We start from the raw sequence: 72,089 nt of genomic DNA, 5'->3' as shown, positions 1-72,089 counted from the left end.
GTCTATAACCTATGGTTTTTTCAGTGAATTTCAATGGTTTTTTAATAGCAAATATCAAAAGCTTTATAATGTATTCTTCTGTTAAAGGAAAAATATATTTTATATGTATTTAATATTTATTTTTATATATATAAATTTTTTGAGGGAACAAATTTATCAACTATCATGCTGAAGAAGAGTGTGGGGAAAAAAACAAAGAGGAGGACTAAGAGGAAAGAACAATCAGTTCAAAAATACAATTGCTTTAAAGCATGAAGTGCTTTTCCACACATTTACATTTAAATAACCCATATTAGAACATACAAAATATCTACAGAGGAGACGGTGTACATTGAATTTGAGACTCTTCATTGGTACCTACATGTTGGTACTTACATCACCCACACAACACAACAGCTCTATTCAGAGCTACCCTACCTCAAAGCACTCTAAAATATAATTTTACTATTTCCCTTGGCTTTCCCCTTGTTACGCTTTCCGGAACGCTACTCGGTGCGCGGACCGGGCGCTAACGGTGCGAATTTTTTTTTTTACATATATGGGCCTCCTCAGCCACCCTCAGAAAACCTAGGGGGTCAGGATATGTCTCCCGTGCCCCCTTATACCCATTGCCAACATTGTTTATCCTCCATCTTGTGACTAAATTTGTCCGAAACACAAGATGGCGGACTCCCGTTACCGGTGAGCTACCCGGTTCGCGAAAAATCGAGAAATTTTTTTTTCTTTTTTTGCCCCGCGGGCCCTTTAATAGCCCCCACATCAATCCTAGGGGGTCAGGAGGGGTCTACCTTGCCCCCTTTCATTCATTTCCCCCTTCGTTTATTTCCACCTCTTGTCTCTCGATCCTACCGAGAGATAAGATGGCGGCGCTCCGGACTGTTTAGAATGTTGACAGTCACCAGAGAGCCAATCCGCTTCTCCTCGCGAAGTTCCGTTACGCGTCTGGTACGCGAACCGGGGCGCTAACCGGGACGCTGTCACAGATATATATATTTTTTGAACGTTCATTTCTCAAAATCCACTGGAGTGCATATCTTGAGACCTAGCAAAGGCACATCGGGCAAACAGTCTCTACAATTTTGCCAAGTTTCATAGAAATCCATTCAGCCATTCGAGCTAAAAGTGAGTCCAACCGCCCTATGGAAAACTCAATGTTAAAAACACGTTTTGGGACCCCCCTTTTTTCTCGGCCTCTGCTTGACGAAACCCCCCCAAACTTTTCAGGGGACGCTCAGAAACAAAATGTGCCATTTTCCTGAAAATTTCAGCCAATTCCGTCCATCAACGCCAAAGTTATTCAACATATATATATATATATATGTATATATATATTCACTGAAAAAACCATAGGTTTCACACCAGTTATAGTTAGCTGGAAATTTTACTGATATAAAACCATTGAAATTCCCACGTTATAGTTAGATGGACTCACTATAACTTGCGCGTGCAATGCACTGCTGATGACATCACATATTACATCACTCATGACATGGTCAGTGACATCACTCATGACATCACTGATGACACCATCCAGTGAATGTGTGTCTTTCTGAAAAATAAATATATTTTATATATGTATATGTAAAAGTTGATGGAAGAATAAATGTTTAAATAAGTGTCTAAATGGATGGTTTTTAAAAATTGATTGGTTAACTGGCTTAATAAGACATCATCAGCAGTGCATTGCACGCGCAAGTTATAGTGAGTCCATCTAACTATAACGTGGGAATTTCAATGGTTTTATATCAGTAAAATTTCCAGCTAACTATAACTGGTGTGAAACCTATGGTTTTTTCAGTGAATTTAATAGGTTTTTTAAATGCTAATTCCTAACTATAACTGGTGTGAAACCTATGGTTTTTTCAGTGAATTTCATAAGTTTTTTAAATGCTAATTCCTTTGTATATCGAGTTTCTAACCTTTTTTTTTTTTTACAATTTGCTGTTTTTTTTAAGTATTCATTTTTTTTATATAATTTTTTTCTTTTGCGCTCTGGGTGCGCGCTCCGGGAAGCTTTCAGCTAAGCTCTCCGGTAAGCTTTTCCGAGAGCTCATCTGAAAGCGCACCCAGAGCGCAACTGTCGTTCGTGAAAAAAAATATGAATGAAAAGTTAATAATAATGCAAAACATTTCGTACCATACAAATAAAATTAGTTTTTTTTAATAAGGAAAATGATTATGCATTTCTATAAAAGATTGATGACGTCACTTCGGCGCGCAACGTAAGTGCCCTCGGAAGCGCCTACGTTCGCGGCGCATAAACGCACGCAAAAGCGCCTACGATCGCGCCACGTTTGCGCCCCGGAAGCGCCTACGATCGCGATGCGTAAACGCACCGGAAGTGCTCCGGAGCGCGCAGCGTAAACGCGTCGGGTCATGTGACCCTAAAATAACACTTTTCATTGGTTGCTAACAGTTTTTTTTTACAATGAATGAAATCCCCACCCATTTCCTTCACTTCTTCTTTCACTTTTGTGACTGAAAGACCTGCCTTTTTTGCTGTTCCACATTCCTTGATTAATCATGGCTGCCAGACCATCCAGCAGTGAAGATGACTCCAATGATTTCATTGATGAAGAGCCTCCTCAGCCGAAGGTCAAAGAACATTTCATCTGGAAATTTTTTAAGTTTCCAGCAGACCAGAAGAAGGTGAATGCACCAAAAGTAGAGTGCAGGATCTGCAAACAGGTCCTGTCACGGGGTAACCCCCCAAAAAAATACTCTTTTGGCAACTTCACCATGATTCGCCATGTGGAGAGGAGGCACCCCCAGAATTTTGCCCGGGAAAGTGTCAGGGCTCTGGCACAAGAGGTTCCCAGAGATGGGGCCTCTACATCAACAGGAGGAGCAACTTCTTCTGGGAGAGAACAATCACAGGAGCAGGTAGCAAACATACAACCTGCATTTAACCATGGGGTCGTCAAATGCAGATACTGCAATCAACTCCTCACCTATGGGGAGCAAAGTGTCCTGCTCATGGTTCGAGCATTGGAGAACCATCGCTGCCCTTCCCACCCCTAATTTTTTTCTTTTCTTTTTGCTCCTGTTGAGCAGTTTCCATTCCCTGTTTTTGTTCCTGTTCAGTTAAAAGAAGAAAACCAAAAGTTCTTTTCAGAACTACCTCCAATTCTCATCAAAGAGCTATATTCTTAAAAAATGAAGAGTAAGTGAAATATAGTGCATTGATAATTGAAAGGAGAATGAGTAAGAAAGAACAGAAAGGTATGAGAGGTGAAAGGAAGTGAAGTAGGAGGAATGAAAGAAGGTGAGTGTTAGAAAAGAAAGTTATGACACAGTGAATAAACTGGAGGCCTCATTTCTGAAAAGTGACGCATCGCTACGTGAAAACAGCGATGCGTCACTTTTCTTGACGCACTCCTTATGACATTCCAGATATGTCATATTTAATATATGACTAATCAATTCGCAAGGAGTTACAGATATGTCAGTATTTCTGACGTATCTGTAAACACAAAAGTAACGCATTGCAGGAGTGCGTCACAAAAGTGACGCAACTCCAGTAATGTGTCCTTTCACATGGAAAAAGCACCATGTGAAAGGTTTGCTGTGAAGCAGGCGCAAGATTTTGGCGCAACAGCATCCTAAAAGTGACGCACTGCGTCATTATTACCAAGCTTTTTGCAAGGAACACCCCCTCTGCATGCATTATACCTGACACTATTTTTTAAAAAGTGACGCATCTAGGTACATGGGTCACTTTTTAAAACTCTGCGCCACATTGTATCTGCATCAGGTATAATGTATGCAGAGGGGGCAATCCCTCGCAAAAAGCTTGGTAATAACGACGTACTGAAATCTATGAGATTTCTCTGCGTCACTTTTCGGATGCTGTTGCGTCAAAATCTTGCGCCTGCCTCGCGTCACTTTCATGTTTACAGATATGTGAGAAATACTGACGTATCTGTAACTCCTTGCAACATGATTCATCATACATTAAATATGACACATCTGGAATGTCATAAGGACTGTGGACAGAAAAGTGACGCATCACACCAGCAGTGTAATAAAATGTGCCTCGTTGCACTATATTTAAAGGTGCAACAGCATCCTAAAAGTGACGCAGTGAAATCTCAAACATTTCACTGCGTCGCTATTACAAAGCTTTTTGTGGGGGAACACCCCCTCTGCATGCATTATACCTCACGCAGATATAATGTGGCGCTTGATTTTAAAAAGTGACCCATCTACCTAGATACGTCACTTTTTAAATATAACGCAACGAGGCACATTTTTTTACACCACTGGTGCGATGCGTCACTTTTCTGTGCGCACTCCTTATGACATTCCAAGTAACGCATTGCTGGAGTGCGTCACAAAAGTGACGCAACTCCAGTAATGCGTCCTTTCAAATGGGGAAAGCAGCATGTGAAAGGTCTTGCCTCAGTCTAACACCTGCTGTAAAGCAGGCACAAGATTTTGACGCAACAGCATCCTAAAACTGACACAGTGAAATCTCAAAGATTTCACTGCGTCGCTATTACAAAGCTTTTTGCGGGAGAACACCCCCTCTGCATGCATTATACCTGACGCTATTTTTAAAAAGTGACGCATCTAGGTACATGGGTCACTTTTTAAAACTCTGCGCCACATTATATCTGCGTCAGGTATAATGTATGCAAAGGGGGCATTCCCCCGCAAAAAGCTTGGTAATAACGACGTACTGAAATCTATAAGATTTCTCTGCGTCACTTTTAGGATGCTGTTGCGTCAAAATCTTGCACCTGCCTCGCATCACTTTTATGTTTACAGATATGTCAGAAATACTGACGTATCTGTAACTCCTTGCAACATGATTCGTCATACATTAAATATGACACATCTGGAATGTCATAAGGAGTGCGCACAGAAAAGTGACGCATAACACCAGCAGTGTAATAAAATGTGCCTCGTTGCACTATATTTAAAAAGTGACGCATCTAGATAGATGCGTCACTTTTTAAATATTGCATAACAATGCGCATTTTTTTACACCGCTGGTGCGTCACAAAAATTGACGCACAGGAGGCGCAAAACTAACAGCGCAAGGCCTTCATAAATATGGTCCTGGATTTTCCCCGTGCTTCGCCGGTGCGCGTACCATGCGCTTCCCCCGCGCAAAACGAAAAAAAAAATTTAATGCCCTGCAGGACCCTATTTTAGTCCCTACATCAAACCTAGGGGGTCAGAGGGGGTCTACTCTTCCCCCTTATGGTCATTTGCCCCTTTTTTTTTCAAACCCCTTGTGTCTCGATTTTACCGAGACACAAGATGGCGGCCGCTCCAGACTGTTTAGAATGTTTACAGACACCCAAGAGCCAATCAGCTTTCTGCGCGCAAGTCGCGTGTCGCGCCAGGAGCGCACTCAAGTGCGCGCACCCGAGAGCGCCTATAGATATATATATTTTTTTGAACCTAAATTACTCAAAATCCACTGGAGCACATATCTTGAGACATAGCAAAGGCACATCGGGCTACCAGTCCCTACAATTTTGCCAAGTTTGGTGTAAATCCATTCAGCCGTTCGGGCTAAAAGTGAAATTGACCGCCCTATGGAAATTAACATGGGGAAAATGCGTTTTGGGACCCCCCTTTTATCTCGGCTCCCGCTTGACGTATCCCCCCCCAACTTTCAGGGAAGGACCGGAGCTCGACGAGGCCATTTTCAGGAAATTTTCAGGCAGATTCGTCAACCGGTACCAAAGTTATTCCAAATAGAATTTTGAGATTTAACATTGAAAAAAATCCTAACTATAACTACCTACTGGCGACCGCCAGTAGGTAATACATATATATAATATATATATATATATATGTATATATATATATATATATATATATATATATATATATATATATATATATATATATATAACATTTCTATGGCAAAATGAAACCCCTCATTTTGTTCCTTTTCAAATTAAATGTATTAAGTGTTACCACTTTATTCCAATCAAGATGACTTCAGGTGTGCCATACTTTTGTCATAAGTAAGACTGTTAGCGTTCTAGTTGTTCTTTAGAACACTCTGGGACATTCTGTCACTGGGCTATAGTTGGGCTACATCTGGCTGATATTTGGGCTACATTTGGGCTCTTTTGTCTCTGGTGGCCATCTTGGGAGACTGCATATCAGAATTTTTTTAATGAAATATAAGAGGATTTGAGAAGTCACTCGAAATGTGCCCTAATTTTTCTTTCTTCAGCACTAATCATAATTTCTATGGCAAAATGAACCCCCTCATTTTGTTCCTTTGCAAATTAAATGGTTTAAGTGTTAACACTTTATTCCAATCAAGATGACTTCAGGTGTGCCATACTTTTGTCATAAGTAAGACTGTTAGCGCTCTAGTTGTTCTTTAGAACACTCTGGGACATTCTGTCACTGGGCTATAGTTGGGCTACATCTGGCTGATATTTGGGCTACATTTGTTTTTTTTGTCTCTGGTGGCCATCTTTGGGCTACATTGGGCTACATTGGGCTACATTTGGGCTCTAACATATATATAGCCCAATGTAGCCCAATATATATTTTTCAAAGTTAATCTTCGTAAAAACCACTGGAGCATATATCTTGAGACATAGCAAAGGCACATCGGGCTACCAGTCCCTACAATTTTGCCAAGTTTTGTGGAAATCCATTCAGCCGTTCGAGCTAAAAGTGAGTCCAACCGCCCTATGGAAAACTCAATGTTAAAAACACGTTTTGGGACCCCCCTTTTTTCTCGACCCCCACTTGACGAAACCCCCCACACTTTCAGGGGACGCTCAGAAACAAAATGTGCCATTTTCCTGAAAATGTCAGCCAATTCCGTCCATCAACGGCAAAGTCATTCAACATAGAATTTTCAGAAATCCCTATTGAAAAAAATCCTAACTATATATACCTACTGGCGACCGCCAGTAGGTAATATATATGTATATATATATATATATATATATATATATATATATATATGTATGGCTGAGTGAACTGCAAGAAAATAAAATACTATTTGCCTGCCAATTTGGTGGTTCGTCTCTTCCTTCCTGTGGTTGGCGTGGAGGCTGTGTCCGCATACGCAGAGCTAGAGTGAAGAGATCCAGTGTTCTCATATATATATATATATATATATATATATATATATATATATATATATATATATATATATATATATATATAGTAAATACATCCTGTCCGCCCCAATCCTTGGAGCGGCACCACACAGGCACGGACCTCACAGTCTCTCCCAAGCGAAATCAACGACCTCCACACCAATAGTCGTGGAAATGCAGTGCAAATTTTATTCTGGCAAATAGTAGCAAGGACTAGTGCCCTCCATGACGCATTTCACTCCTCATGGGAGCTTGGTCACAGGATGCGTCTCTTTCACTATGACGTTTTTAAAGTGAATGAAGTGCAGTATTAGCCATAGAAAATAGGCTAAATGAGTGCTATGCAATAGAACTCAACAACAGACTTTGGCACCATAAAATACATCGAAAAATGTAAATCAAAATTACTGTTCAAAATACATATAGCAGCTCTGGAAATTGGTACATAGTCTAATAAAATTGATACATAGTATATGGAATTCAATGCTTTATAGCAAACATGCTAAATCTCCTAAAATTGGGTCAGATATTTTCTACAGTGCAAGGTAATATATATATATATATGTGTGTGTGTGTCCATGATGGAAGAGTTTGTGTGTGTGAGGTGTGTGAAAGAGAGGTGAGATAAATTATATCTGTGTGTCAGAGAAGAAAAGAGAGACTCTATATGCGAACGATTGTGGTTTGAAAGATGGATTGAGGAGGGCATGGAGAAAACGTTTGACAGTACAGTGACCATGCATACATTTTAAGCTGAATGAGTGTATGCCATACATGTATACAGTATAGTGTGCAGATAATGTATGTAGCAGAATCAACAAAACACCTGTGTACATTGATTTTAGCACTGAAAAAGGCAATGAGGTACAACAGTTGCCCCTTTTTCTGGTGCAATGATGTTCTACCATGATGTTTAATGATAGAAGTAGAAATGCAGAACCACCTCTTAAGATCCTAAATGTGAATTGCAACTGAAAAGAAAAAAAGTTGTTGGACATTCTAATCCACAATATTGTACACCATATCATGGCACGCACATCTTCCAGCAGCATAATCTTAAAGTTGTTTTGTGGCAAGAGGTGCAGACAGGTAAATGCCCTAGGTAATGATTTATGCACCTCTCTAAATATTAAAAATGGTGGCAAGATAAGAAGCAACGAATCAAAGGATAGCAACTAAAAACGCACCTGACAGCTGAATTGCCTGGAATGGTTGAACTATAATATATAGACAACAAAAATGCTGAGTTTCAAAAAATATAATTTCTAACATATTGATATATTGACAAACTAAAAAATATAGATAAATGGCATCGACCACCAATCTACATTATGGAAACACACCACATTGAAATTTAAAATATTAAGCACTTGAATGTCAAGTTAGACATGTATGTGTTTTTTTCAACAACTCCATACAAAACAACTGTTATTTAATTAAGGCACACTACCAATTACTAAAGCACTATGCCAGACATATCACGCCTTTTTGAGTTTGCAAAAGGGCAGATTAGTATAATCTGTCCATTTGCGTATGCAAAGATTGCTTTTCTGATGGAGGAAACCTAATTTTGCGATTCAGTAACCTGTTACCGAATCGCAAAATGGGTTTGCGATTCGGTACTAGGATGGGGTGTGTTTAGGGCATCCCTTCCTAATTCCGAATCGCATCGGTATGTATGAATGTTTTTTGACCGCAATTGCAGTTGCAAAACATTTGCATTTTAACACCTACTTGAAGTAGGTGGTAACCCATTTGCAAATATGAAGGCATCCCTAACCCCTTCCCCTTTGTGAATATTTGTAAAACCATTTTTAAGAGCAGACAGTGGTCCCACGGACCACTGCCTGCTCAAAAAAATGTAAAAGAAAACTTTTCATTTTTCTATTTGTAAAGCATCTTGTTTTCTTTTAAGTAAACGGGCTGCTTTACAAACAAAAGAGATTGCTTTATTTAAAAGAAATCACAGACATGGTGGTCTGCTGATTTCAGCAGGGCACCATCCTTGTGATTTTTGTGATTCCAAAGGGGTCGCAAATAGCTCACCGGCCTCATTAATATTCATGAGGTAGGTAATTTGCGACCCCTTAAGAATTGCAAAAGGTGTACTATATACTTTCATACATTCCATTTTGCGATTTCCTAATTGGGAATCCTTATGATTCACAATTAGGTAATCGCAAAATGCTAGCTTCATACATCTGACCATATAAATATATGAAACAGCAAACTATTATGATGTGGCCACACCCTATGAAAGGTCATACTACCTAACAATAAAAGCACACTAACCCTGACAAAAGTAGAGCTATTATAAAAAAAAATATATTAAACTAAAGAAACTCTACTTTTACAAACATTAAACAAATGCACTACAAAACAAGTTAATCTTTTCAAAAGAAATAAAAAAAGAAAAATATGGCCCTGTTGTCCAAAACTCTGTGTAAATAAGAAATGAACTGGGAAATGTCAGTATAAAATAGGAAATTAGATCAATGTAACAATAATTACATTAAGTAACATATACAACATCATGCGAAAATAATTATGATATTTTTTTATCAAATACAGATACCAATTTATCTACTGAAGCCACTTCCTATGCCTAACAAGTAGGCAAATTTCTGCTGACATATTAAGGCTGTACCTAGAGTAGAGTAACAAACAGAGCACCAACAAACGTAGCATCTGGAAGTGTAACAAATACAACTCGAATGGTTGCTACATATGGGCCACCACACTAAAGAATGAATGAATGAATGTAATGAATGTAATGAATGTAATTAAGTGCAATCACCTGCCAAAGATGGCAGAGATTGAGGTCTGCAGAATTATATCTTAGACGCGAAAGATGCACCTGTAAGCTCCACCGATAGAAGTGGAACCATTTTGAAATACCATGCATGCAGAATTCAAACTCTCTTTATAGCCTAAATACCCTCTGTGCCCAAACTAAAAAGAACAATTTCTAGAAAAAGAACAAAAGTAATTTCTAACACAGCTCCAAATACATTTGCTGAAATTGACATCCCTCGCAAACTAACGCACACAAAAGAATATTTCATTTTACATAATTACTTAAATAATGAAAAACATTATTTTTGCAACTTTGCAAAGCCTACTTACTCCAACTCAATGCCACATCCGGTTCATTGGTGGCACCTATACAAACTTCTCATCACTCTTTAGCCACATATATACCATTCATGGCAAATACTAAGATAACAACATACCCTTTATTGTTGAACTACTGCCAAAGAAGCAAAGTATCACTTGCAATTCACTCTAAAGGACAATAAAAGAGAACACAATATCCACTCAAAGGGTGATAGAGTTTGAATTCAGAACAATACACACAAAAGCAAAAGAGTATCCAAATACCCAAGAATGTTACTTTCACTGTAATAGAGCCATCTGGCACCTACTAAAAAATTTCTAAGGCCCCTTGCACCACTTGAACATCGCTTTTTGTGATGTTCCGCGGTGCAGGAGCCTGCTCTATATTTACGAGGCAGCACAGTTTTCTGCGTTAAAGGGGCATGCAATGGAAGTTGCTGGGGGCGTTCCCAGCAACACTCATGACTTTTTCACACTGCCCGAGATTCACGAGAAACCGTATATCTGAGGCAGTGCCAAAAACCTACTCCTCCCCAGGGGAGGCATAAGAGAGGCACAACAAGAAGAAATTGCTTCATTTCTCCTTGTTTATCATTTTTCTTTGTGTGGTGCAGAAAGAGGAAAGCGCCTCTTGTGATTGTTTGTGTGCAGGAATATTTTGCTTCCTGCACAAAAATAATCATCCCGCAACACAGGCACCCTTGCACCATGCTACAAAGGTGCCTCCGTTGTCTCCGGGCAGCTTATTGAATGCTGGCACAGGGGAAAAGGACAGGAATGCGTAGAATCTGATAGATATGGTGCATTCCTGCCATTTTCTTTTGCCATAGGGCTGTACAGCAGGAAGGTCTGCAGCTCTGCCTTACGGCAAAACCTCATAAATGAGACCCTCAATATATAATGTCCAATCAAGAGCAAACTTCAATTTCAAATTGGAAACCTCATTACCTTCGAACCCCCAACCTGATGTAACTCGGTAATATGATTAAGTAAAACACTCTACCTTTTAGAAAGACAATGAAGAGAGACTAACCCCACTCCTCAACTATTCTGAATACACTTGAGTTGGCTGTCTTAACCGCTCACAACACAGTTTCCATATAAACTTCATATAAAGTGGTGGAATGTTTATAACAGTTCTCTCAACAAAGAGGCAAAAACTAGTTATGCCACAGAAGGATGGCATAACTCCATCCAAGTTAGCACAGATAGACACCACCTTATAATCTATCCGTTTATTGACATTCTACAAAAGATACATAACCAATAAGATTTGAGGAAAATGCAATACCTAGCCCAAACCTTGAAATCTAACAAATACAAAATATTCCCAACATACTAAGGGCCCGATTATGATGTTGGTTGGAAAGCCGCAGATCGGAGGCTTTCCAACCGACATCTTGGGTTTAAATTCCGACTGCCTAATAACAATGCATGTGGTTGAGATTGAAACGTGCCAGTCATTCCAACTGATTCCGGTCGGAGGCTCCAGCGTTATCCCCCAGTCGGAGGCCCCAGCGTTTTCCCTGAGGACGTCGTTTCCGCCGTCGGGATCACAATGTCATTTTCTGACAGGCTTTCCATGTAGGGCTTCCCGACATGGAAAGCCTGTCAGAAAGCGACTTAGCAGGGCCCCCATTCCTTCATGGCCTCTGGGTAGGGTCGAGGGTGCACCTATGGTGCCCCCCTGTTAATCCCTGCACTGTGTGGCAGGCAACTTGAGGTTGCCTGCCACATGAGCATCTCCCACTTCTCCATGGGAGCTTGTGCTTCAGCTGTTTTACAGCCTCAACACAAACTCCCATAGAGAAATGGGAGTATGCAACCACACCATGTGAGGTTGCACTGTAATGGCGGTGTCAGGACCGCCAACTAGAGGACGATTGGTCCCGAGACTGTGGCGATGTCAGACTCACGTAATCAGGTCCTAAGCAGTAAAGTACACCTCCACCTTGAACTCTGAGACCTAGACTATCTCAACTTAATAGCATGCATCCTACTCTGAAACTAGAGTATACAAAAGGCTTTGCAAAATTAACAACCTGCGTAGTACCTTGCCCACCAAAATGATGGTCTGCATGGTTTATCGAGAGTCAGGAGGACTGCCAGGTTTCTGCCAGCTGTGCCCCTGCTGGTTTTACGTGCAGAAAACACACCAACGGCCCAACAAACCTGGGGCTGTTGGTGTAAGTACATCAGACCATCTACCCTTCTTACAGTGGATGTTCTGATGTACTTTATTTCTGATCGGGCCCACCAGGGAAACAGTATAAAAGAAAAATGACCCTACACATGGGAGAAAACTCATAGGATGTCAAGGTCAGTAAAGGGTCATTTCACAAAAACAAATTCACACTTCTGGAGTTTGTTTTTGTAAAACAAAAATGCTTGCTGTACAGCTGCTTGAAGCAAGGTAGCTGCCCAGCAAACTTTCAGTGCCTTCAAAGGATCCACCATCGCAGCGCTTCTTTGAAGGCACAGAGATCTCCACCAGGTCAGCGGGGCTCTCTATGGCAGATGGCTGGCAGCCCGCCATTATCTGAATGAGGTCCAGAGTGTTTAAACATATATTTTCAACTATTCAAAGCACAAATCAGGTTTTTTTTATTTACTGAATATTTGTTCATCTGCTCACCTTACGGAGTATTAAAAAAGTAACCCCAAAAAACAATCCGTCTGCATTAAGTGAATGAAAAAAAAAATATTTTTTTAATTAAAAAAAAGAGCACAGCCCAAATCGAAAAAGAAAAGTAATTATGTCCAAATGGTAAATGTAAAAATATCTAACACAATTCTCCAACAAAATCCCAAAAACAAAAATGATGATGCAAGAACAACTTTGATTAAATTCTTCATGTTTCTTAACATGAAAGCAACAAAGGTATTCCCATTCCCCACCAAACATATACATTAACAAAACGATTAGACATACATTAAGCAACTACATTCATTAACTATCGCCCCAGAAAACACTATTGAAAATAACAAATAAACAAAAGTACATTCAGCTTAACTAACTATTTATGGTTCAATTATTTTTATTAGGCTTTTAAATTGTTCAATGCAGTACTAGAGCTATATTTTTTGCACTACATACATTACAAGAGATACATTCAGCATATTTAAAAAAACATTTGGTATGAAGTAGTTGGGTTCATCTTGGGGAAGTCCAACTTGGAAAGGGTAGAAAAAAGAGGAACATATAGGAGTGAAAAGCATTAGGCAAATGAGGGATTAGAGGGGATGTTAGTAAGGGGGTTGTGATTACGGATTGTGAGGTCAGATCCTACTTTTGGGCCAGATCCACTGTACGTCTTGTTATTCCCTATCAGGAGATGACACAGGAAGAGTAGACTGATGTGAGATGGTAGAGGGGGTACTTTGCTATATGCTCTTTGAATTCTATTAGCATGGTGTCTCAGGCTGCTGCTATAAGACGTTTTCTTATTCTTCTGACTTCCTCCCAATGCAGCGCAGTACTTTTTGATTCACCCCAACGGAGCAAAGCTCAACACCACTGACTAACTACTTCTAACTAAACCAATTCAACACCTTAACAGACATTAAAAGCCCACCCCCAAAACTTAACTCATTAGTTATTTATAAGTTAAAATCAATCTTACCTGTTTCCGGGGAGCCCTGATCCACCTCAGTGCAGCCCTTCAACCCCTGCAGAATGAAAAAATAAAGGGATTTATCACGAGTCTAGTGGTCCAAGGACCACCAGACTAACAGGGTGCAGTGGTGGCGGTCTTCCAACCACCCAATCACAACCAGGGCAATAGGGTCGCCCTGGGACCAACGCAACCGCCAGGGATCAGAGATTCCGGGAGGTGGCTTGGAGGGAATGAGGCCCCACCAAGCATATTGCGGGTTTCCTTCATGAAAAGTGTGGTGGTGAGAAAACAAAGGGGGGCCTCCAGGGCACCCTTGTGTCTCATGCCATGTTAATGCACACAGAGGGAAACAGCATGTGCCCCCTTATGTGCATGCACACCAGTACCTGCACTGCATGGAATTCAGCAGTCCATGCTGTGCAGGTACTGCCTTTAGTCTTCCCATTGCAGTGCCTATAAAACTCTTGATCTGAAGGGCGGTTTGTATATGGGTTTGGCTCTTAATATGGCCCAAAATGAATGAGAGATTAATTGAAATAAACAATACTTTTCTCATTATGATCACATGAAAACAAGTTAGTATCATTTTTATTAAGTTACAAATATTGTAAGAAAATATTAAATATATCGAGCATTTGATTTTTCAAATTATTTTATCTTTAAAAAATGTATCCAGCCTTCTTAAGCATTATTATTGAAGTTAAAAAAAGTTAACCAAATGTACATTTGGAACCCGTTATCTGCATTTACATTGTTTATTATGAAAAATATACGTATATTATTTTGCTTTAAATGTAAACAATGTTTTAAAATTTTGAGGAGATTCGATTTACTGACCTAACTCCCAAGTGTACAACAATTGGAGTAAAATACATAATTTAGGAAAAGCAGATTTGCTATTTTAACTCCAAAGCATACAAATATTACATTAACCTAATTAATTAGGGGGTGTGGATGCAGAAGTACCTTTCAAATTCCACGGCCTTGAACTAGTGTGTTAGCACTGCATAATTAAAGGAGAGCACATTTTATTTTTTAATTCCTACATGTAAAAACATTGGGATAAAATGATAAATTATGGAGAGTGCAAATGTACTATTGTAACTGCAAAGCGTGCAAGCACTTGTGCATCAAAGTATAATTGGAGGAGATCAGATGTTCTCTTACTCCAAACATTAGGATAAAACAATAAATTGAGGTGTAGGGGTGTGCAAATTTACTATTCTAACTCCAAGCCATAGAAATATTGGGGTAGCACAATAAATTAGAGGGAGTGCGTATTAAGTATCCTAACATCAAAACCTTCAAACATTGAGGAAAACATTACATTTGGAGGCGATCATATTTACTATTCGAATTCTAGAATCTATTAACACATAATTGAGGTAGAACTGATTTACCAGTCTGACTCTGAGAAGTAGAAACGCTGGAGTAACATAATAAACTTGGGAGATTGCAAATTAACTATTTTAACTCCAAGGCCTACAAACAATGAGGTAACACAAATATAACTGGAGAAGAGCAGATTTACTATTATACCTCCAAGGCACACTAACATTGCAATACCATAATGAGTTAGAGGGAGTGCAAATTGACTATTCTAACTTCTCACATTAAATATTGATTAAACAAGGAAAGAATGAAATAAATGTCTAATCTCTATATATTTATTTCTAAAAATATAAATATGGCTTTGATTTTTAATGTGGTTTAATGTAATGTATTCACACTTTTTTTTACTTCATTTTTTAAAAATGAAATATGAAACTAATTTATAGAATTATTATTAAACTTGTATTCTATAATAAATTGATTATTGTTCAGTTTTTATTCCGAAATAAGTACTTTCTATTTTTTGCTGGGAAAAATAAACTTTAGTTTTTTTAATTGTAAATATGTTTTACATTTTTGTTTAAAAGAATCATCAAAAATGAGTGATCCGGGGGAGGAGCCAAGATGGCGGCCGGGACGGACGTTTGAGCTCCCGGCTCCGTGGACCGTCCGGCTTTCTCGACAATCCTGTCCGATTCTCCTGTCCCGCGCCGCACTGCTGCCGTGGATTTCCGGCACTGAAGCGACCGGCGTCCTCTGGACACCTTTGTCGGCTGTTTTGGTGGAAGACTCGGTGATCTACTCGACCTTTGACGCTTCCCCTGGTCCCCGCGTACATGGTCGCCGCCGGACGCCGGGGGATGTGGACGGCGAGACGGGCTGCAACACAGTGGGTGATCGCGGGGGTGTGAACACTGCCAGCACGACTGATATCGGACCCTACCACCCGGGTCGGACTCCCCCTTGCGCTGACGGTGGCATGGACGACTCTGGAGCCCTCCATCAATAGCTCTCCTCCGCCACCCCGGCAAGAAGCGAACGGACTCCATTTTGAGGAGACTCCCCGAGGTGACCTGCTGGCATTCAAGTGATCGTAGGGCGCTCTCGCCCTGGGCAGCTTCCGAGTGGCGCACGGTGCTATTACGGGGACTGTACTTTACTGTCTCCAAACGGCACGGCTTACTGACTTGCCGTTCATTGCCCGCATCGGAGGTGACTATGGCGCCTGCTCATCCTGCTGGGACGCGGTCCGTCCCTAATTTTACTGTGCCTGCGCGCTCTCCTGCCCCGGAGCTGATTGTCACGTCGAGGGAGCAGTGGGAACGTGCGGATCGTTGCCTGGAACTGCGAGACCCGACCTGTGGGGATGTATTGGCCGCCCTCGTGGAGCTGAAGAAGGAGATGCAGAGCACTGGCCGGGCGCTGACCCGGAGACTCGAGGGGGCACTGATGGCACCGGGACGTTCCCGGCTGGAAGATCCCCCGCCGCCCACGTATTCTCCTGGAGGCGCAACACTGTGGCAGAGCGGAGGGACGGCGGTGCGGAGTCCCCCTGGCTACATTGTATCGCGTCAACCTGCCGGCACGGATACAGTTGTGGAGGCACCCGTCGGTTTGAATGCTTTGACTCGGTCTCTGCGCTACCTGTTGGGACCTGTCTTTCCACGTTACCCGCATGATGCTGCCCTGGCTACACTACTTGATGGACCTTTTGTGGCATGTTACGGCTGTGTTTGGGACCGATACGCTTTTCTTGTCCCCTTTCCTTATGAGCGGCCATCTTGCCCCTTTGTCCTGGCTGAAGGTGACTCGCAGCAATGGACGGGCCTAAACCGCATTTGCCGGTCCGGACAGGGGTGAAGACGTGCCTGGTGGCGCTTCGATTGGACTGGCTGGCAGGGACTTGGACTGTCGCACGTTTTGCAGTATAGACTGAGTAGTTTTTTGGTATCCTGTGCATTGCTACAAGTTGCTGTGATTTTGCCTATTGTTTCCCTTTACTGCTGGGTCGAGGACTTGTGAAGTTTTGAGGTGCTGGGTGGTACTGAATCGGGATCACCGGGTTAATGGGGGTCCACTGAAACTGTATTGTACTTGGCGCAGGTGATAAGGGCGGTATGGGAGTCCGGGTGTTCGATTGTTGGGTGGGCTCCTCCCCACTTTTCCTTTTCCTGGGAGTAATAGGGTACTGCACTCTTCCTTTCTCCCTGGGTTCAATCGTGATTTTCTGGACCTTTTTCTCTTCTCTTCTCTTATTTCTATATTTCGGGTTCTTCTGGGGCGACAGACACGTAGCTAGGGGGGGGGGGGGGGTAGGCCATAGCCTCGGCATGCGTGTAGGGTGGGGGGTCCTCTTTGGTACGTTTTTATTTCTATGGGCCTTCTTTTTCTTTCTCCGTTCTTTTCTTATGTCTTTTAGGATCAGTGGTGGGGGCTGGTGTTAGATGGGTAGTGGTTGGGTGGCACGTCTCGCGGCGTATCTCTATCTTGATGTTACAGTATCGTGCCGCCATTTTAGATGTGTTTACTGCTCATAGTCTCTCCTGCTAGCCGTTACCCATTCATCATACGATTGTCTGTACTGTGCACTGATCCGTACTAGCTTCTGTATCTCCTTATATAAAAAATTTTTTAAATTAACCTCACTGTCTCCTGCCACTCGGAGCACGTAGATTTATTGTAACATGGGTCGTATGCTTTTCTGTGCTGCCGTGCTACCGAGTGGACGTATCCTTTGCTAACAAGCTTCAGAAGTGTTGTGGCCGGCCGGATGGTTGTGGGCCCGTATTTGTACTGTGCAAAGAGCTTAATAAAGGTTTTCAAAAATAAAAAAAATAAAAAATAAAAAATGAGTGATCCCCAACCCTAGATACTTGTTTGAACTGTGATTGAAAATATGAGTATATGATAATTATCAAATTCTTGTACAGGGGTGTAGCTGTTAAAAGTCCAGCAGATGCAGTGACAGTTGGGCCCAGCGGTGTCAGAGGCCTACTGCAACCCAATGAAAGCTACTTTTACTACTGATAGTGGCATAAAAGAGTCACATTTACCTTTTTTTGCTTAATAGCCGGCAAAATCCTGCCTTCACCGTTTTCCCCTTGATAGATTCAGGTAGGTCAAACCTGCTTACATGTATTGGGAGAAAAGGCCTGATTCTGCTTGCTATGCCTCAAACTCAGATAGGAGCTATTTACCATATATGATTATTACTACCACCTCAGGGTAATGGTATTTACCAGGTGTGGTAAATATTCAACCATTTTTAGTCTAACTTGCAAAGAGGGCCATTGGCTTAATATTTATTTAAAAAAAATATCAACAACCTTTACTAAAATAACCTTATAAATTATATCAAAATATATCAATGAAAATAAAACAATAAGAAATACTTTTATTTGAAAAAACTACCCACGTAAGACTCAAATATTATTCTACAAATAAAAACGATTCCTTAGAATGAAATTACATTTAAATTCAAAAACAAAATTTCAAAAAATTATTTTATATTCAACAATATTCAAGTTAACAATTCTTTAAACTTTGATATTATTGCACACACAAAAATGGCATACTGCCATCGATAGACTCATCTTTAAGATTTTGGTAATTATGACATTTCTAATTGGATATCGGAAATTATCGATATTTTGTGCCAATATTCAAGATCCGCACTCTGTAAGGGACCATGACAGTCAACAGTGACTTAAATTTGGGGAATGAGCATGTGTACCCTTGAGTACAGTTGGAGTGGTTGTCATGTAATTCCTTTAAACCTATATAGGATCTATGGATTTAGACAACATACACTAAAGGATTGGTGTCAGACTGACTGACTCTAGACACCCCTACCGGGTATGTTAGCCTGTATACCAGCTAGCTCACAGTGCCACTAGAAACCCTTTTTACCAAGGAGAGAATAGTTCTTGGCAACTATCGAACATGACAACCCTGTCCCATCAAGGATAGTGGAAACAGTGTACTACTTTTTGCCCAGTCACTCGTCCCGGAGAGATACACAGAATAAATGGTGGGGAGGTTTTTCAATAAGCATTTATTGAACCAGTGTAATTCTAGTGTAAAATAGATTTTCTGTAACAACCACTAGACAGTAACAGATATAAATGATTATAAGCAGAGTAAAAGGACGGTAGATTTCTACCAGTGTGCTAAAACAATGAATACATGCAAGTATATAAAAACATTACTGTAGTAAAAGCGCACTCCTATGATGCAACTAGATGTTCCTAAATGTATCTAGCATGTATGTGGGTGTAAAGCCAAGAATTCCTCTAGGATTAAGTCAACCCCATTACCTGAAGTGAGAGATGGTGGGACCCCGTCTTGGTTTCAAGATGGACTCCCCACAAGGGATGTCAGACCACTGGGATCTAGAGTGTCTGCGTGCAGGAGCCTCAGCATCTTGCGGCAGTGTGTCGGCATGGAAATCATTTTCTACTCTGACTTCCTCAACAAGATATGGTGTATATATACCCGAAGTGGTAAACCCCAGGGATATACCTTGCTGAGTCATGTTGGACTAGGATGACGGAAAGAATGACCCTCATACATAGTTAATATGCAGGAGATGTTAGGCCTGCTGTCCTGCTGTGATTCCAAGAATCCTCATGCATAATGAATGAGATTTAAGCTTTTCGGAGAAAATTCCATGTCATCCTTAGGCATTACCATAACTAGGTAAAAGGCCAGTACTAAGAATCATTATGCAGTGTATTATCAGGGGAATGTACTTGGAAGGTGCATTCATTACCTGAGCGGACATTGAGGTACCGATTTGTAACATAATACCCACTCCTCGTCTGACTGGAAAACATACTAAAAATTCTAATGTACTGCTAAATGTTGGACGCAAACTATTAATAAGTCCATTTAAAAATAGTACTTAAAAAACTTAAAATTTCAAAAAAATGCAAACAAATTAAAAATGTTGCGTGTGGTAGAAGTCGGTCCTAAATATTTTTGTATATATAGTTCGAACAATGAGTGACTGAAAGCATAGAGTTTTTTAGAAAAAGTGTCTTTGTTTACAAAGGCAAAATTTGGTTGTTTTTGAAAAAGCCAAATTTTTTCAGCACACGATGAGACAAATATTTATGTGTCCTGGCTGGGAGTCGCAACATCACTGTTGCCTGCAATCGCAGACAACGGTCCCTGCAATACCTCGCAGATCAGGTCGATCGAGCACATATGTAGTTCCGCATTCTACACAGCCGCTGCAGGGGATGTATGAGTGTCATCCGATGTGTATTTGTTGAGGAGCCGGTATCCTTTCCGACAGGACCTGAAGCATCCTGTGGTGGCTCTAAGAATGCAGACATCAACATTGGAATACGCTGAGGGCACTGGAGAACATGGGCCATTATTTATTATTATTTATTTATTTTGGAGTTTGTAGAGCGCACAGCTACCTCCGACGGAGGTGTCCCGGCGCTAAAGACAGTATCACGTGAGGTTCAGAAGTGTTCAGAAGGGATAGGTAGGATTAGATCAGGGAGAAGAGCCAGGTCTTTAGTTTCTTTCGAAACAGGGGTTCGGAAGTTAGGAATCTTAGTTCTGTTGAGAGGTGATTCCAGAGTCTGGAGATGGCTACTGCAAAGGCCCTTCCTCCTGTTCGTGCAAGGCGAAAGCGGGGACAAATCATAAGGCGGAGATGATTTGATCTGAGGTTGTGGGTTGCTTGTGAGATCTTTAGTCTGTGTCTCAGGTAAGCAGGGCCTCGACCATTAAGAGCTCTAAAGGCAAGGGTTAGGGCCTTAAACTGGATCCGTAGTCTCCCAGGGAGCCAGTGGAGTTTGATCAGATGGGGTGAGATGGAGTGATGGAGTTATTGGGTCCAGTAAAGCATCAATGTCCGATGGCGCAATTGTTGGAAGTGTTAGACAGAGATCCAACACACATTCTTGTCTGCAGAACAGGAATCGGAGGACAGGCAGAATACAGTCAATCCAGACTGGTCTTAATTACAAGAACCACGACTCGCTCAGTTCTCGAAGACGTGGTGTGCCCAGATGGTTTACCATGCAATCACGTAAACAGCACTCCAAGAGCGCTCTTTCCATCTCCTTGGTGACTGTGACATCCATTGTGAAGCAGAAAAATGACCTACTATTAGAAACAGGATCAGTGGAAACCCTCAAAAAATGCTTCGGAATACAGAGTGTATGAAGTTGGGAATGACTCTGAGGATTGTCTGAAAGGTGCTTAACAGTCCAGAACCTAAGGCCTTAAATAGGTGGACAGTACCCGTTGTATCAGACATTCTAAAGATATGCTGTACCATTTCTGTGAAATGGAAAGGGCTGTTCGTTCGTACTAGTTCCTGATTCTCAGCCGAGGACTTGCAACCTGGCGATCATAAGTTTCTCTGGCAGAGGTTAAGGACAAGGTTTGCTGTAGAAGCATGGCTTCCATTTAGCTCAGAGTTTCAAACCGTATAAAGGAAGCATTCAACGAAGGACATAACAGCGCTTCCTGACTGTATGGGTCAGTGGAAACAATACTTGCATACAGCAAGTATATCTGGAGCTCACAGTGACAAGCTATGCAATGCCCGGGAGCATCCCACAACATCCTTGATCATTCAGCATCAAGTAACTTCCATTTGAAAGCAACTTGAACAGCGGATTAATTACGGCAGCTCGGGACCCTTTCAAGTGACAGGATAAGTTAGCAACTGAACCATTACAGGCACTGTGAAGCATGATATCCTGGCATATGAGACATTCACTTAAGGAATTCACGAGGTTGGTACCGCTAAGGAACACTTCCATGTCCCCCTTCCTACATTGAAATCTGTATGGTAGTTCCCAAGATTCCTTGATGAATTCCCTACCCATCACTTAATATCTTCCTGCCTGTTGATGTTCTAGGCATTATTGAACCTGGAAAGTTAGTTGTGACCGTTAGTGTTATATGGGAAGGATTAACCGTTTTGTGGATGTTTACTCTGCCACAGTAAAATGTAACTAGTCCAGTTTTTCAATGTTATGGATTGTATATTTTGCTCCCCTTTGTGCCATTGTTATCTGTTTCAGTTAGATTGTATGCAGAAAATAGGGACGTGCTGTTGATAAATCGCCAAGGCACATAACCAGCACGCAATGATTGCAGCCTCCAGTTTAATAATATAATAGAACGTAGTTGAGATTGTCCATGTTGTAGTATGGACAAGTCTTGTTCTAGTATATCAATAGCAGAAGATACAATGTTGCTCAGTGAGGGTAATTCTATCTATTTCACAAAGTCTCTCCGCAGCTTCTTGTTGAGAGATTGTCTAGATTTCATTATAGACAGCATAATAGGAACGTTTTTGACGTGGCTTTCGGGGACCTAGTGAAAAATCCCTTAGATCCACCTCATCTGAGAGTAAGGATAAGTGCTGTTTCAACTGGGACAGTGTTGAGGTTATTAGCCAATCGAGGCACAACTTCCCAACACTGTATGATGTCACTACCCCAGATGTTCTCTTTGTATATCGCAAGGGTCTAGCCTATTGCTAATAAACCCTTCAGTTTTACCCTGAATCTTGATTGACATCTGGGCCAAACTAACCATCTCTTCCAATTGGGATCTGATCTATTGTACTGCATGATGTCATCTATTGTATCCCCGCCACATGATGTAAAATTGATGTGTGAAGGTGTCAGAAACCAAGGTGTGTTCAAATTCTTGTTCTTGGCTAGTCCAAGACAGAAAGTCTGTTTCACAGTTTCATTCAGAAGTATTTTCTGCTGTGGAATGAGGCATGCTCTAAAAAGTGCTTCTGTTCCCTGAACCTGCCATTCCTTAGAACCCCAGACTGCTTTTGTGTCTATTGTGTCCTTCCATAAGTCAGACCCCTGTTGGGAAAGTTGGGAAATAAAAATGCAGAATAAATCTGTTTGGTGTTAGTTAGCATATTTTTCTGTGCGGGTGTACCTGCAACCTTATAGTAAAATGAGGTCGGGTCAGAATTGTTAAACCCTGCAAAATACAAAGAATTCTGTGCAACCGTTTTTGAACTACCTTTTGGTGGTGTCGGACAATGTTCCCATTGATGGTATGTGAAAACAGTACGTAGGATACTGGATTTGTGTGAAAAGTGATGACCATAATGAGGGTAACAGTACGTGCTATCAAAGTCCGATGTGTCCTCTAACATTTCATTGTTCAAAAATGCAGCAGATTTTTTCAAATCAGACAACATATTATTTACAGTTTAAAAATCCCAATCATCAGAAAATGTACTGGAGGTACTGATTAAGCATGGGCGGAAAATCCGTTACGCTTGCGGATTTTGCGGATTTTCGGTAAATTCGCAATCAGCGAACGCTCGCGAATTTACCGAAAATCCGCAAATTCGCACGCAGCGGATTTTTTTTTCTTGGTGATACAATTTTGCGGCGTGCGGTGTAAGTTCGCAATTGCGAACATGTAGGTGCGGCGGGCAGCAACAATCTCGCACTCGCGAAATTACAAAAATTGCAATTCTGCACAAGAAATCTACTAGCAAGCAGCATAGACCTTCTGAAAATGATGATTTTTATCAGAATAACTCCTTAGGTTGACATTTGCCTGCACTTTTTTGGATTTGAGGCCTTTTGATTTTCTTTGGATAACTTTTGGATTAGAAATCAACTTTCTCATATAAGCTTGGTGGGGCATTAAAGTTGCTGTAATGCTGTTCTGCAGAAAAACGAGTTTTGCAAAAGTGAAAGCAGGTTCAAAAGTTCAAACTCATCATTAGTAACCGTTCCCTGTAGTGCTTCCTGACAAGGGCCCCTCCAGAGTTCAGTTGCTAGTTGCAACAATTGTATGACCCTGCTCTGACCCTCACAGCAGGCTCATAGAATAGCTACAAGTAGGCCACAAAGGTCCTGGAAAAAAAAATTGCACTGCAACAGAAAGCAAATTACAGATAAGGAAGCAGGTGCCAGACTGGAATTTTAAAACAGTGACACATTAATAAATCAACCCCAAATTAATTCATGTCAGTTGAAGCAGGCAGGTGTGCTTGCTTTTCCCCCCCCTTAATCTACAGTGATGATGAACCAGAGGGTGGCATTGATGTACCAGAGGGTGGCATGGGTGAAACAGAGGATGGCAGGGGTGAAACAGAGGGTGCTGGGAACCTGTGATGATGAACCAGACGTAGAAACAACATAATCGTGACCGTTAAGAGCCGACATGTAAGTTCGCAATTGCGAACTGGTACAAAACCCTCGCAAACTGTCAGAAATCCTTGCGAACTGGCAGAAATCCTTGCGAACACAAAAAAAAAATTCGCGAGAATTCGCGGATTGCGAGTTCGCAAATTCGCAAAATTCGCGAACGCCAGATTCGCAAAATTCGCCCATGCTTAGTACTGATATCATTTAGAGAAATTTTAAAGAAATTTGATATTTTCAGTTCAGTGGGGCCAAATACATCATAAGCAACTTTGTCCCAAACTGTACCATCAGGAATTGGAACAGCTGTAATGTTCATGAAAAACAAGTCTCTATGTTCACGATGAGATGATGTATGAGGTTTCAAGACCAAGTTCACATTCAATACTGCAGAGCGACTGGGAGATATTTTCCATTTATGAGTAAGCAAAGAACAGTCACTAGGCTAATCCAGAAAAGAAAAAACAATATTCCAGTTATGATCCATGGCTGGAGACAAGGTGATACTAAATAAGTCTTTTTCAGAAAATTAATGAATTTGTTGCTTATGGGAACCTGGAGCTGTTGTTGTCTCAGGTTCACTGGGATCAAGAGAGAAGGTATCAAAATCAATGAAGTAGCCAGATGCAGTTCAATCAATCTTTGGTAGCTCAGCAGGTTGTGTAGAACCGGTTAGTATCTCTTGTCAAGCCATATTGATGTAAACATCGGTGGTAGGCAAAATTGATATTTGTATTTCATTTGTAGTTTGAAGTTCTGTTTCCAGAGGAAAGAGTTCCATTTCATTGTTGGAAATTCCATCATTTTGTATTAGTGACTCTTCAAATGCTATGAGTCTCTCTATCTGAACTTCTTGTATGGTAGCGAGAGGAGAGCGTCAGCTACTCAAGAGCCCACGAGGCCTACTATTCAGTATCGGCCACATAATGTGTTTTGATCAGATCATTGTAGATGAATCTCTTTTCTTTTTTTCCAGCAAGAGGCGGAAAAAGAACTGTTCTTGTTCCTTCGACAGTCAGGACAGGTACAGGCTTTCTGTATGAAGGCCGAACTTCTGTCTTGTCCTTGATCTTTATTCTGACCAGATCCCCGATTTTTGGGATCCAGACAGGTCTTGCTGTGGCTGAATTGACTTCCCCAGTGGTGGTGCCTTTTACTTGCACGTTGCTTAGTAGTGCCCGGGATTCATTTAGATCCTGTAAAACAGCCAAACTTTTAGTGACATCAAATGGTTTTTCATCGGCCACTGTGCTTTCATAATTGAGATCAGGTACCCACATTCTTGTCCCAAATAGGACCTTGTAAGGAGTGACAACCCCTAGAGAACTTCTTGGCATGTTATTAAGGGCTCGCAGTACCCCATTGTGGCGTTTCAGAAGGAGGGACACTGAGACTGGAGCGTGGTAGTGAAGGTTTTATTCTAATAAAAGTCTTTTTTCTCCTCTGAGTGAGTCGTTCCCTGGCTAAGGCTTCGGGATCCAAGGTGTCAGCTAGGTTGGTAGACCTCCCGGGACTTGCATGTCTTCGCTCCCTTTCACTGGTGACCCGGTCGTCGTCCCTCGCGATGTTCCAGCGCCACATGCGGGGAGAAAGAGCACTCTTAGTATGGCTTTCGGGTCTTAGCTTTCCCAGGGGTAACCATGGTAGTGAGGACACCGGTGACTCTATATACAAGTGAGCTGACTATGTACAATGCAGTTGGACGGTGTATGTGAGGGAGCACGGTGAGGAGAGGTCGGGGAGGTAAGCGGTAGGGTTCAGGGAGGTAGGAGGGGAAAGGAAGCATGGGGAAACAAAAAGGAATGGAAAGGCCAGGAAATTATGTACAAATTTACAAGGAAGCGCCCCGCCTCCCCAGCCACCCTGCCACACGGTGACGCACCTGGGAGAGCCACACTCCTCCACGAACGTGGCTGGGCGCTGCGTAGTATCGTTGGCCTCCAGGCTCTGCTACTCACTCCTCTGCAATTCCTTTGGTCTTCTTCACGTCGTCTCGCTCTCTGCTCTTCTCCTCCTCAGTGCCAGGACACACCGCTCTTCCATCTTCCTGTCCTTTTAGCGAAGCCATTGGTTGCACGTCATCCGGGGGCTTGTCTGTGACTCCGAAGCTGATTGGCTGACACAGTAGTGACTCGACTGGTGGGCGGTCCTCTTCTCCCTCAAAGCCGGCCCCGTAAAAGGAATAAGTCTCTCCTTTTGACTCAGGTTGATTCCACCAGCTGTTGGATTCCGTCTCCCATTGATCCTGAGACGGCGAAAGAGAGGTAGGGCGTGAGACAGTGTTCCACCATTCTTGCACCGGGGAAGGGTTCGATTCCCGGCCCGCCTCCCAGCTACACCCATATAAGTGATTGACCCTACTACCACTTGAACCTAATACTCTTGCTGTTAAAGATTGCTGTAAGTCTCTGTTTTTCCTCTACACGATCTAATTTCCCTCAGAATGGTACAGAGAGGAGTAGTGCAATGCTACACCAAAACCTTCCATGACTTCCTTGTAAGCCCTAGAGCTAAATGCGGGGCCAGATCCGAGTGTAATGTGCCAACTGCGTATGTCCCTATGAAGACTCGCAAATCTTTTATAACAGTTCGAGCGTCTGCTGAGCGCTGAGGCAATACCCATAGGAATCTTGGAGCATGAATCCACTGCTACCAAGATATACTAGTAAGCCCCATCTGATTGTAGCGGGCCGCAGTGGTCCAAATGGGGAACAGCCATGACAACGCGGGGATTACCCCGCACTACCATTACAACACGGGGATTACAACGAAAGTCGTTACAATTACTTTCGCTGGAGGGCGCTGTTGGATAGGGAATAGTTTAATTTTCTATCCAACACCTTCCCTACTGTCAACGTGGGCTGGAGTTGGAATAGAAAATTAAACTATTCCACTATCCAGCGCCCTCCACCGAAAGTTGTTGTAACGATTTTTGTTGTAATCCCTGCGTTGTAATGGCACGCGTGGTAATACCAAGCGTTGTCATGACATACAACCGGTCCAAATAGACACACGTGAGTGGTCTATCTGATATAGGTAGTGGTGTCTGCGCAGGACGTGCTACAGTGGAACCCTTCATCTGCTGACAGATGTTGTATTTTAAGACAACATTTTTCATCTGTTTTGTTAAACCAGGCCACCAATAGCGTTGTTTTAGTAAAGAAACTGTCACGGTAATACCTGCATGTGCAGAACCTAGACCCTCATGTGCAGCTAGGAGTAAGCCAAATATGCGATCCATGTTTGGTATTACTTTATCCCCCACTGCTGGAATCCGAGCATACGGAATGTTGTTTGTATCTAATTTAGAGGAGTACTTGAGTGGAAAACCTTTTGGTAAGGCTGTGCTACTTTTGTGTGAAGCAATGACAGCTACCATTATCTGTCCGTCTAGTCTAGTTTTTGAATGAGTGATTGCAGATACGGCAGCATTACATACTGCCTCCTTTGTGCTTCATCAGCCAACTAATTCCCTTCAACGTGAATGCCATCACATTGGTGACTCAGCGTGTGTATCACGTGAGCTCTTGGTAGTTCGTTTTTCAACTCAGCTACCTGTTCCCATAGCATTTTATGCTTAATTGTGCCACTTTTTGAGTCTTTAAACCCATTTTGACCCCAGTAGTGAATATATTCATTACATGAAAAGAATCGCACACTATATGTGTGGGGAATTCTCGATCCGTATTTATTACTGCCAGTAATAGGGCTTTTAGTTCTGCCAGCTGAGCCGTGCAGTCTCCTAGAGACTGTGTCTTTGTATCACTGGGATGAAACTTGCTATCCCGCATATGACCCTTAACAATTGCACATGCGGAGCTGTATTGCTGTTTACTTTATGCGGCCGGCTGAGCATATCCGTCTGTGTAACTAATGTATTCATAATGATCTAGAGGCATTATTTCATTTGGTAGAGGATAATCTTGTTCATATTGCAGGAATGCTTGTGTTTTTAACCTTGGGTCATATCTGTATCCGTTGCAGTGAGAGAATTGGCCCATTGTATCCATCTTGGATGTAGGCCTTAAGCATTAGGAACCTTGCCTTTGTAGCAGCCTCTAAGGCTATTATTGGAGTTACAACAATTATTCATTTCTCCTGATCCAGTGCTCTTTCTCTTGCTACAGCAGTCTGTACTGCTGTAATTATTTGTTCTGTAGAAGCAAAGCGGATTTCAGCGTTTGTGTACTAGTGTGACTTGTATGCGATGGGTACTGTTTTGCCTTCTTTGAAGGTTAGGTAAGTGTACCCAGATCACAAGATTACATACGTTTATGGGTGTCTGCAAGTGTTTTGAAGCTATCATGTCAGCTTGTAGGGTACTAAGGATATCTGTGTGTTCCTATGTGCAATGCCTAACTGAAAAATCAGGTCGTATTAAGTGGTAGAAAGGTTTTACTTTTTCTGTGTAATCTAAAATGCATCTTCTGTGAAAATGTAAAAATCCCAATATGGATTGTAGGTTTTTCAGCGATTTTGGAGGTCGAAGCAGCGCACACTTTTCTAAAAAATTAACTGCCAGGCTTTTTCATTCACTTGATATCTTGTATCCCAAAAATAGGACATTTAGATGTGCTTTTTGATTTTTTAAAGGTAAATTTGTAGCCCTCAGAGGCAAACCGCAACATTATGGTGCTCTCCCTGGTCAAGTGATCCTGTAAATCGTGGGGCGTGGCCACGGAGGCAACCAAGATGGCTGCCTCTGCTTGAAGCTCCGCTGGTCGGGCTTCCAACTATCCATTTTTCAATGTTTTAACTCACTCCTGAGCCCAGCAAAATTACTCCATTCGTCTGCAGCCCTCATTAGCAGCCTTCCGGTGCCCAATTGGTGTTTTGCGAGGGTGTGAGGCACTAGAACGGCAGAGGGGATTGGGGGGCCAATGCCCTCTCCCTTGAAGACCCTATCTGAGGCCGGCCTGGTGGTGGGTGTCGCGCCTGTGGGGTCCGTGCTGCCTACTGCGCTCCCTCGCATTGGTCTGTGCGCCCCCTCCCTCCCCCATCTTTTTCGGAGCTGGGCCGGCCTGGATCCCGGTCTCCGGGACGCGCTTTCGGCTCTCGGGCCTTCTGCGTGGTCCCGGGCCTAGAGTTGCGGTCATCTCCGGTATGCGGGGGGTCTGGGACGGGCGCCCCGTGTGCCGCGGTGGAGTGTGGTGGTGGGTCCTGTGGGGGTGAGTGCCCTCCCTTGCCCTGTGGCGGCCCCGCCTGTTCCACATTGCCTCCACCCCGGCCGCAACGCTACCTTTCCCTTCTGCCCTGCTGCACGCGATCCGGCTTCCAGCGCATGGCCATCCTGCGGCCCTTATTGAACAGCACTGCTTCCCGGTCTCCCTGGGCCCCCCTCCTCAGTCATTTGGTGATTGGTACTGACGACTGCCACACGTGTGGGGAGGCTTCAGTGATTGCCTGATAGCTGTTCTTTCGTGAACTTACTGCCCTCCACCGTAGCGCCATTTTGGGACATGAAGCTTTCGCCCTGTAGGAGGACGAGCCATCTAATTTCGCTCCTTGGCCCTAGGCGCTGCAGCTCTACGCCCCGGCCATCGCTTGGCCGGACTGTGGATTCTTCACGGGCCTTGGTATTGGCCCTACCTGCTTCGTCACGAGTGCTCCTATTGCGCCAATTTGGCTACCTGCGCTTCTCTCATTAACTTTTCCTGTTCTTTGATTGTGGCTTTTAGTGCTCCTTCTCTGGGCCTAGATTCCTACCTTGTGAGTAGAGACGCCTATCCCTGCTGTTTTACCACTCCGCCACCGCCTGTCACCTTCCGCTTCGCACTATGGGGAAGAGAAATCCGAACCAACGTAAGCTCAGTTTCGACAAAGCTTCCCTCGTCACCTCTGATGCCCCCCTCCCCCCCGGCTCCTCCATCGGCGTTGTGGATTCACGGGACGACGCAACTTCTTTGGTCACTGCCATGATGAGTGAGATGAGAGCTGGTTTCAAGTCGCTTGACAGCCGCTTTGACAGCCTCAAGCAAAAGCTGGCTGACATGGGGTCTAAGGTGCAGGCTCACGACCGGCGTTTGGATGTGGTGGAGTCCAGAGTATTGGATATAGAGGACGGCACCTCCAAATTGTTGAAATGTCTGGAGCAAGTGGAGAAGATCCTCAAAGATGTGGCCATCAAGAACGAGGACCTTGAAGCGCGTAGCCGACGCAATAACCTCTGCATCCTTGGCGTGGCAGAGACGACCTCAACTGGATGCATGGATATCTTCGTGGAAAAGTTACTCATTGATCTGTTTGGCAGAGAAGTGTTCACACAGGGGTTTGTGGTGGAGTGGGCCCACAGATCTCTGGGGCCCCGTCCTCGCCCCGGCCTACCTCCACACCCCATCATTGCAAGACTCATGAATTTCCGTGATTGAGATGCTGCTCTGCTTGCAACGCGCGAGAAGGGTGAGGTCCAGTGGCAGGGCAGTACTTTGTCTTTTTTTGCGGATTTCACCTTCATGGTCCAGGAGGCACGACTTAAGTACAATGGCGTCAAGGCTACCCTGAGGAACCTGGGCCTTAAGTATGGAATGCTCTATCCAGCGCGACTAAAGGTGGATGTTGCTGGCAAGTTTTGCATTTTCGACACCCCCACGAAGCGCAGGAGTTCTGCCAGGCCTATAAGAAAAACGGGTCGGGCGCTGCAATCGCTCCTGGTTCGCTCTCTCCTGTGCATGGCGACTCCCAAAACAGAGTAGAACTCTTCACGGATCCAGGGTCTGGCTGATGATTCACTACTTCATATCCTTTTAATTTTGCTGTGTTACCTGATCTCGTACATTTCTACTGCTCATTCGTGACTTGTCATATGGGTCTGCCTGACCGTCGTGGCGTTGCTGCCCCCCATGGCGGATGCCTTTGATTTCTTGATTTTTGTGTTTTTTTTTTAATTGCTTATTGTTTTCCTATTTGGTCAGTGTCATGCACATTACGATGTTGCGCTAAATTGGTTCAGTGGGTTCGCCTCTTGGGGGTCGACAAGAGGCTGGGTGGCGGGTGGGGGGCGGGATTTTGTTTTGTTTTTTTCATTTATGATTGTTGCATTGTTTATTATGCTCTCAGGTTGAGATTGAATAGCGCGCACTTCAGATTATCTTTGATATTGATTCTCGCATGGCCAAGTTAGGCCTTCAGCCCGGGTCTTCCGGGATTTCACTGATGTCCTGGAACGTTCGGGGCTGAATAATACTAAAAAATGTAAACAGGTTTTCAACTACATCCTTAGACACAATGTTGATATCGCCTTCCTACAGGAGACACACTTGTACTCTTCTGACTCCTCTCAGGTTGCCAGAAACTGGGGCTCACATCGTTTTTTTCCTAACTATAGTAGATACTCCAGAGGAGTAGCCATATTTATACACAAGCGAGTACCGTTTGCTCTTTCCAACACCACGACTGACGAAGAGGGCCATTATTTGATAGTCACCGGGACTCACACTGGTCGGGATCTATGGCCCCAACGTCGACTACCCTTCCGTTTAATAAAATCTGCAGGTGCACCTTCTCACTCTCGAGCCTGGACTGTTGGTTGTAGGGGGTGACTTTAATCTATTGATGATTCCCACTTGAGACAGCACGTCCACCTCCCCCGATACTAAAACTAGATCACACCTGGTTCTGCTTGACATGTGCGCACACTTCTCCTTAATTGACATCGAGGAGAGGCTACACCCACATCTCCCTGACTTTACACATCATTCAGGGTTCCACAATACCTGGACTAGGATAGACTACTGGCTCCTCTCTCCTGGGGTACCCAGTTGGGTGGAAAACCTCCTCACACTCCCTCGCACACTATCAGACCACTCTCCAATAGTTCTTAAATTAATGGTCCCGAGACTGGGTGGATTTGAGAGACAGTGGCGATTTCCCGGGAGGGCACTATCTGACCCCGTCTTTACCGAGGAAGTCCGGCAGGCAATCGAGGAATATTTCGACCTCAACACTGGGTCGATGGCTTCCTGGGCGGTTCTTTGGGAGGGGTTCAAGGCATACATTTGTGGAGTTTGCATTGCTAAACATGTAGGTGTGTTGAGGGACATTCGCTCCACACTGTCCCGTATTGAAAAAGACATTGCTGCGTTAGACAGGGAACTATTACTGATCCCCTCCAGTGAGCAGGAGACCAGATGTTTGTCATTAATGATGGGCTTTAGAGATGAAGCAGACAGGGAACTGAAGTTTCTTACCAAATAATTCGTAGCGCGTTAATATGGTGAGGGCGACAGGCCCGGCAGGTTACTTGCTCATCTACTTCGCCCCCCTTATAACTCGTCTTACGTCACAGAAATTGTGGGTCTACAGGGTGATTTACTGGATTCCACGCCCGAAATTTGCAACACCTTCCTTTCCTATTACAAAACTTTATATACGTCCACACTGACGGGCGACTTGAGGGATCAGGGTGACTACCTCAACGAGATCGCCATGGTCTATCTGGAAAAACATATGCAAGAATTTCTGGCTGCGCCCATCACTCAAAATAGCATAGTCGAAGCTATTGATGCGTTGAGGGGTTTTACGGCGCCTGGACTAGACAGCTTTTCCGCCGAGTTTTACAAGGCCTTCAAAAAAACCTTAGTCCCGCGATTAGTGGAAGTATATGCCGAGGCACTTGAGACGAGCTGTCTACCCCCCAGGTTCAGAGAGGCGGTCATTATTTTTCTCCCCAAGCCGGGCGGAGACTCCAAATTATGCAGCTTGTACAGGCCTCTCTCTTTCTTAAACCTCGACTATAAGATTCTGGCTAAAGTTGTCGCCATCCGGCTTTGCTATCATATCCTCAGCACAGTCTGGTTTTGTGCCACATCTCTCCACTTCTTTGAACTTGAGGACCCTGTTTGCTGTCTTACATCAAATAGACCCCTCCACTCCGGCTGCGGCGATCCTTCTTGATGCTGAGAAAGCGTTTGACTCTTTGGAGTGGCCCTTCTTCCTGTCCATCATGGGACACATGGGCATGCCAGAATGCTTTGTCTTCACTGTGGCGCTATTATATACTGCTCCTACGGCTAGACTACACCTTAATGGCACTATTACAGAGCCATTTTCCTTGTCCCGCGGCACACGTCAGGGGTGCCCCTTATCCCCACTACTTTTCATTCTAGCGATGGATCCTCTGGTCCGTCATTTTCAGGAAAAGCATGTGCACCGGGGGCTCCAGTTCCGTACTGGCCCTCTCCTGATCTCACTGTATGCGGACAATACGATTTTGTATGTCAGGATGCCTCATATAAATCTAGACCCCTTATCTTGGAAATAACCCGCTTTGGCAAATTCTCTTGCCACCGCATCAATTGGCACAAATCAGTTATTTTTCCGCTTACCCCTAGCACTTCAGTTTGGAATTGCCCCTTCTCCCTTGAGTGGAGTCACGATTCAGTCAAATATTTAGGTGGTCATGTTCATTTGGATACCGCCGCCATAATTAGATTAAATTATGGTGGTGCAGGTAGTTTATTGGAGAGCCAGGTTGAGAGGTGGATTCGCCTCTCTTTGTTTATGGCAGGGCGTATTGCCATAATTAAAATGGTTGTCCTCCCTTGATTTTTATATCTTTTTAATAATATCCAGATACCTCTTACCAAAGTTTTTTTTTCCCAACTGCGCTCTTTGTTTTGCGCTTAGTTTGGGGAGACAAAAGTCCACGTGTCGCCTGGCGTGTAATGACTTTTCCATATGAAAGAGGCGGATTCGGCGTTCCGATTTTTATCTCTATTTTTTAATCGCACAATGTTCCTACGCGTACCCTTGATTCCACCCAGATGCTCGCATTTTGTATTTAAAACCTGAAGCTGATTTGGTCCTTGCTGGACTCCTCTCTACTGTACTTCCTAAGGGCTTCCCACGTGACCCGCGGGACATACAGACTGTCTTGTCCACTTGCTGGGCCTGGGACAGATTGCGTAGGCTTCTTGGCCTGGACCAGTTGTATTCCCCCGCCCTTCCTTTGCCCAATGCTTCTTGGTTCCCGATCACCGGGGAATTAGTTGTCAAAAACACATTGGCTAAATTCCACATTCATACCATTGGTGACATCTTTCCTGAGGGCCACGCTTTTTCCACATCTGAGGACCCTCGTTTCACTGAACGCTCATTCATGGACTCCTTTGTTTTGACTAGATTACGCTCCATGTTGCGAACTTCGTTTCCTTCATTTCCATTGGCTCCTGATACTGCTCTCCCGCTTACGCTTCTCATCCAACCCCCATCGGGGGCACACATGCTTTCTAAATTATAAATATTGTGCAGTGCCTCAATCCCCGCTTTGGACGCTAAAGTTCGCGTCGCTTGGGAGGAGGATCTGGGGAAACCCATCTCAGACATTCAATGGGAACAGTGCTGTAAGGCTACGATGGAAATTTCCCTGAACAGTAGACACAAACTCATCCCTTTTAAATTTCTCCGTAGGCTGTATCACACCCTAACACGCTCACATAGAATAGACCCTAGTCATCCCCACCACTGCCCAAAGTGCAAGGCCCCCTTTGCCGAATTTGCCCAACTCTCTTGGACCTGTCCCCTTCTCCATGATTACTGGTCCCAGGTACATCGTATTTTCAGTGACATTTTAGGCATTAACCTGGTCCCCACTCCAGAAATTGCATTGCTGGGCTATGTTTCCATTTCCCACGCGCTGTTCGAAAGCTTGCTGCACTGGGATTCTTGCTGGCGAAGAGGGAAATTGCATAACTATGGTGTGATAGACGACCTCCGAGATTGAAGTCATGGCTTGGGAGTATGGCCTTTTGTAATACTAATTGTGTGGAGTACTCTACACAGGTCCCTAGTGTGTCCAGACCTGTTGATATTTGGGGGCTATATCGCTCCTACATTACCAAGATTGCTGCTGACCGACAGTCTCAGACAGAAAATCACATAGTTCCTGAGGGGATTGGCTGATGTACCCTGCAATTGTTAACAATATACATCTGTTTTATATTCGCTTGTTTTTTTGCCCCTTGATGTAATTTTTGTGGGACTGAGTATCATGCTATTACATATATGATGTAATGTTAGTGTGGTTGTATATGCCTTTATTTTCTCCTTCTTCATTTCCTGTTTCTGTGCCTTCTATTTCACATAGCCCTCCATTTATACAGTTCATGATTTTTTTTAGTAGCCCGAACGATGTACCATGTATTAATGTATGTTTTGTATGTGCGCTTTCCATTTTTGAAACCATTCCCCCGCTATGATATGTAACGTGAAATGCATCATTATCTTATTATTTGAAAATGATAAATGAAGTTTAAAAAAAAAAGTGATCCTGTAAATCAACATCCGTCAGATAAATATCATCAACATAGGACAATGCTTCTTCATCCAAGTACCCTGTTACCCTTGCATAAAACAACCTGGGGATATTCTTATACCCTTGAGTGAGTTGACAAAATTGACTCTGAGAGCCTAGCGTGGTAAATGCTGTTAGATACCTGCATTTACATGCTATATTTTGTCAGAAGAATCCATTTGAGACATCTAGTGTTGTTTTGTATTTTGTTTCGCACGATGTGATTCATTATTACGGCGTTGTGTGCATTCTGTGCTGCAAATGTTTTAGCGCATGTGTTCAGATGTCTGGAGTCTAAAACTAGGCGATATGAATTATTGTGTTTCATTATGGGAAACAAAGGATTATTCATTGAGGATAGTTTCAATTACACGTTGGTATTCAAGTTGATCTCTTCTTGTTTTCATTTCTTGTTTTATTTGGTATTGTCACATTGGAGTTGGGTAGTTTTTACGCGGATTTTAGGTATATTGGAACGTGGTCGGAAAAAGCTGGTAAAGTGACTGTTTCTTGCTTTGGGCAATCCATAACAATTTTAGGTGGCCAAACTTTTACAGCTAAAAGGATGTCATAGCCATAAGTCAGGTTCTCCCAAAAGAAACCGTTAAATATTCTGGGTTTGGTCCCCTCCATTTGGAGTGTTATTTCATGTAAGCTCTGTGGGACTCTTACCCTTATTTCAGATGTTTTCACTGTGATGTACTCATTCAACTCCACTGTCACCAGAAATTCAAGTTCTGGCGAGCTTTTGTTACTTCTGCTGCGCTGTCTAGCATCGTCAGAGCCCATTCCCCGTTCAGAATTCTCGGCATGTCTAACTTTTAGACCTGCTACTTTCTTCTTCTTAAATTGAGGTTTTGATTTTGGCTTCTCTTCTTTCTTGGAAGGATAATCTGAAGTGCGTGGCGTGTCTCTGGACTTTGTACACTCTTCTTGTCTGTGTTCTGATCGTCCTTTTCTCTCGGAGTTTCTTGGTGAACCCTGAAAGGAACAAGAGGAATGTGTATCAGTATCCTGATACCTGTCAGGTTTTTTAATGTTATCTCTTTTCCTAAAGTTTTATCTCCTTTCAAAGGGCAACTGTTGAGGAGACCCACTCTAGATAGAGATCTATTTTCTCTAAACTTTTGGTTTTTATTGTTATTATCCCATTTATTCTTGGAAGAACCAGGTGCTTGCTTTGTGTTATCCTTTTCAGGACCACCCATGAGTTGAGGTTTTGTTGCTCTTGCTCCCAAACAATCTCTACCCAATTCAGCATAGGTGTCTGTGATAATTTTAGGTAATTCATGTTCCTGTTGTAAAGGAGTGAAATCTCTCAGGGGTTAGCCGATTGCCACTGCTGTTGCCTCCCCTTTTCTATTTGCTAATATTATAGCTGATACCTGGGCAAAAATACCTAATAATTTCATCCCTAAGTTTAGAGCAGGCTCAACTCCATGATCAGTTTGTATTTTTCTTAATACGTCTGGTATTACTGCTAATGAAGGGATACCACGAGTTCTGGTAGGTATGGCAGCAAAAACTTACCCCAAGTGATACATTCCTCCATCCGGGGGGCTTTCCCCATTGGCAAGCAGATCGTTAGCATTCTGTGTTTTTCTTGAGGGCTTGTGTGCGGAAATACTGCCTCTAGCTGTGTTATTTTCTGAGCTATCCAGAATGGTATTTGCTCTCATTTAGTGGGCATTTTACCCATAACTGCGTATAGCATTTGTGGTGTAATTTTAGTTGTACAACCCTGACTTTGTGCTGTCTGTGTAGCTCTTGTTGGCTGAAGCATGAGTGTTCTCATCACAAACTGTGTGAGGTTTCTGTAAAGTTTTATTATTTCTTTGTTAAGTGGACGTAGGTCTGCTACTGGCATTGCGTCAATGTCTGTATGCAGAGTGTAGGCCGCTAAGACTGGCCAAGTGGCTTCATCTCTTCTGAGAGTATCTAGTCTTACTTTGTCTTTTGTGTGGGGGAGCGCATCTTTAAACCAGTTCATGTGCTTCCGGTAGGTGAGTGGAACTTCAGTGTCCTCATAAGGACAGTATTTATCTGATGTTTCATCTTCAGTGTTAGAATGAAATGTCTGTGGCATGGCTTGGCGTCTGCCTAGATGGCAGCGTAGAGCAAGAGCTATGCTGGGGCCCATGAAATCAGTCCATTATCAAGCAGCTGCAACCTTAAAAGTACCTGAGTGAGAGCGGACCACCAAGCACAGTTGTTTGGTGTCCCATCATTGAAGCAACAACTCTTACAGACAGAGTTAGACGGTGCGGACCGGCGAGGCTGAGAACCTTAGGGGCCTCCGGAGCCGCTGTACGGTGCCCAAGTTACGAGCTATGCTGCCGCCAGTGTTTCCTGGTACTGTCTTATGCGGCCTGAATTGGAGTTAGTGGGTCCTGGAGATCTTGTGCCGAGCTGCCATACCCACCCGGTAGGAATTGAGGAGCCGGGCGGTGTTGGATGGCAGAGGAGGCGACGGGCGGCTGGTGGGGGTTGTGGCCCCTCGTGATGGACATGAGTGGGTGTTGAGGACGGGCCCCTGCGTCTGACCTGCACAATTCTGTGCTGCTGTGTGTAGCTATTAGCATTGGCCCCAGCTGTTGTGGATCGCACAGCGAAGAGCCATTTATCGACTCGGTGACGCTGGTGGGCCGCGACCGGAACCAAGGGCCTCGAGACCCTGTTGGCGCTGACTGGGGCTCTGGACAACGGCGGGTCTAAATACTGCCTGGAGGTGGTGAAATGACAACCCTCGCTGACATCCTGACCTGAAGGGATCCATGCGTAGTGCTGCTGCACCCGCCTGGTAAGGATTGCAGCGCAAAGTGGTGTTAGGAGGCAGCGGGACTGTTCTGTAGCTGGACTAATTATACCTGGTAGCACGTTGTGGTGGAACTGGGCGGGTGAGATGGACGAGGCCTCCCCGCCTCTATTGCTGATTCCTGCGGTGTTTGGGGCAAGTGGGATTGGACCAGATTGGGTGCCTGTGCCCCGCGGCGTACCTCTCTGGCAGTGGGGTGCCTCTGCGCTGCGGCCTGGGTTGCTGGGTGTGAACTGGTGCCTCCCCTACTCAATCAATTCTATCAGTGCCTTTAGAGGGCCCCTACAACAGCTTGGCCTCTCATTGCCTGTGTGTGCAGCATGGGGCTCCTCGGCCAGTGCTCCCACGCCATGAACCGAGGACCTGTGTGACCGCACTGCTGCTGTGCTGATAGTCCAAAATCCTGCCCATACTCCGGCGGGGTGTAGATTTGAAGCCCTTTCTACACAATGACTTGCAGGACTGCACAATTCCAACTGTCAGGGAGGGGGCCTGGAAACCTTTTGGGGTGTGCCGGCCCTGGGACTATGCATGCAACGTGGCCTGAGTGGACCCTCTGTAGCGTGCCTGGAGTATTGAGAAGGGGTTTGTGGCTGGGCAGCGGACCCTTCCCTGGTTGACGATCGTCATTGATTGCAAGATCAAGAGGCTGGGTCCAACGGACGGAATTGAGGTCGACCGGAGCCCACAGGGTACCCATCTCATACTGAATCTACTGCAGTCCAGTCCTACACAACATGAAGCCTAAATGTGCTTCTCAGGTGCAATCCAACAAATTGGATAAATATGCAGTCCCGAAGCAGCCGGCTGTGGAGGAGGGAGCCGTTGGTGGCCAAGAGGCAACATCCGAACCTTCCCTAAGTTCCATAATGTCGGTCATTCATGTTCTTGGCGCGATGCTCGAAACCAAGATTGACAAAGTCTCTATTGAACTGAACTTAATTTGAGCCGACATGAGCAAGTCCTCGGAGAGAGTTACAGTGGCGGATTCAGCCATATCGGAACTTCAACCTACCACGCGTAAACTAGAAGAGCAGGTCCACCAGCACAAGCAGGTGGCCCTGAAGCTGGAGGATAATGAAGGAAGGGCCCGTCGGAACAACATACGGGTTGTTGGGTTTCCGTAAGGAGCATAGGACCCTAATATGGACCTATTTCTGGAGGGCCTTATATTGAATCATCTCAAAGCAAAGCGTCTGTCTACCTTTTTTACAGTTGAAAGGGCTCACAGAGCTCCGGTCCTTCCGCCGAAGCCGGGGGCTCTCCCCAGAACAATTATTGCCAGGATCCTGAACTATAGGGATTGGATGCTATTTTGCAAGCCGCTCAGCTCCATGGCGACCTCGTGTATGATAACACGATCATTAGATTCTTCCCAGATTTCACTTTAAAGGTACAACAGAAGCGCTGCTCCTTTGATGGCGTGAAGTGTACCCTAAGGGAAAGGAGCATAAAGTTCATGATGTTTTTCCCGGCGAACCTGAAAGTGATTGACAATGGCAGGTCCTGGTTCTTCACAGCACCCTCGGAGGTTCAGGAATGGCTGGATAAGGGTCAATCGCAGAGGACCACACAGAGCCGGGAGGATGGTTGGAGAGACACCCATTTTCGCCTGTCTGCATCATCAATGTGGATAGTTTTAGGCCTACGCAGCAGGGTAGCAGGGTAGCAGGGTAGTAGGGAGGGGGGTTGTTGTTAACGGGGTTTTTCTTTGTACAGTTGTGTTGATCTTGATTCAGAAAGTCATTGCCATTTGCAGTGTTCCGGATCTCAGGACAGTTGGTAACACATTGATACATAGGGGTAAAGGGAGGCAGGAGGTGGGTGGCTTTTGGTTACATGTTCCTCTTGGATGGCTTCACAACACACTAAGAAACTAAAGGTGTTATCGTGGAAGGTTAATGGTCTGGGGACAAAATTAAAAGAACTGTGGTGTTACAATGTCTCCGTCGACATTTCCCGGACGCAGTGCTCCTGCAGGAGACACACCTGAAGGGAAATAATTACCTAGTGCTCAACCGGTTTGGGTACACGCTTGTAATGCATACCGGGTTCACAACTGGTTCAAGGGGGACAGCGATGCTGCTCAAGAACTCAGTGCCCCTAGTGGTACCTTGCACATGGTGTGATCCTTTGTTGCGATATGCTGCATTGTCTGGAATGTGGGAGGGGCATACCCTAAAAATATGCTCAGTGTACATCCCCCCGAGACTGCATGGGGCGACATTCCCAGACCGTAGCAAAATAATATGGGACATGCCAATGGGTACTCTCATCCTGGGATGGGACATGAACGAGATGATGTCTCTGGAACTATACCGAGGCACAAGCTCCCTTAGGACTAGGGAGGTGCGGCCATTGAAAGCTTTTGTGACTGCAATGGGGTTGGTTGACCTGTGGAGATTGCATAATCCCACTGCTAAACAATACATCTCTGTGGCGCACAGCATTGGTCCCGTTTGGATTACATCTTCACACACGCAACCTCTGTTGGACTCTTCCAGGTAGGCTGTCATAGGGCCCGGGGAATATCTGACCATTCCCCGGTGGAGGTGTTCTGGGTGGCCCGGGACTGGACTCTACTTCCGCACTTAGATCCATATTTATTCAATGATCAGGAGTTCCTGGAGCAATTTGAAGAACGTCCCGAGCAATATTTTACAGATAACCTAGGATTGGTGCAATCCGACTGTATATTGTGGGAGGCCCATGAAGCGGGCCAGGGACTTTGTGTTAGAGACTGCGGGAGCTAGACGCAAAGAAAAGAGGGCGCAATGAGACAGTCTGGAGCAGGAGATTACAGCTCTTAAATCTGCATTAGGGACAGAGCGTGGGCAACAGGGTACGTCTACATACACTTCAACTCAAACAAAAAGAGCTCAGAGACTTTAGAGGCAAACACAGCTCGCACACGCTATAGCGACACAAAGACGCATATACAACCTAGGCGATAAAGCTAATAAACTCATTGCATGGTTGGAGAAAAGAAATAGAGGTCGCACCTGGGTCTCTGAGATACGGACCTTGGACGGTACAGTACAGGGGGCAGGGGCAGTCATTGCAGAGGCGTTTGCCCATTATTATGAAGGGATTTACCAGACCCAGACAGATAGGGGGGTGGAGAATTGCATGGAGTTTCTAAGGGATATTGTGTTACCTTCGCTCAATGTAGAGGACCAGGAGGCTACTGATGCGGACTTCTCTATAGAAGAAATTTAGAGCGCAATACGAGACCTACAGTCCGGGAAGTCGTCGGGCACAAGCGGTTTCATGGTGGAACTTTACAAATGTGTGGCAGGGTACCTGGCACCCTACATGCTCCGTATGTTCCAAGAGGCGAGGGCGGAGGGTCAATTGCCATCTGGCCTGAGGACAGCTACTATTGTCGTAATCCCTAAGAAAGGCAGAACACAAGATTGCTGTAGTTCATATCGGCCTATCTCGCTCCTAAACTTTGAGGCCAAGGTATTGGCTAAGGCGCTCACAAATAGACTATCTCTTGTGATACAGTCTTTGATACACCCGGACCAGTCCGGCTTTATGCCTCACAGAAACACCAGACTGAATCTTCGCCGTTTACATGGGGTGATGTATATAGCACAGCAACAAACGGTCAATCAGGCGGCACTCCTCTCACTTGACGCTCATATGGATTTTGATAGTATTGAGTGGCCATATTTGTTTGCTGTACTTGCCAAGTTTGGCTTTGGTCTGGGCTTCTGCACCTGGATTGAACTGCTTTACACAGCCCCGTTGGCATGCTTCAGGGTTAATGGAGCAGTGTCCAGAGTTTTTTGGCTGCACAGTGGTCTGCGGCAGGGCTGCCCGCTCTCTCCAGTGCTTTTTGCACTTGCACTTGAACCGATGCCCTAATGGGTAAGAGGGGATCTGCTGGTGAGAGGCATTGATGTGGGGGGGTGGGAAGAATGTGTCTCCCTCTATGCGTATGATATCCTGCTGTATGCCCAGCTCCCTCAGCAGTCCTTTCATAGACTCATCCATATTATTCAGTCCTTTTGCCATAAACTTCGATAAATCCTTGGTATATACACTTGCAGGGGAACCCCCAGTCCTGATGTCGGCATGTAAGGAGCTCGTTCACAAGGACTCTTTTAAATACTTGGGTATTTGGATTACCAAAACGGAGGAGGGGTTCATGCGACTGAATGTACATTCGCAACTAGACAGACTGAAGGGGGACATGGCCCATTGGCGGTGCTTACCGGTCTCCCTTATGGGAAGGGCGGTCTTGTTCAAAATGATGGCCCGCATCTCCTCTACGCCATACAAAATACACCATTTCATTCTTCCACACAGTTGAATCTGAGCAGCGAGCCTTGCTGTGGGGTGGGGGCTGTTCCAGGTTTGCCCTAAAGAAATCGCAGAAGGGGGTATATGAGGGGCGCTGGCGGAATCGGACATCCGAAAATATTATTGTGCCGCTCAGCTTGTTAACATTAATAGGTGGGTCTTCTCGCCGTCTGACGAGTGCACCTATTGGGTTGACCGTTTCGATATGTGAACGGGCAACTACTTGGCTGCTCTGGGGGAGAAGGGGCACCCTGTCTCTTCCGATACACACTCAGACAGTCGTTATGATGTGGTGGAAGGCGACCAAAATGAATGGTTGGGAGGCAAGACTTACTGAGCAAATGCCACTCTGGGAGGGTGTCTTTCTAAAAGAGGTGAGGTGGCTGCAGGGTTTCCAGAGGTGGATTAGCATGGGTATTGATCTTCTGGGGGACGTGTGGATAAAAGGGAAAATTATAACTTTTGAAAGTCTTCAGACAGAGTTTCAAATGGGCGGGACGGAACACTTCCGATATTTACAGTTGCGACACGCTCTTCACTGCCACCTGAAGAAAGGGGACTCGATACCGGAGTATACACCACTTGAAGACAGACTTCTCCTTGACCCAATGATTGATAAGGCAGTATCCCTCACCTACAAAAAACTAATTAATAGTACACCTGACTGTCTGGGACCCCTGCGGGTGGCATGGGAATCAGTTGTGGGTCCCCTCGAGGAAGATGACTGGCGAGAGACTCTGCAGAGCCCCAGAGAGATAGCGAAACAAGCAAGATTTACATTGGTCCAATTGCACATCCTGCACAGGTCTTACGCCTCAAGAAATGCACAATACCACATGGGTCACTGTACCTCCGTGCAGGCTAAATGGGGTTGTGGTGAGACTGGAACCTTCTTCCACATACTCTGGGCCTGCCCCAAAATTCATGCCTTCCGGGAGGGTGTGGCCAGAGTGATGACATTGGTAGTGGGGGAGCAAGTCCCACTTGAAGCGAGAAGGCATATTCTGGGGGTGACAGGAGAAATAGTATGGCCCAAATGGGCCATGACATGGCTAGCTCTGGGGGTGGTGGCAAAATGTAACATCGCCCATGTATGGGCTCAAGGGTAGTCCCAACGGTAGACTCCTGGGAAAAGTATTTAGATTGGTGCCAACGGGCCGAGCAGGCAGTATATCAGAGTAGAAGATGCCCACACAAATGGGAGAGGACATGGGGGGGCCTGGGTGGGTTACAGAACAGGGCAGTCCCCAGTATCGTAACAGTCTATGTGAACCATATTAGAAGGGTGGAACGGGAGGGCTATTGGGAGGGTTGCGTTGTAGACATGTTCTGTAACTCTGTCGGCCAAACTCACTCTATGTAAGCTATAATGTTTCTGAACCATTTGTTTTCTGTTTTTTTCTTTGTTTTGATTACTAAAAAGAATGTAAAAATAAAAGAATACAATGTCTTTGATTGTGCATCTGCTGGTGGGAATTTAGCCCATGAATAGAATACCTCTGTTCTATATGATTCCTGTGCCTCAATCACGAATGTGACTGTCCCACCCCTAGCCGAGACTTCATAGACTGCTAGTTTTAGAGTAAAGGCAGTTCTAACATTTTCTGAAATGTTGATTTTATCTTCTTCTTCTTCTTCTTCTACTTCTTCTTCCCTGACTACAGCCGACTGTGCTTGCATAGCTGAGTCTTCGTCAGCCATTGTTGACAAAAGTTTCTCAAGGAAGAGTTTCAAGGAAACTGAGATAAAGTTTTATGCACAACAGGATCTGTTTATTCTTCAAGCTTGATAAACCTACAGCCAATACATAAGATATGTCTACTCAGCTGTGGTGGATAGTTCCCTTCCCCCTCCAGACATCTCTGGGGAAATGTGAGTAGGGGTCTCTGAGAATACCAATGCTGAACTACTCAGATTTTACTGTTAAATAAGTACCAAACCAACATTGGTGGCGCCATGTCGTGAAGTCCCTATAAACCTATATAGGACCTCCGCGTTTAGACAACATACGCTATAGGGTTGGTGCCAGACTGATTCTAGACACCCCTACCGGGTATGTTAGCCTGTATACCAGCTACCTCACAGTGCCACTAGAAACCTTTCTTAAAATGGAAAGAATAGTTCTTGGCAACTATCGAACATGACAACCCTGTCCCATCAGGGATCATGGAAACAGTGTACTACTTTTCGCCGAGTCACTCGTGCTCACTTCATCTCCGAGAGATACCCAGAATAAATGGTGGGGACGTTTTTCAATAAGCATTTATTGAACCAGAGTCATTCTAGTGTAAAACAGGTGTGCTGAAAAAATCACTAGACAGTAACAGACATAAATGATTACAAGCACTAACAGAGTAAAAGGATACCATTGTGCTAAAACAATGAATACAGGCAAGTATGTAAAATACATGACAGTAGTAAATGCGTACTCCTACGATGCAGCGCTAACTGGATGAACCTAAATTTACCTAGCATGTATGTGGGTGTAAAGCCAACAATCCCTCTAGGGTAAAGTCAATCCCATTACCTGAAGTGAGAGACTATGGGACCACATCTTGGTCTCGAGATGGACACCCTGCAAGGGATGTCAGACCACTGCGAGCATTAGTGCCTGCGTACAGGAGCTTCAGATTTTGCGTCAGTGTGTTGGCATGAAAGTCCTTTTCCCCTCTGACTAACTCAGCAGGGTATGGTATATATACACAAAGTGGTACCCCCTGGGGATATACCTTGCTGTGTCATGTCGGACTAGGATGTCAGAAGGAATGACCCTTATACATAGTTATTATGCAGGAGATGGTAGGCCTGCTGTCCTGCTGTGATTCCAAGAATCCTCATGCATAATGAATGAGGTTTAAGCTTTTCAGAGAAAACCCTATGTCATCCTTAGGCATTACCATAACTAGGTAAAAGGTCACTACTAAGAACCGTTATGCAGTGTAATATCAAGGGAATGTAGATGAATGGTGCATTCATTACCTGAGCCAATATTGGGGTACTAATAGGGAACATAACATGGTAAGCATGGACTAGACTCCCACACAGCCAGATAAAATAACTAGGGACACATGATGATGTATCACTGTCATGCCAACTCAGCTAGCAAATTTCCCTCATAGTGCCAACACTCACAATAGCATAGCCTACTAACCAGATATGCTGAGCTGAATAGTGAGTAAACGTGTACGAATATGATACACCTCTTCAAAGTAAATCACCTAAAGGCCTCTAGCTGAACCACTACTTAATTGAGCCCATGGTTAACAATGGAAGGAACCAGCTCCCATTTTTAAAAACCAGAAGCTATTTTTCAACATCCAGCTTTGGGTCAGCACAAGAGCGAGAAAGGCAGAAAAGGGGGAAGCAAACATTGGAAAACAAAGACAAAGTATGTATGAGGGTTAGGGCAGATGAATGTGGCAGCACCTATACGAATGTTTCTACATTGCCTGCAGCCGCGGCCCAAGGAGGGAGTTACAGTGGGGCAGGAAGGCGGGCAGGGGGAGGGACAGGGTGGGGGGGGGTGCTAAAAACTGGCACATGGATAATTGCAGGTAAGTAAACAATTTAATTAATAAAACGAATTTCGTAGCGCGCACTGCATCGCATTTTGCGATGCCAGGCGCGCTACGAAATTCGGACCTGACTTTGACGAGGACAGTTACTACTGGAATTCTACCATTCGGGACATTGTTTCCACTAAAAAAGAAAGAGAGGAAAAGAGAAAAAAAAGGGGAAAAAAGATACTTATCAAAAACTATTTGGAATATTAAACTATGGGAAAGCGTGCAAACTGACTTAAATGGAAATTACCCATTTCTAATACATGAGGATCTGTCATACCAGACTTCTGTCTATATTCATTACAAGCCCTGAAGAAGTCCCTGGATGGGACGAAACGCGTTGGCGGCTTCAAAAGTTTTTATGATGAAAAATAAAGGATGAACTGGAACATAACATCGACTCGTCTGTGAAATAATTCAGCATTTTCTGAATATTCAAATTGCTATATTGTGTGTACAAAGTGTGCTGGGCTATTCTATTTGTTTATGATTAGACCCAGACCGTACAAAAAGAAGAAGTCACCTATAGCCGTATTTTCAGTACTTATGTGTGCATACTTCGAACCACAAATATAACTAGAAAGCACTTTTAATTGTGTTCCAGGGCTTCCTGAATGATCTATGACTGACAATTAATGGAAACAAAGACAGAGAAGTCACATTACAAATGAATACATACTTTTTTATTTATAACCCTATTTAGTGTCAAGACGAGATTTTTACAGGCTCTTTAAAAAACACATGGCTGGCATTTTTCTTTTGGCAACCCTACTTTGCAGGTTATTTAAACAACAAATGGTTTGGCATCTTTCTTTTGGCAACCCTATTTTATATTCCTTTTCACGTAATGCATTCTCGCACTATGGCAGTAAATTTTAAATACAAAGTAAGAAATAGGCAGAGTGGGGGCCCAGGTGGTACTTGAACCAGAACTTTTTTTAACTAAATCTCTGTAACCAGTTTACAAAGGTATGTAAATATGCAAATGGTCTTTAAAGACCTGTGAAAAACAGTGGTGTGCTGGAGATAAGGCTCTAGACACTGCCCAGCCAAGCCCACAACAACTCGAGCTGCAGCAGCCCGGGCTTAGACACACCACAGGAGGGCTGAAACCCTTTCAGCCCAATGGGTGTTGCGCACCTGTGTAAGTATCCATGTGCATATTACGTAAAGCTCTTGTGCAAATGTCTACAAAAAGCAAACACTCTCACAGTTCATGTGACATGACACATGGTAAGAGAGCCAGGCTATGTCAAGGGTGAATGTGAGGCGTGGGTGAATGCCTTGTCTTGCAAACTGAGTACCAAGGAAGATGAAGGAGATCACATAAATTGCACTTGGGCAAGGGCAGTACCGCTCTGCTTACCCTATCAATGTCTACACTTAATGTAAAAGAGGATAACTTTTTACATTGTCATAGCTCCATGTGCCGGAAGTGGTGCAACCAAATTTCCTACTCTGGTCCTTCAACGTTTGCACCCTAAACTTCGGTGGAGCTTAAATAATTTGCAACCAAAATATAGGTATGTTGGTGTTCTATTTTTTGAACCATGACCCCTTTTACAGGATTTACTCATTTTTTGATGTGTACAATGATATGTATTGCCTGACGCTCACCACAAATTTAACACTTCTGTACTACAAACACAATTTAGGTAATTTACATTTGAAGTCCCCACAAAACCCTCTTTTTGTATTCTGATTTGGAGATTATGAGCTGGGTCGCTGGGAATCCCCTGCTTTACCAACTACAGCTACAACTTAACAGATAGATAGATGACAGCTTATAATTATTGCTAAAAGAAAGAACGATAGGCTAAGAGAAAAGGAGGACGTGCGAGTGGATGCATGAGTAAGTGAGAGGATGAATCAGTGAGCGAAACTGTGGGTGGATGAAACGATGGATGGATTAGTGGGTAAAAAGATGGGTGGATGAAAGAATAGAAGGATCTGTGGGTCAAAGTCTAGGACGATAAACGATGGATGGAAGAGTGGGTGGAAGGATGGGTGGGTGAAAGGATGAGTGGATAAAAGGATGGCTGGACGGGTGAAAGGGTGAGTGGATGAAAGGTTGGATGGATGAGTGGGGAAAGGATGGGTTGATGAAAGGATGGATATGTAAATGTATAGGCATTTATATAGCGCACTACTTACCCGGAGGGTCCCAAGGCGCTTCGACCGCTGCGAAACCCTTCCTGGCTTCCCTGAGAGATGGTCCCTTAATGGGTATCTCCAGGGTGAGACCAGGCATCCCCGGCGGTCTGGTGGGGCCGTTAGTGAAGATGAGGCAAGCTAATGCCCAGAGTTGCCGAGTGTGATCGCTGATCAGAGTGGGCACCGAGGCGAGAGAATTATCGAGTCCGCTGACCCTGGTCCAGAAACCTGCCGCGCCGGGAATCGAACCCTGGTCCCGGGCTGTCCTCTGCTCTCGGGTCTGCCGCCTCTAACCAGTGAGCCACACTACTTCAAGTGAAAGTAAGGAAGGGTGAAATGAAGGATGGATGAGTGGGTGAAAGGATGGGTAGATGAGTGTGTGAGATGATGGCTAGATGGCTGAATTCAAGGATGACAGTAAATGGAAAACTAAAAGGAGGGATGGGTGGATGAATAAATGACTGAATGGAAATTTGAGAAGGATGGATGGTAGAATGGATAGATGATGGATGATGGATGAAAGGAGGGCAGAGTAAATTGGAATCTGAGAGGATGGATGGATTGAGGATGTATGGATGGATTGAGGATGGATGGATGGGTGAAGGATGGCAGAGTAAATATAACTCTGAGGCTGGACAAAATGGATGCACACAGGGCATCCAATTACCGCCCTTCACCTCTGCACCCAAAGACATCATATGTGGCGTACCACAAGGATCAACCCTCAGCCCCACCTTGTTCAAAAGCTACTCTACCCCCTCGCAGACATTGTCAGATCCCATGGACTCAACATAATCTCCTAATCAGATGACACTCAACTGATCCTCTCTATCACAGAGGACCCCATCAATGGCAAAACCAGCTTCTGCATCATCATGACCAACGTAGCCAAATTGATTAGAGACAACTGTCTCCAACTCAGTTGTGACAAAAATGAAGTACTGATCTTCGGGAAGAACACCTCCACATGGGACCACAGCTTGTGGTCTGCAGAACTCGGTCCTACACCCACACTGACCAACCCTGCACGCAACCACAGTATCATCCTTGACTGTCAACTGACCATGAAACAACAAGTCAACGCAGTCACCTCCACCTGCTTCTACACACTTCGCATGCTCTGCAGAATCTTTAGATGGATCCTAACCAACACCAGCAAGACTGTCTCTAAGACCCTCATCACCAGCCACCTCGACTATGGATACGCCCTCTGCGACGGAATCTTTACACAGCTCCTCAGAAGACTCCAGCCCATACAGAATGCTGCAGCCAAACTCATTCTGGACCTTCCCAAATGAGTCCACATTACCTTTCATCTGAGAGACGTCCCTTGGCTACCCATTCAGAAGAGATGCCAGTTCAAGATCTTCATACACGCCTACAAAGCCCTCCATGACGCAGGACTGCTCTACATCAACCATTGACTGAATTTCCACCAACCCTCTAGATACCTGCGCTGCTCCTCATTTACTCTCACACACACACACACCCCACATCTATTGCAGCCGCAGCGATGGCCGCTCCTTCTCCTACATCGCTGCCAAGACCTGGAACAACCTTACCCTCCAGCTCCGTACAGCCCATTCGTTGGCAGACTTCTGAGAGAAACTCAAGACCTGACTCTTCAATGGAGGTACAACACCCAGATACCCCTAGGGGTGATAGTGTTGCTCTTTACAAATGCTGATTAATTGATTTATTGATTTATTGATTGATGAATGGGTGGGTTGGATGAAGGATTGACATATTAAGTGGGAGATCTGAGAGGATGGATGAATGTGTAGATGGATGGATGCAGGGGCATCCTGAACTCCTTCTTTACCAGCTACTGGGGGGGTGGGGTTCTTTGTGGGACTGTTATCTGCAACTTGGCAGACAAAAGCTTATAATTATCATTAAAAGAAGGAAAGGCTAATAGAAAATGGAGAGGAGGATGGGCAAGTGGATGCATGAGTAAGTGAAAGGATGGATGAGTGGGTGAAAAGTTTGGGGCAGAAAGGATGGAAGGACGAGTGATTGAAAGGATGGGTGGATGAAAGGATGGATGGATGAATGGGTAAAAGGATTGAAGTATGAGCGGGTGAAAGGGTGGGTGGATGAAAGGATGGATGACTGGGTGAATGGGTGAGTGGGTAAAAGGATGGATGTGTAGGTGAAAGGGTCAGTGGGTAGATGATTTGTGCATGTATACATGGATGGAAGGTTGGATGGATGGATGAATGAGTGGGTGAAAGGATAGTTGGGTGAAAAGATGGGTGGGTGAAAGTATTGAAGGGTGAAATGATGGATGGATGGATGGATGGATGAATGGGTGACAGGATGGGTGGATGAGTTGGGTGAGATGATGACTAGAGGGTTGCATGAAAGGATGGCAGAGTAAATGCAAATTTGAGAGGACGGATGGGTGGATGAAAATATGGCAGAATAAATGGAAATCTGATATGATGGATGGGTGGATGAAAGGATGGCAGAGTAAATGGAAATCTGAGAGGGGTAGATAAATGGATGGATAGTCGATTGATGAAAAGAGGGCAAAGTAAATTGAAATCTAACAGGATGGATGGATGGGTGAATAGATGGCAGAGTAAATGGAAATCGGAGGATGGATCAATGGGTAGGTGGATGTAAATGATATGAATGGGGATCTGAGAGGATGGTTGGATGAATGGATGGCAGAGTAAATTTTAATTTGAGAGGATGGATGGATGGCATAGTAAATAGAGAGGCAGGATGATGGATGAATGAATGGATGGGTAAAAGGATCGATTGATGAATTAAAGGCTTTATTGATGGATGAGTAAGTCAAATAATGAATGTATAGGTAGATTGATGTAGATGGATGAAAGCATAGATAATGGATGTCTGTATGGATGGATATGTGGATGGATGGAATGACCAGTGGATGACAGAATGGCGAAAGATTGAATAATGGATCAAATAATGAATGGCTGAGGGTGGGTAAAGGTGAATCATGGATATCAGCGGTGGATGGAAGTGTGAAAGGGTAAATCTATTGACTATTGGATGAAAGAGGAAAGGGAGCTCTTCTAGAAAGGTCCAGACTCACATGCCTTGCTTGTTTGGTGCCATCAGAGCTTGGGTTCAAAGTGGGGGATATTTTAAATTTCTGGCTACTCCCCTGATTAAGAGGGTTGGCGTAAACAATGTTTCGTCTTATTTCTCCTTTCTCTATCACACTAATGCATGACACTTACATATCTTTTTACGCTTGCAAATGTCGATTTCACATATGTCTACATTATGGTACTCATTTAGAGAACCACACGAAAGTCAGACATCTTAACTTCTTCGTACATACTACATACGAGCCAGTGTGCCTCAGATTTTGCACTCGATGTACAGCTTTACAGCCGATTTACATTTTTGCACAAAAATGAGGAAACACGGTACTTATGACCATTTTGCAAATGGTATTTCTGCATGTCTCTCATTAGGTCTCAGCACAAGCTATCAAGTTGTCGAAGACCCATTGTGAACTTACTGTGAGAGTAGAGCCCATCCATTGCTTACCATTGATTGGCTTTAATGGCAATCTCATGCGACTGCTTCTATGTCTTGCTATGTTTCTCCTCTGGAGTACAGCCTGTTGACAATATTCTTGATTTTCTGACTTGTCTTTGCACTGTTTACTAAAAAAAATGAAATGTACTTTTTTGTGGTTTGCTGTTTGAGGGTACTCACCTGTGCGTTCTTCTCCTCCCTCCACCGCTTTCCATGTTACCCACTCTCTCCTGTGCTTCTCCCTTCCACATGCTGCTCTCTCTCGTGTGCTTGTCTCCTCGCCCTCCCCATATTGCTCTCTCCCTCGTGTGCTTCTCCCCCAGCCCTCCGTGTTGCTCGCTCCCTCGTGTGCTTCTCCCCAGGCCCTTCATGTTGAACTCTTCCTCATGCGTGCCACCCAGCCTTTGTTTTGTTGTATTTCCTCCCTTTTCTACACCCTCCCCCCCCCCACCACCACCAACACCAACAACTCTCTCTACCCATTCCTCGAGTCCCCCCAGCTGCATGGTCAATATTTAATATTTTAGGTTTTTGGGGAAGGAAAGTCAGCAACTTGCTGAAAGCCCCTCTCCCTTAAAATGATGCGCCCGCCTCATTCCTTTTGTGTGTTTTTTTTACTTTTTGCCATGTGGCACAGTCGCAGCAAAAAATGCTTTTTACAGATGCTGAACAACAGCATCATCATAATGTCTTGGCAAAGTCAATAAATCTGAAAGGCGCGCCCTTTAAATTAAATCGAGGTAAAAAGGAGTGTTTAGTGTGATTGCAAAACATTTGTAAGTGCATCTGGCTTTGAGCTCTATCTCAGCAATAGTGTATTTAGTCCCTGATGTTGGTACAAACACAAGCGCTCAGGATTTTTGCAACAGTTTTGCAGCACCACCAAGGTGTAACTGAGACATATTACATTTTGCAGGAGTAAGTCTGACTTAAAGGTAGGGCAAGCCTTCTGAGTCGGATCCAAAATGTTTAATGTAGAAACCACTCTGTTAAATATATTGACAGAGATGTAGATATTGGAATCGTCCTGTAATATGTTATCCCCACCCTTCCTCCTAAATTCTGGTTTACGTTACTATACACTGCTAAATTGGTATTTACTTTTTATGGAACCTCTGCAGAAGTTTTTAACTGAGTAAATAAAAAATCTATTCAAGTTTAAAATATCTCTGAAAAGGTTATCCCTGATCTTGGAAAAATATAAGGTGCTTTGCAAATCTGTGAGATAGTGGAGGCCTCTAAATCTCTAACTAATTCAGGGCCTCCAGGGGCCCCTCAAGAGCCCCCAGAAAACAACAGAGAAAATCCTGTAGGTGCATATATTATGTTGCTGCGCTGCACTGGGGGTTCCATAATTAGGCGGTAGATTGAAGAACTGAGAATGCAGGCAGGAGTGATGACCTTATGGGGGAGGAGTGGCGGGATTTGGGCACTGGGGAGGGCTGGTAAGGCTGGTGGCACTTCCCCTCGTTCTGTAATGGGGCTATGCACGTCAGTTCAGACCATGCTGAAAAATCATGTCTTCGATGCATTCGTCACTAAGTGACGGCCGCTCTGTGCTGCCAGTCCGGCTCTAAACGGCTGAGTGACGCTGCCTCTTTAATATTTATTTATTAGCCCTTCCACCACGGCTTGCTAATCATGCTAGAGCTAAGGGCATACCCACGTCATCTCAAGAAATTAGCAAGTGGTTCGTAAATGAATCTTTCCAAAGTGATTCTTGGTAGGGACTCCCTTTCTCACGTTGCTTATGCCTAATTTGCTCAGCTGCGGGCACTTTCCTTATGATGCGTAAGGAAGAGGCGCAGTGACTAATGTATACGCAGCCACACTGCTCCTGTTAATCTGTGAACCATATCATGAATGTCATTGACCATTGCATGCCCTATATATACGGCATATGGGGCTCGAGGAGGCCTCGGCGCATCCCAAGCAGGACTACACCATTGGGTCCGCAGGAGCAGGCCAGCCTGTGAACACCCCCGCAGATGATGGACAGAGGTATGTGTTATAATCAGTGCTTTAAATGGGCCGGTACTGTCCGGAATGGAGTACCGGTACTTTTTTATTTTGAGAGGGAGAGTACCGGCACTTCTCAAGAGAAATGCAATACTTTTAATTGGAGAGTACCAGCACTATTCAGAAACAAACAGGTACTCCAGTGCAGAGTAACTGCACTTCTATTTTTCCATTTCAAGCAATAGTTATAATAATAGAGTTGGGTCCAGGGGTGAGTAGGAAGCCCGTCTACGTGACTCTTGTATTTCTCTTCCCAGGTCATGCCTTCGCTCTGGTAATGCTGTGTCTGGCACTGGGGTTTAATGGGGTGCACTCGATGCCTATCTGTGCTCTAGTGGGCTCTAGCTGCCATGTTCTCACAGTCTCAGAGCTTTTTGACAGAGTGATACAGCACTCGAGCAGGATACACAGCCTCTCCACTGACCTCTTCTTAGACTTGGTAAGTTCTTGTTTTCACAGACCTTTGCAGTGTTATAATCACTTTGTTTGCGCATTGTCTTCCCGAGCCAGCCGGATGCCGATAAATGTTTTTAAAATCCCAAATGGCTGTTGTATAATTCCTTTATTATGCCTGATTCTAGGAGAAAAGCTCCAGAAGTCAATGCGTCCTTTACCTTGCAGCTAGTGCTTAGAATCAATGCGTTTGTAATGAGCACGGTTTAAAGAATTATTATTGCCATTGTTAGGGTTCTTTTCAAACTTGTAAAATAACAACGAAATAACAATATTATTAACAAAAATGACGATAATAATACTAATAACAATTATAATAATAATAATTATTATTATTCCGATTGTTCATTTGTCTAGTCCTCCAATATCTACCAATAATGAATAATAATACTTTATTTAATTTTAAAAAAATCATAAAAGGGTGGGCTTACCACCATGCAAACAGCGTCCTCCAATATCTACCATGTTGATTGACATTTACTACTGCCTGGTATGCCACATTGCAGAGAAATAACTATCAACAAAGAGTACAATTTTTGCATCTGCAATATTTCTGCACACATGAAGTATATTTTTATTTTTATAATGCCCTAAAAAAGGTAGAGGCTTGGGCTACAGTACACTACTTAACTGTAAACTATAAACTGGTGGAACGAGGGGTAAATGTTAATATAATTACATATTTGTGATTGGAAGGCGTGGCATGCCACATTCATAGCCCTCTCATACAAGACAAATACAGGATACATGAAACCCTTGTCTTTAGGACGAGCATCGAGGGAGAGACAGTACCAGTCTGCGGTCTGGTGAGGGATGGGTACATGGCCCTGGCTTGCTCGGAGGGGCACACTCATTGGCACGGGTGCCATGATACTGGAGCACCCCGGAAGCATTTGTGACCACTTTTTAAAGGTTCCATCTTGCTTTAGGATTATTGTTTGATGCCTTCTGAAATATTCATTATTCACGGTTAATACAGTAGAAACATGCTGAGCCTCAGAAGGATCAAGCAGCCTGGGGCCATCAGAAACATCTGTCTGATGACTACCGCGAGCGCATGCGCCTGCATCTGACAGATTGTCCAGGGCTGCAAGTCCAAGTCCTGGCCTCAGGGCCTGCCATGCCTCAGTGCCTCCCCGTGCGTGACGCAGCACTGCAGTGTCTCTGCTAAAGATAACCCACACGCTTCAGGCTCCAGCATTGCAGTGCGCGAGTCTACAGGCCGGCCAGTCTGTCTCCTCACACTTCCCCAGCTTGTCGTAGTTTGGAAAGGGTTGGAGGAAGCAGAAGGCTGAAAGCTAGCGCGTGCTCACTGTGTCAGCTGGGCCATTCTGAGGCACTGGCCGGCTCCAGTTCCAAGGTTCCCGCTCTAGTAGTTGAGGCCGGATCTCTAAACGAAGCAGGTGCACCTGAGGAGCAGAAGCAGGGCTCGTGCAGGCACATGAAGGTAAGCAACAACAATGCTCTAAATATAGTGTGTGCGCTTGAGTGCTTGTGCATTAACTTGAATGTGTAAGTGTGAATGAATGATATCGTGTTATGTATCCTTCCGCAGCGCGTGGGAGGTGACTCGCTCAGCCGGTTATTGCAGATTTACAAGTCCCAATGTATTTCCATTGCAATGTACGGGGCTGAAGTTTGAGGCACATCGAACTGTGCGGCTATTTAGTGCGTAGAACACCGCTTTTGTAGGGAACTTCTTTATGTCTCCATTTCATCCCCAGGGTTCACCTGCCAGGAAGAGCTGGGCGTGCCCTTTCTGGAAGATTGTATGTGTGCGTCCAGCTCTATTATGGCTGGCCGTAGGGTGAAACATAGAGGCCAGCCCAGTCTAGCAAGGGTTATTATCTTGGACTGTCTCTCTTGTGAAAGAGGTATGCGCATTCCTTGCTTAACCTATGTAAAAACGGCATATCCTAGCACTGGACAGCTGCATGCTTTTGCGGTGCCTGACTTCTGTAATACCCTTAAACAAAAAAACATTTTCTTCAAGCCCCGTGCAACCATGAGTGCTCCCAACGAATTAACAGTGAATTGAAGAAATCAAGCGTTATGGCCTACCATAGCAGGATTGTGCCAATCAGTACCACCAACTAACTATGGTATGTTCATGGGCAGCAGAAACGCTCATTATTATTTCAGTTTAGGGCAGACACAGTTGAATGTCTGTTGTGCTTCCCGCTAAGTTATGCTCACAACGTAGATCACATTGCATGTCCCTGTGATGGCAAGTCTGGACAATCCATGTAGCATTTTGCATTTTTTTTGTAAATAATATGAAAGATATATAAAAAAAAAATGTATTCTAGTTTAAAAGAAATGTTGGGATAACAGGCAGATGAGACCAGCTTTTATTTATTTATTTATTTATTTATTTATTTATTTATTGCAATTATCTGACCTAGAAATTGTTTTGCATGTGGGCTCGTTTTTAAAATCTGCTGTGAAGGCATGGAGCACTACTCTCTCCTAATTCTCCTACTTATATGGCATTACTTTTAGGGTTGATCTTAGAATGCTGCAATGTTTATCATGTATTATGTGGGTTTTACTGTTGGTACATTCCTGCTGCTATTACTGTTTTACTGTAGGGCTATTACCTGCTTGCTGCTATGTATATATTGACATTCTGTTTTTTAATATTACATGTTTAATTGTTATGGATTTTAATGCACCTTTTATGGATGTACTCTATATCAGAATGAAATATTTGGAATCTGAATCGGAGTGAGAATGAGTGACAGTTCAGTGCTTAATTTGTGCCAGTGTTTGCCAGTACTTCACACCTTTTTCTTAACACCCGCATTTGTTTATGACAGTCCACCACATGGTGGTGCTGTCTGATTGTTTTTGAAGAGACGTGACATGAGCACAACGTTTTTCACTTCAGTGCACATTAAATCTTCGTACAACTTTAGGTGACCTGGAATAGTCCAAATATTCACAATTGTAGGAGTGTGGTGATATTTAGTCTCCGTGGCAGAAGCACTGAGTGGTGCAATCTCATGTGGCCTCCAATTAATTGGGCCCTGGCACATATTTTTCTATACATTTAGCACTGGAGTGAGTGAGAATGTGGGTCAGTGAGGAAGTGTGTATGTGAGTGAGTAGTAAACATATGAGAGTGTATGTCAGTCAGATTATGTGTAAGTGTGGATGAGACTGAGTATGTGAGTGGCACTGAGTAGCTGAAAGAGTCAGTGGGCATGGAAATGACACCGTATGTGCATGAGGCAGCGTGTGAGTGAGTCAGCATAAAGGAGACTAAACGTGTGCTTGTGAGTGAGACGGCGTGTGAAAGAGACTGTGTGATTGAGAGTGCATATGGGAGACAATGTGCGGGCATGTGAGTGTGCATGTGCATGAGATAGTGTTTGAGTAGGTGAGACAGTAAATTTGACAGCATGTGATTGAGACAATGTTAGAGTGTGAGAGAGACAATGTGAGCATCGGAGTGAGACAGTAAGTGAGCAAGTGACACAGGGAGCATGTGAGTGAGACAATGTGACTGACATATTGTGTAACTGAGGCAGTGTGATTGCAACAGTGGGAGTGAGAAAGTGTGAGCATCTCAGGGAGCATGTGAGTTAGGTAGCATAAAAGTGTGTGAGACAGTGTGTGAGTAAGACAGTGACAGAGCATTTGAGTGAAACAGTATGTTAATGAGATAGTGTGTGTGAGACAATATCAATGAGACAGTTAGTGGAGCAGGAGTGAGACAGTGAGTATGTGAGTGAGGTGTATTATGAATGAGAACGTGTATAAGTTAGAAAGTGTGAGTGTTAATGTAAGACTGTATATGAGGGTGTGTGAGACTGTGAATTAGATACTGGGAGTGAGGCACTAGGAGCATGTTAATGAGTTAGTGTATTGTTTAAAAGACCAAGGTCTAAATAAACAAGTTTCTCTCTCTCGACAGAGTTAGTGAGTGAACATGTGAGTGAGACAGTTTGTGAACACATGAGTGTGTGTGAGTACATGACAGTGAACCACTATTAGAGATATTGTGTGTTTCCTTGTGAGTCTGCCCCTGGTATATTGGAGGTTGGAACCCAAAGGAGATAGGCATATGAAAACGTGGTAAAGGCTAGACCCTTTTTAAGTATAAAGCACACAAATTGCCTAAACCACACTTACTTAAACGAAAAATGTTTTTAGGTTAGAAAAATATTTATTACATTCCAACCAGGCATGCTTATTCAATGCCAATTATTTTAACTTTTAAAGTATCTTTTTTAACATTGATAGGCAAAATGAAACGGACTGTACATTCAATATTTACATCACTGTACAATTGGTTTGATACACATAGAAACAGACAATGTCAAAATAATATATAAAACATCAAACATCCTACAAAGAAATTAATACATAACAAAACACCAATATCATATACATATAGAATCAATGAATGAAACAAATCAAAAGAATGGGGAATATGGTCAACTGAATGACTCGAAATTGATAATGTCTTGACTGGCTAATCCTAGTATTGTTAGTTAATAATGCTCTATTCCACCAAAGCTGCCGACGCGTTTCGAGACCAGGACAAGCGTCCTTGTGCTCTCATCAGGGCTTTTATTCTTTGTGTCAACCTCAAGGTTTTGATTGAAACCTCGAGGAACACAGTTGCTGAGAAAGCGCTTTTGGAGAAGGAAATGGTATGTTAACAATATGTTAACCCTCCATTGGAACACATCCTCCAGTGGGCACAGTCTTTGGCCACAGTTCTTGGTCTCCGCTATTCCCTGTGATTAAATCTCTGGGGTAACCAACACCAGCAGTGCATGAACTTTGTTTGTACACAGTGGGTTTAGCTGGGGGTCCAGGTGGAAGGCCAGGCAATGCACCAACACTCCGTGAGCGAGTCACGCCTCTGTGAATGGCCATGTGCAGTGGAGTTGTCCATGGGACCTGATCTTGAGAATCTTGGCTGTGTATAGTGGATTTGGCTACAGGGCCTAATCTTCAGACAGCCCTGGCACTCAGCACTCTGTAGGTGAGCAATACCCAACACATTACAGGCAATGCACAGCAGGGTTTGGACGGAAGGCCTTGCCTCGGGCAAGGCTTGCACCCAACAGTGAAGTCCACTGAAGGGTAGGCCCTTAGCCTTTGGCTATTTACATCGAAGTTTGGCAGAGGCCCTGGTCTCTGGCCAATCTATTCACCCATCTCTCTGTGGGTAGACAATCCCAATAGCCAATGGCCTTCTACAGTGTGCAGAAGGAGTTGGCCTCAGGCTCTGCACCCAACACTACATGGGCGGCCAACCGCAACTGCACATTAATTTTAGCCGTGTACAGCAGTGGACCTTCAGCTAGCACTGAACTAAACCCTTCATGGCCAACACCAGCAACACACAGCCTTTAGTCGTGTTCAGCATGGGTTTTGTACTGGTCCTGTCCTAAAGTTTGTTTTTACTTTGCACCGGAGACTCATGAGGGGCTACAGTATGCTTGCGGGGGTCTGCATGGTGCCTCTGTACCAAGCATCAGCTACAGTCACGAATCACCAAGATTTATTTTGTAATTGTTTTCAACACTCTGCTCAGGTAATGTTGGGTAGTGGTGTCCACAAGAGAAATGCTTCATTGCCAGCCAACCAATGAAAATGCAGTGGATTTGAGAACTAAGAGCTGGGTTTGGGAATCTGTAATACACAAAGGGAGAAAAAGCTCCCTGATCCAATAGGGTGCCTTGATGTTATTAAATGGAGTCAGCCGAACACTTTTTAAAATGATTATGTTTCGAAAGTTACCGAATGTATTTACCAAACCAATGAAAGCACAATCCTTGATTAATGATCTTCTTTTGTGCCATATTTGGTGCAGTTCTATTCAGGCTTTTTTTCTGTATTGCAAAACAAAGAATCCTATCGAAATTAAATTGGGAAATGTCAGTTTTGTTGGCCCCCAAGCTGCATGAAACTTGCTATGTATCCAACATGGAAGTACTTTTTTCAGAAAATGTTGTACAGATTTGCCAAATGACTCCAAAATTAAAAAAATAAAAATACCTTTCCTAAGAAACTTTTAGCAGACCTCTAACCATGTACTTTCAATTTCTTATAGAATGTTGGCTTTTTTTTACCAATTATTTGTATCTTTTATTTTAAAAATACTCTAGCTGACTTGGCCTGCCTGCTTGCTGCCTCTGCCTGTCCCCGGTACCAACCGCTCCTGAGCCGGTCACCTTCGCCGCACTCTGCCCCCCTGACAGCCCATTTGCCGCGCCGCTCCCGCCACCCAGCTGCTCCTCCCTCCCATCAGCACTTTTAAGGAGAACGTGTAGCAGCGTAGGGAGTGACCTCTGACCCTGCCTACAGGTTGGTTCGCCCCCACGCCGCTGCCACCTGCTCACCCTGGTCTCCTGCTGCTGTCTCCTGCTGCCAGCTGACTTGGCCTGCCCACTTGCTGCCTCTGCCTGCCCCCGGTCCAAGCCGCTGCTGAGCCGGTCACCTCTGCCGCACTCTTCCCGCCGCTGCCTCCCTGAGGCCCCGCCCCCTGACAGCCCATTCGCCGCCCCGCTCCCACCACCCAGCTTCTCCTCCCTCCCATCAACGCTCTTATGCAGACCCTGAAGCGGCCGCGCAGCAGGCGCGTGCAGCGGGCACACCGTTGGCGTGCCAAAGGCACGCCTAAGGCAAGCCCGTCTGTGCCCATCCGTGCCTAGACCGCATCCAACGCCAGAGCCCCTGGCCCCTGCGACCGCCACAACACCCGTCTCCACTAAGCCACCGGAACCCTCCACACACTCAACACCGGACGATCAAGCACCTGCTACCTGGCCGACCCGAAATGCACCTACGGACCCTTCACCTGCCAAAACTGCAGCGACACCAGCATCCAGCCCACGAAACCCATCCGCCAATCAATCCAACCACCTTCGCTGCATCCTCCTAAACACCCGCTCTGCCAGGAAACATGCTGTCGAACTCTGGGACCTACTTGACACCCACACCCCCGATGTCGCATTCCTGACCGAGACCTGACTGAACTCCTCCTCAGCACCCGACATCGCCATAACCATCCCGGAAGGCTACAAGGTCATCCCCAAGGACCGCATCAACGGAGTAGGAGGAGGAATCACCATCATCCACAAGAACACCCTCAACATCTCGACTAACGACGCTGACACCCTCTGCACCGCTGAACACCTGCACTTCCAGATCCACACTGACCCCAACAACACCTTCAGAGGAACACTCGTCTACAGACCCCCGGACCCTAACCACAGTTCTGGGACTCCCTCGCCGACCTCGTCAGCATGCGCGCTCTCGCCTCCACGGACTACATCCTCCTCGGGGACCTGAAATTCCACCTCGAAAACAACAACGACCCCAACTCCTCCACCCTGATCGATAACCTCACCAACCTTGGACACAGACAACTCATCACTCCGCCCACCCACTCGGCCAGCCACACGCTGGACCCCATCTTCTCAGCAAGCACCCACGTCTGCTTCAACCACACCAGTGAACTCCACTGAACCGACCACTGCTGCATCCACTTCACCTTTCGGAAACCCGTCACACCCCACCGCACCCAACAGATGACAGGCCGCTGCTGGAGCAAAGTCACAGATGATCAGCTAACCACCACCCTCGCCCAAAGCCCACCCACAGACCCGACCGACCCAGACGCCACAGCCCACAACCTCAGACAATGGATCAAAGACTGCGCCAACACCCTTGCCCCAATCAAGAAACCCTCCACCAGCCACACCAGGAAGAAAGTGAGCTGGTTCTCTCAAGACCTCCAGGCATCCAAGAAAACCTGCCGTAATTTAGAGAAGAGCTGGACCCGCGAACAAACCCCGGAAAGCTACGCAGCTCACAAGGACGCCACCCGCAACCATCACCGCCTCATCAGATACGCCAAGAGAGCCTCCTTCAAAGACCGCCTAGACAACAACGCACACAACAGCAAAGAGCACTTCAACATCGTGAAAGAACTCTCCAACGCCAACTCCAGCACCAACGACATCCCACCCTTGCAAGAACTGTGCGACTCACTGGCCACCTTCTTCCACCGCAAGATCACAGACATCCACGACAGCTTCAACACTACGACCGCCCTGTAAACCACCGACAGCTTCAACACCGCGGCCGCCCTGGCAACCACCGAGACACCCACGACTACCACTCGCACCAACCGCCTGACCTCCTGGACCAACAAAGACAACAACGACACCATCAAGATTATGAACTGTGTTCACTCCGGATCCCCGACAGATCCATGCCCTCACCATAACTTCAACAGGGCCAGCACCGTCATCGCACCCCACCTCCAGAAGGCCATCAACAGCTCCCTCGAGACAGCGAGCTTCCCTGAGGACTGGAAGCACGTCGAGATCAACGCCCTACTGAAGAAACCCACGGCTGACCTCAAGGTCCGCAAAAACTTCTGACCCATCTCTCTGCTCCCGTTCCCGGCGAAGGTCATCGAGAAGGCCGTCAACATACAACTAACCAGGTTCCTCAAGGAAAACAGCATCCTGGACTCGTCCCAGTCCGGATTTCGCTGCAACCACAGCACCGAGACAGCCCTCCTAGCTGCCACCGACGACATCAGAACCCTGCTAGACAACTGTGAAACGGCGGCCCTCATTCTCTTGGACCTGTCGGCCGCCTTCGACACGGTCTGCCACCACACCCTACGTGCACGCCTCCACGACGCAGGGATTCAAGAGAAGGCCCTGGACTGGACCTCCTCCTTCCTCTCCGGTAGAACACAGAGCGTCCGCCTTCCTCACTTCTGCTCCGAAGCCACCGAGATCCTCTGTGGCGTACCCCTGGGCTCTTCCCTCAGCCCCACGCTGTTCAACGTCTACATGGCCCGCTCGCCTGCACCGCCCGACTGCACAACCTCAACATCATCTCCTACCCTGACGACACCCAGCTGGTCCTTTCCCTCACCAAAGACCCTCACGCAGCCAAAACCAACCTCCACGAGGGAATGACGGCCGTCGCCGACTGGATGAGAAACAGCCGGCTGAAGCTGAACTCAGACAAAACGGAGGTCCTCATCCTCGGGTCCACCCCCTCGGCTTGGAACGACTCCTGGTGGCTCTCCTCGCTAGGTACGGCCCCCACACCCACCGACCGCGCAAGCAACCTAGGGGTCATCCTCGATTCCACCCTCTCCATGACAAAGCAGGTCAACGCAGTCTCCTCCTCCTGCTTCAACACCCTCTGTATGCTTTACAGGATCTACAAGTGAATCCCCACCGAAACCAAATAGACGGTCACCCAAGCTCTCGTCAGCAGTAAACTGGATTATGGAAACGCCCTCTATGCCGGAGCCTTGACAAAGCTCCTCAAATGGCTCCAACGCATCCAGAACGCTTCAGCACATCTGATCCTCGGCATCCCGCGCCGCAGCCACATCACACCCCGCCTGAAAGACCTGCACTGGCTCCCCGGCAACAAGAGGATAACCTTCAAGTTCCTCACCCATGCACACAAAGCACTCCACAACACCGGACCAGCGTACCTCAACTGCCGCCTCAACTTCTACACCCCCACCCGCCAGCTCCGCTCCGCAGACCATGCCCTCGCCACCGTCCCCTGCATCCGAAGAGCAACCACCGGCGGTAGATGCTTCTCCCACCTCGCAGCCAAGAGATGGAACACCCTCGCCCTCCACCTACGGAGACACAGGACCTACTGACCTTCAGGAGACTCCTCAAGACCTGGCTATTCGAACAGTAGCAGCTCCCCACCTCCCCTCAACGCCTTTAACCCTCACGGGTAAGTAGCGCGCTTTACAAATAATATGATTGATTGATTGAGTTATACTCCAGTTACAACACCCACATAAACTTCTCTGTCTGTTTAAAAAGCAGGGTTGCAAAGGATTATTTGGAAAGCTATTGGTACATACTACAGCAGTTCTTAACCTGTGTCCGCCTCCCCACCTCCCCCGGGCGTCCGCGGCACCAGTTAAGTGGGTATTCAAAAGGGGGCATGTCTACACTTTTGAACAGAGCAAAGATACTTCCACCAACATTTCTCGTTAGGCCTCGCGTACTCTGGCATAATGACCATCTAGTATTTTATCTGTAAAAGAACAACTGATGTTCCATCTTTTGACACAAAGACCCTGTGTGGGTCCCAGCTTTGTCCACACCAAGCCTGATTGCTGCCATGTGTCCGAGCCACGGTCAATCTATTTACTACTTTTGTCCCACCATCTCTGCCCAGAGCTCTAATTTCCCATCTTTACCTGTTGATTTGTGAATGCGTCATGGGTTTCCTACTGGTGTGTGGTTGCTCTTGTATTTAAACATGCAGCTGCAGAGGAACGTAGGTGTAGTGAGTTCACATGCTGTATACTTGTCTTTGTATTTTCTGTGCATTATTGTTGATGTACATATCATAGAAATAGCTTGTGGGGTCCCTGGTTTCCAGTTGTGACTCAATGTGGTCCGTGGAATTCAAAAGGTTAAGAACCACAGACATAGTGAATAACATACCTGTTTTTTGACCTTTTATGAACTTTATTAACTCTAACAGTTCCCCAGAAGCATGCATGTGACTATTAAAAAGACCCCGATCATGGAGAGATTATTTCATGACTGAGGGCCTGTTCCAGAGTTGGCAGACAGGTTACTTCATCCAAGCTGACAGATATCCTGTCGGCCTTATTACAAGCGACCTAGAATATAATGCACTGGTAACTAAATGTGAGGTGGGGCAAACCGTAACCCGTCCGCCAAGCTCTAAATCAGGCCATAAGCATTTCATGCACTTTAACTAGCCTATTTTTATCCCCAGGAAAAATACTTTTTGCCAGACAGAAACGACTTGGAGAGAAATCCTCACAAGTGCCACACCTCGACACTCCAAACTCCGAACGGCAAAGAGACCGCCCAAAACATCCCAGTAAGTGCTTTGGATTTCAGAAATGTTGATCCAGTTACATTACTTTATGCGCAACTCTTTACTGCTTGTGAACAAGTCACAAGTTACCAAGCCATCATGGGCATGCCAATAATCAGGGCAACAAGAATTATGCGGAAAGGGAGGATCAAATTACGCAACAGGGTTAACTAAATTATGCAGCAAGAAAATGCATATAATACGGCTCATTTTATTATAATATCAGTTCATTATTATGTCCTTCTTACACGTTACCACTGTCTAGACAAAGGTTTCACCTTTTTCGTACAAGTTCAACACCCAAATACAGTAATATGCAACTGAAAGATGCACAGTCAAGCTTTGTGAAGTGCTTTCTGTTGCATAGCAAGAGGTGTTGCAGCATTGTTAGTAACTTTTGATTCATTTGCGCTAGAAACATTTTTTTGTTGTTAATATCTGCAAATTATGCGGCTGGTGATGGATTATGTGGCAAATCCATAATTCTATTTAAAAAAAAGGCTGTGGCCACAGAATCAAAAAAAATATTGATCAGACTGCAAGGTCCCTAAATATTGAAGGGAAATCAGCAAAATGCAAGCATGGCATTGCCAGAAGTTCCTTAATTTTACTGGTAGCATTTATCAAACACAAGCTTCCTCTGACAGTCATTGTACAGTTATCGGGGTGGTGGAAGTTTTTTTTCTGAGAAGTGTTTGACAGTATTAAATAACTGTTTACTATCCTTGCCTTGTTGGCCTTAGGATTGTTTCTAAGCAGTAGTTTGCCTTGGCAATTGCAATGTTTTGGTTGCAGGTGCTGCATCCTGTTTCGAGGATGACTGAGTCAGCTGGGAATTTGGAGTTAGGCCATTTTTTCAAGTTTGTGGATATTTCTTTTGTTAGCATTTAGTACCTGAGTATACAAAGGCGCAGACTATTGGCATTTCCATAACATATGTGCTTCCCTTTCTTTCCTGCCGTATCTCTAGTTTGAGTAGACGTGGGAGCCCTGATGGGTGTATTCTGCTTCCCCTTCTGCCAACGTATAAACAATAGAACAAAAAATGCTAGTGCAGTGAGGCATTAAAATAACCGACAAATATGCAAGTTATCTCCACTGAAATGTATTATTTGGATATTTTCTTGTGCATATTCATTGTGGATGCCCTAAAAACCGAGTTGGGTTTTTCTATTATTCACATCAGCTATCCCAGTCCTCCGCCATTCTGTAAGAAAGCAACATTTAAGCCTGACTCTGTGTATATGCCATCTTCTAAAAGTTAGCCAAGGTACCTTGGACTATCAAGCACTTTGAGGCTACTTCTCATTTTACAGTGCTGTCGACAATGCCAGAGATCAGAAAAATATTTCCTCAGAAATTTGCCAGAATTAACAGCAACTGCATGTGGGCTTGTGATGTTTGTTTTGCAGACATGATTCTCCATATTCTTTAATGTTTCAGAGAGAAGAACTCACTTATTTGATAACGAGTCTGCTTCAAGCCTGGAAGAAACCACTGTCTCAGTTTCACCAGAATATTGGAAATTACCAAGAGATTTCTGAAACCGGCCAAAGCAAGGCCCAAGAAATCAGCAGCATGATGCGGGAACTGGAAACGGGTGTTGAAAAAGTGACTGCAAAAGTAAGAATTCTTCTTTAGCTTACTCAGCATGAAAACCACTTTTGTGTTGTAAGTATTTATAAGTACGTGATGTCCAGCAATCACAATGAATATCACTATGGGACTATGTATTTATTGTACAGATCCCATGCCTGTAGTCCATCATAGCAATGTGACCTGCCAACTTTAAGTGCTTTAGAAGGCTAAGCATGTGCAAAAAGTGGAAATTATGCCAAATGCCTAAAACAATTCTACAAAATAACTTGAAATGCTGATTCGGCATTTTGCACTAGTATGTGCATTTGTGTCCATTTGAATGAAAAAAAAAGCACAAAATTGTACAAAACGACAACAGCCACCAGTGTTCTGTTCATTTGTGTTGTTCCCATGCTTCTGCAATAGGATGTTTACCTGAAAAAAATCTAATATATGTAATGTGGAATAATTATGTAATGTTGGGCCTTTCGAAGAAGAAACATAGTAAAAAGCCCTTGAAATTAAACAAGATTACGGCCAGGCCTATACCGAACATTACTTTTGTGGTGGTTTTTGTGGCTTAGTATGTTTGATCTTCTCAACTATGGTTTTCCACAAGGTATTTTCTGTTATTTTTGTTTGCATGACTAATATCAGTCTGCTTAGATAATAATGTGGCAATCTTGAGCACACTGTTAGCTATTATTTAACTTCAAAGCATTCGTTTTCCATGCCCTATGCCTTTCACATACAGATTCGAAAGAATTAGTGTGCTCACATTTGTCATACAATTATGCCTGATTTGTATGTGACATACATATCATCAGAAAGACCTGCCACATATTCAGGAGACTTTTAGTCCATCGGTGAATCCGCTTCTTCCAACAGGAGCCGGGAGTGTTTTTAAGCGGGGTCTTCTTCAGTCCCAGTAACGTTCCAAGAGGTGTTGGTTGTGGTGTCAAATGTATCGTATCCAATAGCCAATTATTGGAGAAATTCTACCACCCAGTCCTAAGTATTTTCTTGTAGTCCCCCCACCTCCCTTTGCAGTACACCTTCCTTGTGCAGTGTAAAATTACACAGGGATTCCTCTTTTACTATGACAGAATCATTCTGCCAGCAGCTAGGCCTCGCTTCAGTTTAAATAGGCACCGCCCTGTTCGGATGCGTTTTCCCCTCACCTAACGGAGTCCAAACTGATTCTCTCCTTGCTGTGACCAGGGCTTACCTGTCTGGGAGTGTCCTGGGAAGACCTCCTTGGAATCTCCAAGTCAAAAGAGGTAGTGCTTAAGCCACCCTGTATTCTGCCAATGGTTCCTGTCCACTCCTAGATAGCTAATCCCTGCCAAGTGGTCAGTGAATGATGTATTCATATGAATGGAATAGATACATTTGAAGCTTACTTTTAACAGTCTGCTCAAACATTGGGAGCCCAATCTAAAAGGGCTAAACACGACCTCTTACTTCATCATGCTCATGGATATATTCTCGTGACCTTGCAAAGACTGCCAGTGTGTATGATTCTGCAAATGTAAGTAGAACATACAATTTCCCAATGGTATTGATAATCCCCATACACCACATCACCTGCTTTACATCCTCTTATAAGATGGTTTCAACCCACAATCAAGAGTGAGAATTTTCACTGTTAAACAACTTCTTGATTGCATCATTTGTTAAAAGCAAAACACAATTTTGCGTTGAGACAATGTCACAGGGGGTGCCAAAACAAGCCAAATGACGGATTAAATTATCACAAATTATAGCAACTATCCAATGTTGCCTCCGAGAGGATTTATTTACCTATTGGCAAATTTAACTTGAAGGTAATTATCTTTACATTAACTTTAATATTGTTTTATGAGTAATAGCGCCTACAAAACACACAAAAAACACCACTACTGGGCACCACACAACAGATGTTTTCGTGGTGCTTTACAGCACTAACTTTAGTGCAAAGATATTGTGTCAAATTTGACTAGAGAGGAGGAGCTGTCTTAGGGCACAGCCTGCGCACACGTTCTCATTGATCCGGGGGTCAGAGAAGACAGATAATTGCTCTGTTACACTCCCCGCACACAGTTCCATCACTGGAACAAACATGCTGCCAAATCAACAGATAGAAATATGACTAATATTCATCGAAATGAGAATACCACACTGTGTCGCTCCAAAATAAAGCTGCACAGAGAGTGTCCATTTTATGTAATCTTCTGGCCCCCATACTGCTTGCTTGTGGTGAGCCTACAAAGACTACACACCGCACATTGCAGCAAACCCCAATGCAAATTACATGCTAATGAAAATAGTAAACAGCTTGAGAACGGTGCCAGGATTGGTGAGGTGAACCCAACGCTCCACTGGAGACCTGGGTGCTAGATGGAGGTGGTACTGGGGCAACCTATTAAAATGAGAAAATAACACCTGTCATGTGTGTGGGGGGTCGCCATGAGGTGGAGTGAGGGGAGAGAGAAGAAGCAACTTCCCAATTTCGTTATGAATGCACCACCACTGAATATTGCTTGTTTGAATGCTCTAAATAGAAGGCAGGTAAGGTTATAAAATACCATAAAACCAACATATGTATTTAAACCTTGCCCACCGGTGCAGCAGAAGCCTGGCACTCAAAGGGTTGAAGCACATCCATCTTCATGTCATTGGCGAAAATAGTTAACAGGATCATAAATCCATTTACACATTTAGTCATGTGAGCACCATTAGAGGTTCCAATTGTTTCAATGTTCACTAGATGCATCCCAGAGTAATTTTGTTATGTCAGTATAAAGATGTATAATGCCATTACATTTGTCACCCAGATGCAGTCAATGGGAATCATTAGCAATTCGCTGAACGGGATGACGTCATCGCCGGCCTCCGTGGGACGCCCTCATACGCATGATTCGCCCATGAATGACTACGAGCTGCTGCACTGCTTCCGCAGGGACACCAACAAGGTGCAGAGTTACCTGAACATCCTGAAGTGCCGCGTGGAGCCGGAAAACATCTGCTGAGGGGATTCAGCCGGAAGAGCCGAGGTGGTCGCAGCCATCGGGGTTACTGGAGCAGTCCTTGAAGATGTCACACAGCATACCGCGGAGAAAATGGCAATGCTTTCCTCATAAATGTTGTGGAAGCGTCAAGGTTTTAGCCAGCATGCCTTTGCTGGTGCGAGGGCGAGCGGTGTGACGAATATGGGAATGTTGATTAGTCAACTAAATCATATTTTGAATGGTGCGTGTGTTGTAGGGTATGTGCGTATGTGCCATAGTTGAACCTTTTAAGTATTAAAGACACGAATGGGAATAACGAAGTATACATGCAATATTGGGAACACATTCTTTCTATGCGTTCATTTAAAAATAAAATTTATTTTTCACACTACTGTGCCTCTTTTTTAATATTTGAAGCTAGTCCTCTAACTTACAGTATTTTTTCTGTATATTGTATGACATGACAGGAAAACAGGTTGCAGCTGGAGTGAGCAGAGTGTTATGTTCACTCTTCTAATGTGTAAATGTTGCTTTGTGCATATTTTAAACAATTTCCTAACGAGTTAAAAGGAGAATGCACAGTATTGTCTGTTGTAAAATGCCTAAGAGTGCTGGATTTCAATGAAGGGGTTCTCATAACAAAAACAAAAAAAACACAGTGAAAAGCACATATTTTATTCAGGCAGGGCACAGGCTGGCTAATTGTATTGCTAGGAACAGAAATAGATGTAGATACAATATTTTGCCCAAAACTTCTGATCAGAGACAGTAACTGTGCACCAGTGTACTGTATGTATTACTTTTTAGGTTGAAGCCTACCAGACAGTGTAGCTGTCTGGTTTGCTAATGACATATTTGAGACATTCGGATAGCTTCCCTGGTAATGCAGTCCACCCATTTCTTACCATTGGTTCTGTGGTTTGTAACTCACATTTGCTTATTTTCTGTATGTTGGCTTTAATTGTTTTAGATTGTCCAGGTTGAGTTTGTCGCTCCCTTGCCAAAACCCCATTTACTGTATTCATCCACCAGTACTGCATTTCTGTAAACAGGCTTTTAAACCTTTTTGCACAACTATCTTATCTTGTAATATTTGCTGTGTATTCAAAGACTCAGGTCAAATGTCAGACTCTGACTTCCAGGGACATTTAGTGTTTACTTTTCTTTCTCTGACTTCAAGGTGAGAGAATTTGTGTGACAATGCTGCTGGGTACCCATGTCAGACAGAAAGGATGTAGTATGGTTTTTTTCCTAGCTGGCTTCTCAGGATGTGTTGTGTGGTGGTATTATGTTTTCTAGCACAAAACAACATTTGAATGTCTGTAAATATAGAAAGCACAAATGAAGCACATTTTTGGGTAATTCTGATGTGCGGTTGAAACAAATATTTTAATATGACTGAAACTAACAAATATGCTAGGTGATGACATGTCCACATATCATTGGTTGTGGGCTGTATACATTTACCAGTAAAATGGTATTTCTCTGCAAATATAATGGTCTTTTCAATTGAAGATGTAATGTCGGCAATGGCACTACTCTACCACACTATGCATACTCCCCTTCCCTCCACACTGCATCCCTGCACTTTACTCTATGCCACTCCACTCTACGCCACTTCACTCAACACCTCTCTACTCTACACCACTCTATGCCCTCACTATCTACCAAGGACTGCTGTAGTCTTCGCCACTGAACTGTGCACTAATCTACTCTAAAGCACTCTAAGCTACTCTGAACCACTGTATTCTACGACACTGCACTCTTCTCTGAAGAAATCTACTCTATACCCCTCTATTCCTCTTTGTGCCATTCCATTTTAAGACACTGCAATCTACCTTGTGCCACTCCACTCTACCCCACTGCTCTCTGCACCACTCTATTCTATGCCACTGCACTCTACGCTGATGAACTCTACACCATTGCACTCTGCATTACTTAACTCTGCAAAACTCTTCGCCACTGCACTCTCTGACACTCAACTCTACACTATTGCACTGTACTTAACAACACTCCACTCTATGCCACTGAATTCCACACTACTCTAGTCTGCGTCACTCTACTCTGCACCACTGCACTCTACTTTGCACCACTCTACTCTATGTCACTTTATTGCACTCTATGCCAATGCACTCTTTGCCACACCACTCTACATCACTACACTCCATACCAATCCAATCTACACC

General features: G+C 44.5%; 1 protein-coding gene across 1 annotated transcript; it reads left to right on the top strand.

The window, feature by feature from the left end:
- The first annotated feature begins 30,776 nt into the window (after window positions 1–30,776).
- Window positions 30,777–70,235, top strand: LOC147751201 (prolactin-like). Its single transcript, XM_086933169.1, has 5 exons — window positions 30,777–30,885; window positions 54,256–54,437; window positions 65,231–65,338; window positions 66,779–66,958; window positions 69,730–70,235. Exons 1-5 carry the CDS (start codon window positions 30,777–30,779, stop codon window positions 69,922–69,924), a joined length of 774 nt encoding a protein of 257 aa, XP_086789295.1. The 3' UTR covers window positions 69,925–70,235.
- Window positions 70,236–72,089: the final 1,854 nt, after the last annotated feature.

Source organism: Lissotriton vulgaris, chromosome 1_1 (genome assembly GCF_964263255.1).
Source record: "Lissotriton vulgaris chromosome 1_1, aLisVul1.2, whole genome shotgun sequence".
In the NCBI taxonomy this organism is placed as follows: Eukaryota; Metazoa; Chordata; class Amphibia; order Caudata; family Salamandridae; genus Lissotriton; species Lissotriton vulgaris.
The sequence above is the reverse complement of the archived record's forward strand: the minus strand, read 5'-3'. Positions and strand labels throughout refer to the sequence as shown.

Bases quoted from the DNA above. Each gene is read 5' to 3' on its own strand.
- LOC147751201 (XM_086933169.1), top strand. From the start codon at position 30,777: ATGGTCCAGGAGGCACGACTTAAGTACAATGGCGTCAAGGCTACCCTG. The intron at 54,438-65,230 runs GTAAGTTCTTGT...TTTTATCCCCAG, and splicing joins CTGACCTCTTCTTAGACTTG to GAAAAATACTTTTTGCCAGA. The intron at 66,959-69,729 runs GTAAGAATTCTT...TTTGTCACCCAG, and splicing joins TTGAAAAAGTGACTGCAAAA to ATGCAGTCAATGGGAATCAT.